At 47.4% G+C, this 70,678-nt stretch overlaps 2 protein-coding genes across 7 annotated transcripts; both read right to left on the bottom strand.

Moving 5' to 3' along the window:
- Positions 1–18,627: 18,627 nt before the first annotated feature.
- On the bottom strand, positions 18,628–52,713 carry RABGEF1 (RAB guanine nucleotide exchange factor 1). 3 transcript variants are annotated; one of them, XM_081173095.1, is made up of 10 exons: positions 52,612–52,713; positions 40,535–40,723; positions 38,732–38,898; positions 37,953–38,072; positions 29,212–29,378; positions 28,533–28,614; positions 26,885–27,017; positions 25,101–25,192; positions 23,208–23,464; positions 18,628–22,967 (listed from the first exon to the last, which is right to left on the bottom strand). In XM_081173095.1, the coding sequence occupies exons 2-10, from the start codon at positions 40,711–40,713 to the stop codon at positions 22,569–22,571; spliced, it is 1,596 nt and encodes a 531-aa protein (XP_081029221.1). In that variant the 5' UTR covers positions 40,714–40,723; positions 52,612–52,713; the 3' UTR covers positions 18,628–22,568. The 3 variants fall into 3 exon arrangements, with proteins under 3 accessions (XP_081029221.1, XP_081029219.1, XP_081029220.1); XM_081173093.1 differs by lacking the exon at positions 37,953–38,072 and adding an exon at positions 30,996–31,016; XM_081173094.1 differs by lacking the exon at positions 37,953–38,072.
- A 1,220-nt stretch (positions 52,714–53,933) lies between these two features.
- KCTD7 (potassium channel tetramerization domain containing 7) lies at positions 53,934–68,721 on the bottom strand. 4 transcript variants are annotated; one of them, XM_081173175.1, is made up of 6 exons: positions 68,639–68,721; positions 64,503–64,652; positions 63,617–63,797; positions 59,961–60,130; positions 57,080–57,258; positions 53,934–56,124 (listed from the first exon to the last, which is right to left on the bottom strand). In XM_081173175.1, exons 3-6 carry the CDS (start codon positions 63,746–63,748, stop codon positions 55,748–55,750), a joined length of 858 nt encoding a protein of 285 aa, XP_081029301.1. In that variant the 5' UTR covers positions 63,749–63,797; positions 64,503–64,652; positions 68,639–68,721; the 3' UTR covers positions 53,934–55,747. The 4 variants fall into 4 exon arrangements, with proteins under 4 accessions (XP_081029301.1, XP_081029299.1, XP_081029300.1 ...); XM_081173173.1 differs by having other exon boundaries at positions 68,520–68,656; XM_081173174.1 differs by lacking the exon at positions 68,639–68,721 and adding an exon at positions 65,599–66,249 and having other exon boundaries at positions 64,503–65,341.
- Positions 68,722–70,678: the final 1,957 nt, after the last annotated feature.

Here is a 70,678-nt window from a genome sequence, read left to right as displayed (position 1 = left end):
GATAGATAGATAGATAGATAGATAGATGATAGATAGATAGATAGATAGATAGATAGATAGATAGATAGATAGATAGATATAGATAGATAGAAAGATAGATAGATAGATAGATAGATAGATGATAGATAGATAGATAGATAGATAGATAGATAGATAGATAGATAGATAGATAGATAGATAGATAGTCTTGGAGCTAGAAAGTTCTGGGGCAACCTTGGCTTTCTCCAAAATGGAAACCATACTCTCTCTCTCTCTCTCTCTCTCCAGTTTGATGCACTGTGCAAAACAAGGTTGGAACGACAAGTTACTTTCCAGCTACAAAAAAATAAAAGGCCCACCTCTTCCCAGAATTGCCACTTCACTGTCTTGGGCACGAATTCAGACCCTACTCTGCACCCTCAGGCAAACAGGACCACGCTCCCCAAACCGCCTCCTTCATTCCACTCTGCCAAGTTTGCTTTCAAGCGCTCCCGCCATGCCGTTAACGGGAACTGCCTCTCAGTCCGGCCACCTCCCAGCCTCAGGCACCTTCCATTATGCTCACCGGTGCTTTCCTCTTTAATAAGCCGTTAATATCTTAATAAACTTTTATTGAATGCATTAAAGGGAGAAGCCGAGGAGCTCTTGCCTCTCATTCCTCGGCTAAATCTTCCTCGGTGAGTGCTCTATAATTGTTCCAAAGTTTATCATTTATTCAGGCCGGGAATTGCTCACGCGGCGAAGAGACGGCTGAGGCATGCAGACGGTGCTCCGCTGCGTCCTGTGGAACGGGGAGAGGCCTCTCTTGTGGAACTGGGCTTGGCTTGTTACCCTCAGGGCCTTCCCAGAGGCGACCAGCCCAAATCAGAAGTGAACAGGGACCACTTCCAGTACATTGCCAACTCTACCATTGGGCAGAGTGAGACAACAGTCTTGGGTGGCAGTCTTGGGTGGCAGATGAACTCACTGGAAGGACAGAACCTGAAGCTGAGGATCCAATACTTTGGTCACCTCATGAGAAGAGAAGACTCCCTGGAAAAAACCCTGATGTTGGGAAAGATGGAGGGCACAAGGAGAAGGGGACGACAGAGGACGAGATGGTTGGACAATGTTCTCGAAGCCAGTGGCGTAGCGTGGGTTGTCAGCACCCGCGGCAAGGCAAGTAATTTGCGCCCCCTAACCCATGGATTTGCGCCCCCTAACCCTAACCCCCAGATGTTGCGCCCGGTGTGGCCGGCCCCCCCTGCACCCCCCACGCTACGCCACTGCTCGAAGCTATGAACATGAGTCTGACCAAACTGCGGGAGGCAGTGGAAGACAGGAGTGCCTGGCGTGCTCTGGTCCATGGGGTCACGAAGAGTCGGACATGACTAAACGACTAAACAACAACAATACTTATTCAATATATCCTTTCTTACAATCCTTAACATTCCCACAGGAAACTCAGCTAAAGAATCCCTGGTGGGTGGCCACCCAAATCTTCCAATGCTAGAGAACTCATCACCTTCCAAGGTAGCCCCTTCCTTACTGTCAGAAGAGCTGATCTGCCTTACATGGTTGTCATTAAAGGTGACAAGATAATTTCCATAAAGTGCCTCGAAAAGGGTTTTCTTTTTTTTCTCTTCCCCTCATTATTATCTGGCAACAGCTCCTCTGAAGGGACTCGGTTGGGATCTCCTTTTCTCTTCCTACTGTATCGTGAAACTGGCTTGCGTCCCCAGGAGAGACACAAGACACTAGTCCTGAGGAAGGTCACAGGCAGACGGCGCTGAGCTCACCAGGCTCCGAGAGGCCTTTGGAGGATTCTCCTCGACGGAGATCGGTTACCGACAAGGGCCGGCTGTGCCAAGATGGAACCTGAGCCACTGAGAGAGGGCACGAGCCGCAGCGCCGAAGTTCCCAGCGCACATTAAGGATATTAAATAATTCATTGTTGGGAAGCCCTGGCAGGAGATCAAATGTGGGAAAGGGGAATCAAAGCAGGGGGCTTGGGTCTGGGGGTGGCTGGGGTATCAGAATTGGCTCCTGTGCAGCTGAGAGAGAGAGGAAACTGAATTTTTGTACAATGCAATCCAGAGATGGCTTCCTGGAACCAAGCCCCGCGGAAGTTCAATGGGATACACAGAGCAGCATCGTTGGAGACGCATAATTGTGATTCTTTCTTTCAGTTATGGATCATTTCCCCGGAGGCTCCCCAAAACATTTTACAAGACAATGAAGGCATATAGAGAGCTATTGCATATATAAAAGAGGTTTAAAGCTTTGCATATATAAAAACGATCACATATACATACCATTTCAAACAACAATGTCTGTAAAAATCAATTCAATTCAGGTATCAGCTGGGATTTAAAAAAATAAATCCTGTCTACCTCAGAAAGTGATGGCGTATTAAACAGAGGTTGGGTGGCCATTCATCAGGGATTCTATAGCTGCGGTTCCTGAGTTTCGGGGGTTTGTCTAGATGACCCCAGGATACCTTCCAACTCTACAGTTCTAGAACTTTTTGTAGATTAGGATTCAAAACTGTCACCCAGTCTCAGTCAATTCATTGTATGCGTTTGAATGCCTTCATTAATCAATTAAATCTGCATGAATCTGCAAATAAAGAAAACAATCATTCTGAAGGGAAAAGCATTCATTTTTCTTTTTCCCTTTGCTTTTTAGAACATCAGCATGGGCATAATGGAGCAAACTCTCCCTTACAAGATCTGGAGAAGGAAGTGGCTCCTGCCAACCCTCATTTTTCTAATTATGGTTTTAAAATAATTAATGTTTAAGGGGGGGGGGAGAGACCTGCCACTCAGCTAACTGGGAGCCCCTTTTGAATTGATGCCAATGTTTTTTTGACTGATTCGCCTTAAGGATTCATTGATGCAAGGCTACATTCCGAGAATTCAGATCCAAATCAGCTGCTGTTTAGGTGACAGGGTTGTTGTCAACCAAGCCCTACTCAGAGTAGGCCCATTGTGATTGCGGAGCTCAGTTAGGATGCAATCCCAAGCAATCCAATGTGACTTAAGCTGGCGTAGAGTTATACCAGATCCAAATCCGCTTTGACTGCAGGCTTGCTGCTGTTCCTCTGCCTAGTCATTTATTGATTTATTCATTGCATTTCTATTCCAGGTGTTTCTCTGCAAAGCTCAAGGTAGCACACATGGTTCTTCCCCCTCCTCATTTGTACTCCACAACAACCATGAGAGGTAGGCAAGGCTGAGAGGCCGGTACTGGCCCCCAAGGACACCCAGTGAGCTTCATGGCTGAGCAGGGATTTAAACCTCCCAGGTCCTAGTTCAACTCTCTAACCACTACACCACACTGTCTCTCCCCTTGAGCTCCAGCATGTAAGAAAGTGTGTGGTGGATCGGGCCCCTGGGCCAGCAACTCAGCACCTCCACACAGCGAGGCTGGCAGACACGCCAGTGTTCCTGTTCTTTTCTCCTCACCCTTTTCCTTTTCCTCCTGCTCCCTCCCCCCGCACACAGATTCTAGGTCACTGGGTTGCCACTTCTGCTCATCAAAGCCTCGGGATATGAAGCAAGGAGAAAATAAAAAATAAAAAACAGAATCCGTCCCAGAGCACCGCATTACTTTTACAAGAGGGAAAAACAAAACACAAAGGAATAGTTGTGACTTAATCTGCATACTCTCATTCAAATATAAATGCATCCCTAAAACTGTCTGCTAGATTTATTTTATTAACCTCTTTGAGCCAGGCATGTCGACCCTTCCTTGCTTGTGAGCCGTGTGGAATGAGGGGTTGCATCCAACTTATGCCACATCCACACTGTGCATGGGACAAGGCAGCTCAGGAAGTTCAGAACCATGGAGAGCTCCGGCGGAGCAACGTGATCCGACAGAGGCTGAAAGCAAACTGCATATCTACACTGCATATCTGTAATGGTTCTAGGGGTTGCTCGTGCGTAAGCTCGTCCCAACCGCTGGCTGGGTTGCCTGAGTGAACCTTTCCTGTCTGGACAGCCACTCGCCCGTGACTGTCTCAATCGCTGGCAGAATCCGTCAGTGGGCGTTTCTTAAACTTCTTCCAGCAAAGAAGCTCTTTGACGCCAAGTCTCCACCTACTCTCCCTGCGCGGAAGCCTTCTGCGCAAGGAGGGCGTAGGCAGCGGAGGACCCTTCCTCTCCCCGCTGGTCCCCGGCAAGGAGTCATGTGACCGCCTCTCCGATTCCCCCATCTGCCCCCCTTCTCCACTGGAGCTATGCTGATTCTCTTCCCCAGAAGACGGGCTGCCTCTCCCACTCCTGGGACGCTCTCTGGGATCCCTTTGGAGCTTGCTCTCTCCCCCGGACTCTGAAGGCAGTTCCCTGACAATATCATACCACTTTAAACCATAAAGGCTTTCCCCAAAGAATTCTGGGAGCTGTAGTTTGTTAAGGGCACTGAGAGTTGTAGAAGATCTCCTATTCCCCTCACGGAGCTACAACTCCCAAAGTTCCCTGGGAAGAGGGATTGATTGTTCAACCACTCTGAGAATTGTAACTGCAGGAGGGACAGAGGAGTCTGCTAGCAACTCTAAGCCCCCTCAACAAACTACAGCTCCCATGATTCTTTGGGGAAGCCATGACTGTTCAAAGTAGTATCACTGTTGTTGGCATCCGTCTGTCTCGAGAGACAATGGAGTCCACCTCCAGGGGTGAAGTCAAACCGTTGCATTGGTAGCACCAAAGTGACTTTCCCAGGGCACAAGCCTGGGCTGCCTAGATGACAAGACCCCCCCTCTCGGCCTCGCTGATGTGGTCCAAAGGAAAGCAGAGAAGAAGAAGAAGAGTTTGGATTTGATATCCTGCTTTATCACTACCCATAGGAGTCTCAATTCGGCTAACATTCTCCTTGCCCATCCTGGCTTATAAAAGCTAGCCGGGAAGGGCTGGGCGATGGGCTTCGTGGGGTGGTGAATGCTTGCCTCCGTGAGGGAGCCTTCCCAGACCCGCTGAAAGAGGTGGTTATTAAACCACTTCTTAAAAAACCATCTTTAGATGTGGCCACGATGGCCAACTATCGCCCAGTCCCAAATCTTCCATTCTTGGGCAAGGTGATTGAGCGAGTGGTTGCTGAACAACTTCAGGCACGCCTGGAAGAAGCGGACCATTTGGATCCCTTCCAGTCAGGATTCAGGCCTCATCATGGGACTGAAACTGCCTTGGTCGCACTGGTTGATGATCTCCGGCGGGCTAGGGACAAAGGTGAGAGCTGTTTCCTAGTTCTGCTGGATCTCTCAGCGGCGTTTGATACCATCAACCATAACATCCTTCTGGACCGTCTAGAGGGGCTGGGAGCTGGGGGCACTGTTATACAGTGGTTCCGCTCCTTCCTCCTGGGCCGTGTTCAGAAAGTGGTGGTGGGGGATGAGTGTTCAGACCCCTGGGCCCTCACTTGTGGGGTGCCTCAGGGTTCTGTCCTCTCCCCCATGCTTTTCACCATCTACATGCAGCCGCTGGGAGAGATCATCAGGGGATTTGGGCTGGGTGTTCATCAGTATGCGGATGATACCCAGCTCTACCTCTCTTTCAGATCAGAACCAGTGAAGGCAGTGACGGTCCTGTGTGAGTGTCTGGAGGCGGTTGGAGGATGGATGGCGGCAAACAGATTGAGATTGAATCCTGACAAGACAGAAGTACTGTTTCTGGGGGACAGGAGGCGGGCAGGTGTGGAGGATTCCCTGGTCCTGAATGGGGTAACCGTGCCCCTGAAGGACCAGGTGCGCAGCCTGGGAGTCATTTTGGACTCACAGCTGTCCATGGAGGCACAGGTTAAATCCGTGTCAGCTGTTTACCAGCTCCATCTGGTACGTAGGCTGAGACCGTATCTGCCCGCGGACTGCCTCGCCAGAGTGGTGCATGCTCTGGTTATCTCCCGCTTGGACTACTGCAATGCGCTCTACGTGGGGCTACCTTTGAAGGTGACCCGGAAACTACAACTAATCCAGAATGCAGGAGCCAGACTGGTGACTGGGAGCGGCCGCCGAGACCATATAACACCGGTCTTGAAAGACCTACATTGGCTCCCAGTACGTTTCCGAGCACAATTCAAAGTGTTGGTGCTGACCTTTAAAGCCCTAAACGGCCTCGGTCCAGTATACCTGAAGGAGCATCTCCACCTCCAACGTTCTACCCGGACACTGAGGTCCAGCACTGAGGGCCTTCTGGCAGTTCCCTCACTGCGAGAAGCCAAGTTACAGGGAACCAGGCAGAGGGCCTTCTCGGTAGTGGCGCCTTCCCTGTGGAACACCCTCCCACCAGATGTCAAAGAGAACAACAACTACCAGGCTTTTAGAAGACATCTGAAGGCAGCCCTGTTTAGGGAAGCTTTTAATGTTTGATGTATCACAGTATTTTAATATTCTTTTGGAAGCCGCCCAGAGTGGCTGGGGAAACCCAGCCAGATGGGCGGGGTATAAATAATAAATTATTATTATTATTATTATTATTATTATTATTATTATTATTATTACTTTCCCTTCCTCCCCCACAACAAACACTCTGTGAGGTGAGTGGGGCTGAGAGGCTTCAGAGAAGTGTGACTGGCCCAAGGTCACCCAGCAGCTGCATGTGGAGGAGCGGGGAAGCGAACCCGGTTCCCCAGATTACGAGTCCACTGCTCTTAACGACTACACCACACTGGCAAGACATTTGGCACCAGCTTGGCTGCAGGAGTTGCCGGAAGGAGGCATACAAGGTGTGATCCAACTGTCTCAGGGACTCTACTCCAGATTTGTGTAGGGTTTACTCCTTAGACTTATCTTCTCCTGAAGATATTCTGCAAGGCACTGGAGGTTTAGGACCAGAGTTTTCCTTCTCCTAGATGAGCTGCCTGCCCAGGTGAACGAGCCCCATCTGCCCCTCACTTCCCTCTACAGCATGTGTAGAAACCATCTTCTTGACCACTGGGCCCACCAGTGGTCTTGTTTGCTCAATTCACCAGAGCCTGTCTTCTCGCATGCAGGGAAAGCCCCTTAACTCACCAAAGGACTGTTTCAACTTTCACCACCATGACTACCCTCCCGCCCCCCAAACAGCTTTTATCTTTTAAAAATGCAGTTGTTGGGGTTTATGCCAGAAACCCCATCTGGAAACTCCAAATCAGGGACATGAAGGATATCCTGGCTGATATGAACTGGCCGGCTTTAGAGGAGGCCGATTCAGGTTGGAACAGGCACTGATTTCACAGCATTTGGTGGAGAAACAGACCCAGAACGTCTCTTCTCAGTCCTATCATTGTATGTTACGTGTTGCAATGATTTGAACTGCTCTTTCCCTGCCCACATCAAGTTTTAAAGTCATGAGGAAGAGGTTGGCTGTTTACGGCCCCGGCATTTCCCTCCCCTCCCCTCCTTGCCTTCTGCTCCTTATTATCTTGCCATATGAGGCTGTGGCTCCAAAGGACCCATTAGATATTCCTTGATGGACTCTCTGCTCCAGGAGCCTTCCTAAGGCTCTTTTCAAAATCATTAAGCTGTTAGCTGTTTGAATGCCGAATTAGGGACTCCATTAGCTCCAAAAATAGTTGCCCACACGGGAAACCACACTTAGGCTGCGATCCTGCTGTGCCCCGTCAGAGGCAAAAGGGCTTACTTCTGAGTAGACCTCCCTAGGATTGTGTTGTTTACAGATGCAATCCTAGGCACACTTACGGATGAGGTGAGGCCTACTGTACATAATGGGACTTACTTCTGAGTAGACATGTATAAGGTTGTGCATGGACTCGCATACTTTGTCAATTGCTTGGTGGGGCATTGGATTAGATAACCCTCGGGGGGGTCCCTTCTAACTCTGTGATTATGTGACTCTATCCAACTTTGTATAGTTTAACTTCAGGCTGTTTGCCTTCATCCATCTGAAAACCATATCCAATAAGCAGTTCAGGATTTTAGCATCCTCCATGGGATCAGAAGGTGCAAAAGGGAGGCAAAGCTGGGCATCATCATCCCTGCACCCCAAAGCTCTGGACACCCTCTCTCTGCAGTTTCATGTAAACGTTTGAAGGCCTTAATAATAATAATTTATTATTTATACCCCGCCCATCTGGCTGGCTTTCCCCAGCCCCTCCGGGCAGCTACCAACAGAATATTAAAATCATGATAAAATATCAAACATTAAAAACTTCCCTAAACATGGCTGCCTTCAGATGTTTTCTAAAAGTCAGATAGTTGTTTATTTCCTTGACATCTGATGGGAGGACGTTCCACAGGGTGGGTGCCACCACCGAGAAGGCCCTCTGCCTGTTTCCCTGTAACCTCACATCTCACCATGAGGGAATCGCCAGAAGGCTCTCGGAGCTGGACCTCAGTGTCTGCGCTGAACGATGGGGGTGGAGATGCGTCTTCAATCCCTGGCCCCTCTGTGTAGGACAGGAAATGCCTCTGAGTACCCTGGAGATCTGCTGCCAGTCAGTGCAAACATTACTGAGCAAGATGGACCAAAGGTCTGTCTCTGCCTGGAAGGCTTCCTAGGCTGGCCGCCCCCAGCCCACCTTTGCTCTCGTGGCAATTAAGCCTCTCCGATAAGTGGAGGCACAGCTGTCCTGGGGGGGTGCAAAAGGGCCCCCTCTCTCCTCTAAAACCGAGGATTATGCAAAGGCGTTCATGTATAAAATTGCTTCTTGTACCGAGAGGCGAGCAGGGACACCAAAAATCAGCCACTCCGGGGGGTTCCAGGCGCTGCGGCGGACAGAGACCTGCCGGGCCCGCTCCGCTGCACCGCCGCTCTATCTGGGCCATCCACCACTCGAGACTTTACATGCCTCCAGCAAGCGGCGTGCAGCACTGAGCGCGTTCTTTCTGCTCCAGTAACTGCGGGGAAAGATTTGTCGGAAACGAGCGGGGAGGGAGGGGGCAAGAAAGAGAGAAGGAGCAAGGAGGGACCGCCTGAGTTTCGCAGCCGTTTGGTTTTTTTTACCCAGGGTGTCCAAAAAGTCAGTAGTTTGACTAAAATGAAGTGAAAAGGAAACTGAGGCCCGGTCAAGGCTGGCAAGGATGGGACTGAATCTCTCTGGAGCCTCGTCTAAAAATAAAAAAAGGATATTGAAGAGTTGAAAAAGGTCCCAGAAATGGCCCACCCAAATAGTCAAGGGGATGGAGTTTAGAGAAAAGGTGAGTGGAAAAAAAGGTAAAGCAACTTAACGGAAGCTTGTAAAATTGTGGGTGGAGAAAAGCTTTTCTTCCTCTCTTGTAGTGCTGGAACTTGTGGGCATTCAATGAAGCTGAATGTTGGGAGAATCAGGACATGCAGCACAGAGTTAAACTCTGGAACTCATTGCCACATGAGTCTAATGACTAGAAACTAATAAATTTGCTCTGATCTCTTCCCCTCCCAATTATGTCAGTCACTTGTACAACTCAGAGCAGGGCCTTAACTGTGATTGCCCCTGTTCTGTGGAACAGCATTCCCATCAAGGTGTGACAAGCGCCCCCTAGTGGCACTTTCTGGAAACAGTTGGAGGCACTTTTGTTCCAACAGTCAGTCTTTCTTTCCCAGCTGGATAATTGGGTATTTGCTACGAATGTCTGCTTGTTAGGGTATACTTGCCATATATGAGTGGTGGGGGGAGGGGGTTTAACTGTTTTTAATTATTCTTATAGTACATCACCTTTAAACATTGTATGAAAGGTAAATAATAAATCAGTGAGAGCAAAAATAAGTCTCCCCAGATCTTGCACCTGCTCCAAATAATTAGGATAGGACTGTAGAGCATATTTGCTGCTGCATAATGTCTGTACTGTATAGCTGTTTGCAAAAATGATTTGAGGGAAGTCTAGCTTAGCAATACTATCACCTACATTTTAAGTGTGGTGGTTAGAGTGTCAGACTGTGGGACGTGGGAGACCAGGGTTCAAATCCCCAAATGGCCATGAAGCTCATGAAGCAATGATGACCTTGGGGGGCAGTCACTGCCTCTCAGCCTAATCTACAACACAGGGTTGTTGTGGGGAATAAATGAGATGGGGCAGAACCTGTTCCCTGCATTGCAGAGGGTTGGACTAGATGGCCATCAGGGTCCCTTCCAACTTGACGCCTTGAGCTGCATGGAGAAAAAGGTGGGATTTAAAGGGAACAGACATGATGGTACAGTGAGCTCTTTTGCTGCCATTTCCAGGTTAAAAGCATCAAATAACTCCCCTCGAACCCAGAACTGGTGTCAGTCGATGTGAACCACGTTGACCTGGATGCGCCAATGGTTTGATTCGGATTCCTTCTCTGTAAGGAAGTTTTAATATAATTGTCACATATTTTTGCATGCCACCTTGCAGTGGTGGCCGGTGCCTGAGATAGCCCAGAAGGCAGGGAGCCCAGCAGCAGGTGGCGCCAGAGCCAAGGAAAGGCAAATACAAGCCCTGATTGGCTGCAAGTAAGAAGATAGGCAGAATGCAATGCAGGAATCTTTTGCCCAGCATGGTACTCAAACCGATGACCCTGGGATTAAGTCTCAGGCTCTACCGACTGAGCTATCTGCCTGAGGTCAGGCTGGGGTTGGTGGGGCGCTGGGCTCATTGTTGTGAGGATTCCTTGAAAGGTGGTCTACAAAGAATTTAAACAAAAAATGGAATAAAGTATAAACGCATCTCTCCACCATATGCCAGGCCAGTTACAAGAAAGAAGATGTCTCTGTGCATGTGCAGAGTGCCATAACTGCAGCCGCCTCCCGTGGATCTCAGGCACTGGAGAAGTGGGACCCTGAGCCCCACAAACCCCACCATTTCAGAAACAAAGCCAGAAGCCACCGCTTTCGAGGCAGCAGCCTCCAGCTGTGTGTTAATTGGATTACGGCACTTAGGCCTTGTGGAGAAGTTGACAAAGGGCCCTCCGGGGCTCCGCAGTTTAGTGAGAAATACGAGGTCTTTGGGAATAGAAGAACCCGAAAATTCCGCGGATGTTTCTCTGCCAAGAACCCGGCAATGCCTTGTCCTCTACTGCCCCCTACAGGGGCTGAAGCTGCAGCACAGTTTAATAATCATAGAATCATAGAGTTAGGGACCCCTAGAGTCATCTAGTCCAACCCGCTGCAGTGCAGGAATTCTGCCCCCAACCACCCCTGGGTGGGCTCAAACCACTGGTGGAAGAAGAATAGATTTCTAGAGTTGGAACAGACCCCAAGGGTAAGGTTACCAGATTTTTTTCAATGAATAAGGGGACTTTTTTTTACTTCAGTAGGAATGATAGGATTTTGTATGGGGGCTGATTTGTAAATCCGGGGACTGTCCCCGGGAAATGGGGACATCTGGTAACCTTGCAAGGGTCACCCAGTCCTCCCCCCTGCAGAGCAATGAGGAAGCATGACTCCCTAGTAACACCATGGGCGAAAGAGGCATTGAAATGAGACCCAGTGGAGGGTGGTTCCTTAGGGCAAAGGGGCACCACCTCCCCATTCTCAGTCTGTCCTCATCCAGCCCTGATCTGCCTGCCTTCTTGCTGTCAACCAGTCCAGGGGGTGGCCTAGTTGTCAGCCTCCTCCTCCTCCTCCATCTCAGTTTTGCCCATGTAGGACTCAGCAAGGAGGAGGATGGAAACAAATCTGGAGCGAGTTGGATCCTTTGGATGAAAAAGAACAAAATGAATTTCAGTAGGAACCAATGTAAGGTTTAGGCAGGAATAGGCAGACACACAAATATAAGGCAGGGGACACCTGGCTTGGCAGCAGTACATGGGGAAAGGACCCAGGGGCCTTAGCAGACTATATGCTTAACATGAGGCAACCGTGTGATGCAGCAGCAAAAAAAGGCTAATGCTATTCCAGGCTGCATCCACAGAAGTCTAGTGTCCTGATCAAGGGAAGTCATTGCACCGTTCTATTTTGTCTTGGTCAGACCCCACCTGGAGTGCTGTGTCCAGTTCAGGGTGCCACCGTTTAAGAAGGATGTTGACAAGCTGGAAGGAGGGCAACCAAGATGGTGAAGGGTCTGAAGCAAGCCTTTTGAGCAGGGGTCAGCAAACTTTTTCAGCGGGGGGGGCGGTCCACTGTCCCTCGGACCTCGTAGGGGGCCGGACTATACTTTGGGGTGGGGGGGGGAATGAACGAATTCCTATGCCCCACAAATAACTCAGAGATGCGTTTTAAATAAGAGCGCACATTCTACTCATGTAAAAACACGCTGCTTCCCGGACCGTCTGAGGGCCGGATTGAGAAGGCGATTGGGCCGGATCCAGCCCCCAGGCCTTAGTTTGCCTACCCATGCTTTTGAGGAACTGTTGAGGGAGTTTGGGATGTTCAGAGACAAGAAGACTGAGAGGTAATATGCTAGCCATCTTCAAGTATCTGAAGGACTGCTCCATGGAAGATGAAGCAAGCTTGTTTTCTGCTTCTCCAGAGATTGGGACCCAACCAACAGATTGAATGGCAAGAAAGGAGAGTCTCACAAAAAATGACAAAGAACTTTCTGAAAGCAAGAGTTGTTCAAACAGTGGAACGGACTCCCTCGGAAGGTGGCAGACTCTCCTTTGTGGGAGCTTTTTGCACAGAGGTTGGATGGACCATCTGCCAGGGATTCTTTAGCTGATGGTTTACTGAGGGGGTTAGACTGGATGACCCTTGGTGTCCTTCCAATTCTACAGTTCTGTCATCCTAACACATTGCCAGTGTGATATATAACAATTCTGCTGTACTTGATGGCATCGTGCTGGTTTTGTTGTTGTCGTTGCTATCATTCTTTGTAGGGCCCTTTGGGGGCATAAAACAGGCTCAGAAATAGATCAGAAAAACTTTCATCTGTCCCCCTGCCTGCCGCCCCCTTCCAAAATAGTGACACACATCCAATTCCTTTCCACCTATTGCAAAAACAACACACTATCCACATCAGTGGTGTAGATGTGAAGGACAAATATTGGAGTGTGGGGAGATTTTGCCACGTTCTGAGCATCGCCACCACTTTCAAGTTTAAAGCTTAGAAATCAGGTGCCTAATGCCACCACTTTTCAAGGTGCGCAGAGTCTCTTTTTCTCTGTAATCAGTGCAGCTGCAATTCCCTGATGCAAAGGCAGGGCAGGCAAAGTGAGGGGGAACCACATCCCTCTCCGAGGAACATCTGTGCATCCTCCGCAGCTCGGCGGGGGCTCCCTTGGCTACAAAGCCGAGATTGTCAAGCCCCCGCTGTATTTCAAAAAGCAACGAGCCGAAATTCTGTTCGCCTCGCTCTGAAGTGCGGCGACAGCCGACGCTGCCGCTGTTTCAGAAGAGCTGCGTGAGGCGGTGTCAGAGCGCCTCTGAAATCCGGAGATGAAGGGGCTTCGTTGTCGCAGGACTCGGCAACAGTCCTTCCACCGAAAAACAAAGCGAGGTTCCAGTCCAGTTCTGAACAAAAGGGGCAGCTTAAACAGGAAGCTGCCTTATGCAGAGTCAGACCACAGGGCCCGTCTAGTTCAGTACGGATTGGCATAGCGTGGGTGGTTGTCCCAGCGCAAAATGTTTAGGGGCACAAGATATCAACACCCGGCGCTGCTTCAATACAGCTCCAGACAACGGAATGACTCTTCTTTACTTATCTCTGCAGCTGCAATCTCCTGGGTGGGGCGGATGCCACTAAGCAGTTGAAAGGGCATGCATACTCTGTTTCCTTCCTTCCCTCCCTCCGCATGTCCCCGGGCACTGGCAACTCACGCTATGCCACTGCTCTTTCAGTCAAGGAACATTTGCAGGCCTACCTGGAGATGCCATTGGGAAATGAAGCTCCTGTTTGCAACAGGCCATGCTTCTCCCTTTGAAAAGTAAGATTCCAGTCCTCATGCTTCTGAATTAATGTATTTGTTTGTTTTGCACTGTAAGTCGCTTGAGGCTTCCAATGCGGTAAATTTAATAAATAACTAATAAATTAAATTGGTGTGTGCAGAGGTCTTCGTGCGCAAGTACATAGCTCCACATCACGTCCAGACGCACGCTTCTTTGACCTTGCTGCAAACCAGCCCGAGTTTCATGCGAAGAAACTCCAAAATCCTCCAAAACAAGTGTTTCAAGCGACAAGTAAGATATATGACACACAGACGTGCGTTTCAATTAAATAAATAAATCGCCAAGGACATTACGGAAGGCCCTATTTAAAAACCCGACTTTAACCTGGAGGATTTAGGGATCTTCGAAGCCTGGCAAAAAGTTTCCCCATCATCAAAGGCCTCTCTCTCGTCCTTTAATAGACGGATTAAAAAGCTCCCGACGCAAACGATCCATGAATATTTAACTCCCATCAATATTTCATTATCGAGGGGGGAGAGAAAGAGCAGAGAAAAAGAGATTCCTGGCGCGGACCGCACTTTCTGGAACTTGGCCGCCTGACGCAGGAATCCTTTGAGGCCTTTGGCTTGGAGAAAGTCTTGCTGTGATGTGGGAGGACAGTGGATTAATTGGGGGGGTGCAGGGCCCATTTCCAGTTCTCCAGCCTAAAGATTAACCTCTCCCGTTGCAGAGAAGTCATGTACCTGTTGGTACCACCTAATACCCATTCTGCATGTGCAAATAATCCATCTTTTAGTGTGGCTGCACCTACACTCTGGAACTCCCTGCCTCTTGACCCCAGGCAGACTCCTCCGCTGTTCTTTTTAGCACCTGTTTAGACCAGCCTATCCAGACATGCAGGATGTTGGTGTGTGTTTCAATCTGCTTTTAGTTTATTGCTGATATCTTTTGAATTTTTAAAGAGATGTTTTTACTGATACTTTTATTGTTTGCTCCTCTTCGCAAAGTGCTTTTAAACAATCACGCAGTGTATTTTATGATTATTATTTTTTTATGCAAATCCCCCACTCTAGAGACATGGGAAGCTACCTTCAGGAAAGTCAAAGCTGTGCTCCATCTAGATCAGTATTATTAACACTGGTAGGCAATGGGCTCTCTGGGGTTTCAGGCAGAAGTCTCCCCCAGCCTCCTTGGAGATGTCATTGGGGACTGAACCAGAGACCTCTTGCATGCAAAACGTATGCTCTGCCACTGAGCTGCGGTGCCTTCCCTTAAAAGAGAAATCAAGGTGCTGGTCCTCATGGTTTCAAATGTTTAAACAAGAAGAGAGGAAGCTGCTTTGTACTGTATCAGACTCTGAGTCTGTCTAGTTCAGCATTGTCTCTGCACTAGGAGACGGGGGCTCTCTAGATTTCAAGAAACGATCTTTCCCTGCCGTACCTGGAAAGGGATGGAACCTGGGATCTTCTGCATGCAAAGCACATGCTCTACCCACTGAGCTATGGGTCCTTCCCATGAAAACAAACCAATTGGTCCAACCAGCTCAGTATGGTCCACACTCCCATCACAGCCCTATAAGTGTGTTTGCCAAACTTGGGTCTCCAGCTGGTTTTGGACTACAACTCCCATCATCCCTAGCTAGCAAGCCAGTGGTCAGGGATGATGGGGACTGTAGTCCGAAAACAGCTGGAGACCCAAGTTTGGGAAACACTGAAACATACTCGGGAACAGCCAAAGCGAAAATAAGGGACTTAAGCCTAGTGCTTTCAGGAGGTCTACGCTGGGGTATGACTTCGCTGGATACCAGCCCCTGCTGAACTTTACATGCTTCAAGTTGCAGCTAAGTACAAATCCACCTGTCTGAATTTCATTATGGATCAGTGGGAAGGCTCCGGACGAGAAGCGCCCATGAATCAAGCTACTTATTTTAAAAAATATTGGCAGCAACAACAAAAAAACCCCACTTACCTGCAATGGCAGAAATAAGTTTGCCTTCCTGAAATTCTTGTGCTCTGTGTGGTGCAATGAATCTTTGCAAGGCACAGCTAAGAACCTCACATTCATTGGACGCAGGCAGGGTCTTCCCAGCAAGTGCATTCCGGATGGTTCGGTCGCAAACAGAGTTACTGATTGTTTAAGGCTGTATGACCACGAAGATCGTGGCACGGGGTTATTTCTTGGGGCCAGAAATGCAGTCTCAAGAATGACCAGAATGTAATAAGCAGGAGTGCGCTTGCAGATGTTTCAACGGTAACGGACAGCTTCAGGGAGGGATGGGGAGAGAAATTGCTTTGGGTTTGTTTTGAGGCCCAATGTGGTGTAGTTGTTAGAGTGCTGCGCTAGGACCTGGGAGACCAGGGTTCAAATCCCACCCCCACTCAGTGGACCAGTCGCTGCCTCTCAGCCTAACCTACCTCACAAGATTGTTGTGGGGATTACAGTGGTACCTCAGGTTACATACGCTTCAGGTTACAGACTCCACTAACCCAGAAATAGTGCTTCAGGTTAAGAACTTTGCTTCAGGATAAGAACAGAAATCAGGTTCCGGTGATGCAGCGGCAGCAGGAGGCCCCATTAGCTAAAGTGGTGCTTCAGGTTAAGAACAGTTTCAGGTTAAGAACAGACCTCCAGAACGAATTAAGTATTTAACCTGAGGTACCACTGTAATTGGAGAGAGAAGGAAAGCAGGCACGCCTCCTTGAGAGTAAGTGACTGGCCCAAGGACACCCAGGGGACTTCATAGCCAAGTGGGGATTCAAACCCTGGTCTTCCAGGTCCTAGTCTAACACTCTAGCCACTACTCTGACTTTTATAAACTATTACTAATAGGGTCACTGCCTTCTGCAAACAAGGCTTTCCATGAAGACCCTTATCCCAAGCATGTAGGTAGGCTTTAAATGTTATTTGATGCAACCAACTAATGAAAACGCGTGAAGAAATCCCTCTGAGAAGCCCGTGCTCTCCCAACTATTTGACCCAGGATACTTTTTTAATTATCTAGCATGATGAAGCCTTCCTGGGATGCTCCAAAGCATGTGTGCTGCTTTATTTTGGGACCCGTTGATTGGCCTAATGGAAGTATTGCTCCAGTATGTGCTTTGGAATTTCTCTGCACATTTGAGGGGGGGAAGAGAGAGGAAGGAAAAGAAACATATTTGTACCATCTGGTTTGAATAAGTGGGGAGAAATTGGCTCTTGCACCTATTTCTTTCCCTGCACTGCCACCTAGTGTTAGAGGAAAGGAACATCCACAGGGCTAAAATCTGGCAGGGAGCTTATCAGCATCTGGGCAGTACTGAAATATTTTATAGCAGGGATGTTTTATTCATGCATAGTAGGGGGTAGGAAGAAGAAGAAGAAGAAGAGTTTGGATTTGATATCCCGCCTTTCACTCCCTTTAAGGAGTCTCAAAGCGGCTAACATTCTCCTTTCCCTTCCTCCCCCACAACAAACACTCTGTGAGGTGAGCGGGGCTGAGAGACTTCAGAGAAGTGTGACTGGCCCAAGGTCACCCAGCAGCTGCATGTGGAGGAGCGGAGACACGAACCCGGTTCCCCAGATTACGTGACTACCGCTCTTAACCACTACACCACACTGGCTCTCGGTGACCCTTGAGTCCCCTCCAACTCTACGATTCTAATTACTTCTATTCTGGATAATAATAATAATAATTAATAATAGCATTTATTTCCACCTTTTTCTCCAAGAAGCTTAAGGTGGTGTACATGGTTCTTCCCCTTACTTAATCCCCACAACAACCCTCTGACGTAGGCTAGGCTGAGAAACTGTGACTGGCACAGTGAGCTTCATGGCTGAGTGGGGACTTGAACCCCGGTCTCCCAGGTCCTGGTCCAGCACTCTAACCACTGCACCACACCGGTCAGCAAAAGGGTATGCTGTGCTACAGTAGTTAAGAGCAGAGATGGGAAAACGTTTTGTCCCACTGGGCTAGATCTTTACCTTCCCCACTGCCTTGGCCAACTGTGACAGGCAGACAGGCCCACGCAGCTGCCAATCATCTAGCGCCATAATGATGCCAAGTGATGGGTGGTCCCAGCTGATGTGGACCTGAGCTCTCCTCATACAGAGAAATGAGTAAGAGGGGGACACAAGTCCAACCACAACCGTAGGCCCAGGAACCACTTCTTACACCATTCATAATTGCGAAGGGGCAGATTTCATGGAGATGGACACAGACTCCTATTTTCTGCACGATACTCCACAATTCGACTGCACAATTGAAAATAAAACTGATTATTGTGCCATTATACAAATCAATGGTGCTACCATATTTAGAATAATTGTGTACGGTTCTGGCTAACCCACCATGTAGAGTTGGGAAAAGGTTCAGAAAAGGATCATCCAGAATGATCAATGGGATGCACCCCTATGAAGAAAGGCTGAATCATTTGGGACCTTTTAGAGAAATGGCAAGTAAAAGGTGACATGACATAAGTTTAAAAAATGATGCACAGCTTAGAGAAAGTGGAAAGAGAGCAGCTTTCCTCTGTCATAGCACTAGAGCACGCGGACATCCAATGAAGCTGAATGTTGGAAGATTCAGGAAAGACAAAAGAAAGTCCTTCACGCAGGGCATAGTTGAACTCTGGAACTCACTGCTGCAGGAGGCCGTGACGGCCATCAGCTTGCATGGCTTTAAAAGAGGAGTGGGCAAATTCAGGGAAGAGAGGGGTATCAATGGCTACTAGTCTCCATAGTTGGAGGCAGTATCGGTTTGTTGGGAACCACAGGAGGGGAGAGGGCTTTTGTGCTTGCTGGTCTCCCCCAGGCATCCAGTTGACTACTGGGGGGACAGGATGCTGGAGGAGACAGCCCACTGGCCTGATCACTTGCCCCACTGCCTCCACCACCTTCCTGGGTGAGAGGAACAAGTTGTGCCAGGTTTAACATGTCCAGTTAAGAAACGAGGCATTGGCTACTGTACAAAAAGACAGTGAATGCACGAGAACCTTGTTGTGGAAGAGGTTTAATTTCATTCAACAGCAATTCAGTAACAGCAGCAGAGTTAGGAGAGAATGTACGGACCTGGAAACCAGAATTAGCACCTAAGGGCGTCACAAAGAGAGGAACAACGGCAGGGAAAGGAGCCCCCTTCTTAAGGCAGAGGTGGATATTATCTGTAGCCCTCCAGATGTTGCAGGACTTCAACTCTCAGCACCTCTGACCACTAGTCCTGCTGGCCGCCAGGAGTTGGGATATCCTCAGTGACAGCTGGAGGGACTCACAGATGCATGCACCCCTGCTCTCAGAATGGAAGTGGTAAAATACAAGTTCTCAGTGGTCAGCTTTGTCTGTTCCACCCATGTACCTGGGGTTAAGGAGCGAACGCCATAAAAATATTTACCTTTCGAGAAACTCCGAAGAGCTCACAGAATAAAGGAACACAAAGGAAGCGAGGACACAAATGGATCACAGTCTCGGTCTGAACTTATTGCAAAAAAATGGAGAAGGGCCCTGAACAGCAAAACAGCTGCACTCATGCTCTTTTGGCAGACTTGTGGGAATCTACTTTGTTATTTTACGAGAACCCCAATATCCACCAGCTGGTGCAAAAGACATAGGCTTAGAAAGAATGAGTCCTGAGCCCTGGAATGAATTCTGAGTACTGCAACTCAACTGAGCTCACAGTCCTGGGTATCTGAGGGGCTACAACACGGGTGGAAAGTGGACTCTCCTTCATTTGGGGTTTTAAAACAAGAGGTTGTCAGGGATTCTTTAGCTGTGATTCCTGCACTGCAGTGGGTTGGACTAGATGACCCTCAGGGTTTCTTCCAACTCTACAATTTTATCATCCTATGATACTTTTCCTTCTTCTCTGACTTCCTCTGTGCTAATCAGTTGTAAACAATAGTAAACTTTGAAAGCCTTATCACCTCATTTTTCACCCTGGACGAGATGACCCTTGGGTTTCCTTCCAACCCCATGATTAATTTTTTTCTTTTAAAGGAATTCTGACCCCAAGAATCCTGTCTTGGGGTTAACTGAGCTCACTGTCTTTCCTACATAAAACCCCACTTCTGGAGACTCTTTCCCATCTTCTTACCTCTTCATTTCATCAATATCGTTCTGCCTTGCAAGCCAAGGCGTTTAACCATCAGAAGCCACACGTTCTTCCTGATCCCTCCCTGCAGATTCCTCTCAACTTCCTGTCTGGCCTTGGTTCCAGAAGCTGCTTGAAAAACAAGATACTTGGAAATCTACTCCACAGTTCATCAATGATCTGCACATCTACAAGTATGATGGTTAAGACTGGAAGACCCGGGGGCAGGGGAAGACATGCAAAAAAGTGGCGATTCCAAAACGTGTTGTACTGCGGCATCAAGCCGTTGACACTATAAAGCTCAGCTTCTCTCCTTGTGTCATTTGAAAGGGCTGGGAAATTGAAAGTCTTGTGTCTGCTTTCCCTGCAGAAGGTCCCAGGCTCAAATCCTGGCACCTTGAGGTTAAAGGGATAAGGAAAGACCCGTCTGAAACCCTGGAGAATTGCTGCCAGTCAGTGTGGACAATACTGAGCTTGATGGACTGGTTCAGCATATAAGGCAGCTTCCTATGCTCCTATATTTGCAGGTTTGGCATTAAAGAAACAAAACAGAACCAGAAGTCACTGATACTTAGGATGAATTTAATAGCAGGGGAAACAGCTTTGCTCTTTGCAGGCAAGAGCTTCTAAGATAGGGTCGTGCGCCACCCAAACCTCCCAGCCCTTCGCCAATCCCATACAGGTGTAGAAAAAGCATCAGTTACGGGCCAGTTCATCAATTCAGGCTGGCAAGTCACTGTGTCTGAACAGCATCATCGGTTCTCTGGCCAAAGGGAAGAGGATTTGACAGGGTGGGTGGACGCAGGCTACTGAAAGACTGGGAAAGAGGGGCAGGAAGGAAAGAGACCCAATTCAGTGGAATATGGACCCTTCCAGTGAGCTACTGGTAAGGAAGGAGTGATCAGAGACTTCACTTAAACCCAGAGCTGAGGAAAGGCTACAGAACATTACAGATATAAATCTCAAAACAGATATATATACACAATACGGTCACATCTTACACGGGGGGGTTGGTTCCAAGGGTTCTGAATATACCCCAAAACACATATGCTCAAACCACCCCTGCATGAGCATCCCTAGCCTTCCAGAGTCCGCATTGCTGAGCATACAAACACACCCCAGGAAGAGAGCTGAAAAGCTGGTGCAAAGAGAGGTTTTAAGCTCTCCACCTTGCTTGCGTTGAACGTGCAGGATTTCAACCAGCCGGCCTTCAACTGCACGTGATTGGAACTGCGCGGGTTAAATGCGTGTAAGACGTACTCGTACTGTATATCCATAGAAGTGATACCTGCAACTTCGGGAGGTTGAGGATTCCACAGAATCTCGTCCCGCTATTGTGTCAAATAATACGAGGAAAGGCAGGGAAAGGGGAAGAGGGCTGGTGTGGTCTTCTGCACCCATTACACATTCCATGTCTATACCCTGGCTGGCCTTCTTTTACCCTGCAGGTACATATCTGGTCTTCACATTGCACTAAAGCCAGGCTGAAATTCCAGCTAGAAGTGAACATTACAGGGCTACGTATATACACACTGCCCAGTTTTCTCTAACGCAGGGTGTCATTTTGCCACAATTACAAACAATGCTTTGCAATGACAAAACATTTCAAGGTTGTTTTTATTTTTTTTAAAGGGAGAATGGCCACATTTTTCGAGCACGTTTAATCCCACACTGATGATGGGCCAAATCCTGCTTGCTTTTAGAGCAGTGAAAACTGGCTCATAAGCATGTGGGTCCCGCCCGATTTTGCTCTGGCTTCGAAGAGACCCAGTTGTGCTGAAGGACAACAGGAAGAAAGGGTTATTTTCATATCTCTCTCTCTCTTTCTTTCTTTCTTTCTTTCTTTCTTTCTTTCTTTCTTTCTTTCTTTCCCTCTCTCTCTCTCTCTCTGTATAAATTCAGCTTGCACCCACCCACGTGCCCTCTCCAGATGTTTTGAAATACAGCTCCCATCAGCCCCAGCCAGCATAGGACACCTGATAGGAGTCAAAGTTCAAAACATCAGGAGGGCACCAGATTAGGGGAGACCAGAGTAACTGGATGAGGAATTGTGAATATTGAGGAGATGGCCTTGGTCAAGGTATACAGTTAAGATAAAGCAAATTGTTTCCCACTACAAGGTTCTAACTTCCTGCCATTCCACCTCCCCACAATTCCTGGGGAGGGGGAAAAAAAACTGTAAGCAGTAAATTTAACTCATTGACGGTAAAGAAACAAAAACCAACATTTAGCATTCCTTACCAGATGCCATGCAGGTGAAAGCACAAGCCCAATATTGCAGACCTATTTACAATTGTTAAATATTTACTTTACAACATATTTCCTTCTCCCCGCCCCCAAGAAGGAATAAAAGAGTACCATTCTAGTTTTTTTTACCTACAACTTGGCATCCCTTGCAAAGTGCTGATAACCACCTTATTTTTTATTTTTGAAGCAGGAAAAAAATACCAGCAAAAACTTCACTTAAAAAAAGAGAAACAAACCAAATATCACACACACACACACACACACACACACACACACACACACACACGCATACCTTGAAGGGAGAACAGGGGGAGCAGAGAAAAAACCACCTGTGTTTCTTAAAAATTATACCGGATTTGTGTAAAAAGGAAGAAGTTAAATTGGGTTCGAGGAACACGCAAAACCCACAGCCCTCATAGTAGCTGGCTAACTCTGGCTAAAATAAGTATCATGTGACACACTTGCCAGCAAACAGTACCTTTAAAATGTGCCGGTTTTAAATTCCTCTGATTTTCCTGCCCCTCTTTAGCCCACTCCCCAAGCAGAGGAAAGCGGGGTGGGGGACAGAGAGGGAGGGATGTCTCTGAGCCTCAAAAGGTGCTCATCACCCAGCGTAAACCTGGGGCTGCAATGGAGGCGGCAGCTTGTCATTCTCCACATTTTCAGAGTCAATGGCAGCCAAGGCCGGATTGGGGGGCTTGATTTCCAAGGGATACTTCTCCACGATCTCCTGGACCTCCTTGGTGATCCCGTCAGTCCAGTCAATGAGGTCCCGCTCGAGTTTTTTGGCCTCGCTCACAATCCTCTCCTGCCGCTCATTGAGCTGGGAGAGGAGGTCAAGGTTCCTGTACATCTGCCGGACCCCTACGCAGACATCGGCCGGCCAGCTCTCTGGCTCCTGCTTTTTCGGGGACGCTTGGCCGGACATGTAGCGGTCGAAGTCTTCCTCACTCAGGTTGAGGGACTGGGCATCCAGCTTCTCTATGAAGGCGACGGCACAGCACTGGAGGCAGGGGGAAAGGTACCACATTTATTCCCACGCTACACAAAGCACAAGATCCATACACACACATAGCACGCCCGACTAGCTAAGCCACTGTTTTTATTCCAGCTGCTTGAAGTTACTCTTGAGCAGTGGCCGTGGAAGAAAAGGGCGAATTCTATGGTAGGGAGCGTTAGGAAAGGAAATGAAAATGAAACAGGCACTATCACAGTTGTAACCCCCACCCCGCAATGTACCTACCAGGTTTGTAAAGTAGTAACCATCTTCGCCAGACATCAGCCGGCTGGGATTGCAGAACCGAGTGATATACTGGATGTTGGACTGGAGGCGAGGAGGGTTCCCCTTCAGGACAATGTAGATGAGGGTGGGCAGGAAGTCATCGGCCGAAGCCGGCTCGTCCTTCGTGGTCCGGATGGCGGTGAAGATTTGTTTGCTGCAGCTGGTGATGCAGGCCAGCTTGTCCCGGGGGACACGCTTGGAATCCATCTCGATGATGTCTGCGAGACACGGGAGAAGCCCAGAGGGTTAGGGAGGGGTGCAATCTCCAGTAGCCACATGCCCACAGAGGCTCTGGCAGATAGGAAGGTCAGAGGCTCTGGTCCATCTGGGTCAGCACTGCTGACACTGAACGGCAGCAGCTCTCCAAGATTTCGTGCTGCTATACAAGCCGGTGGCACAACCGCATTTGGAATGCGGGATGCAGTTCCAGTTACCTCCCCTCATATTGTAGAGGTTCAGGAAGGGTCAAGGGGGTGAAGAGGCAAAGGTTGCAGCCTTTGGGGTGTTTTGGCTTGGAGAGAAGGCAAGCCGAATGTGCCCTCTACAAAACTATGCATGGCATGGAGAAGGCAGGTAGAGAAAAGTTTTTCTCCCTCTCGTCCTACTCCTGGGTACCCAAGGAAGCTGAACGTTGGAAAATTCAGGATGGACAAAAGGAAGTAACTTCATGCAGCACAAACGGCGGAACTCCCTGCCACAGGAGGCAAATGCGGCCACCAATTTGGGTGGCTTTAGAAGAGGATTGGACAAATACGTGGAGAAAGGTATTGATGGCTACTATCTATGTCCTGGGACACGGGTGGTGCTGTGGGTTAAACCACGGAGCCTAAGACTTGCCGATCAGAAGGTCAGCGGTTCAAATCCCCGCGACGGGGTGAGCTCCCGTTGCTCAGTCCCTGCTCCTACCAACCCAGCAGTTCGAAAGCACTTCAAAGTGCAAGTAGATAAATAGGTACCACTCTGGCAGGAAGGTAAACGGCGTTTCCGTGCACTGCTCTGGTTCACCAGAAGCGGCTTAGTCATGCTGGCCACATGACCCGGAAGCTGTACGCCAGCTCCCTCGGCCAGTAAAGCGAGATGAGCGCCACAACCCCAGAGTCAGCCACGACTGGACCTATTGGTCAGGGGTCCCTTTACCTTTACCTTTACCTTTATCTATGTCCTGCCTCCACATCTGGAGGCAGCAATGCTGCTGAATTTCTGCTGGTTTCCCTTTTTGGCATCCGGCTGGCCACTATGAGAACAGGAGGCTGAACTAGATGGGTCTTTGGCCTGACCCTTGAGACTCTTCTGATGTCCTTGGGACTCTCCCTGGGCCACGCTCTCTCACCACCGCTACTTCCTATTCTTCTGGAGTGTTTCTTCCTAGCTGGAATAAACCCTTTAACTCTGGAGAACACAGGTGCATGTATGTACAATTTTCTGACTTAGATGTGGCCCAAAATGTAGCCTACTTTCCCCTCTGGCTTTCCCAGAGTTAGGTAGCCCTACCTGGAGATACTGAGGACCTGGACCTAGCAGAGCTTTCTGTGGGTAGTGCATGTGTTCTACTGCTGAGCTTGTGGCCCTGAGCAATAAACATTGGGGAATCTTGTAAGAAACACAAAGATGCCCCTGTTTCTTGAGCGGTCAATCCCAATCCAATCTTGGATTGTTTTCCATGGAAACATGCAGAAAAAGCCACACACCATGGGCTGCATCCAGGTTCTAGAGGGCTGCCTGTTATGGTGCTTTAGCAGAGAGACATATTTGTTTCTGTGTCGGTGATTTTAAGGCTGGGCAATGGTTTTGCAAAGAGATCATGGCATTGCACCCGCCCTTGCACCAGCTGGGACCCAGCATCCCTCGGCATACCTGTGATGGCCTTTACGACCATGTCGGAGACTTCGGGGATTTCTTCATTGACAGGAACACAGAGCATCTGAGGAGTGACCCAGTGCAAAGCTCTGAAAGTAGAGGAGGAGAGAAAGAGAAAGCTCTTAAGAAATCAAGTTGGTAGAGCATGAGACTCTTAATCTCAGGGTTGTGGGTTTGAGCCCCATGTCGGGCGAAAGATTCCTGCATTGCAGGGGGCTGGACTAGACGACCCTCGTGGTCCCATCCAACTCTACAATTTTAAGATTATGGATTTTGGGAAAGCAAAGTTACAGCTACACTTAAAGCACTCTCTTATCGCTTTAACAGACATGGAGAACCCCAGAACTGTAGTTTGTCCAGGGTGCTGGGGATTATAGATTGATGTGGTCAACCCCCTTAAATGAACTACAGTTCCCAGGATTCTTTGGGGGAAGCCATGACTGTGGCGTGAGAGTGCTCACGTATGGCATGAATGTGGCTGTAGTTTAACCTTCTTGGCAAACTAACATGCTCAAAAAGCTGAAAATATTTTAAAACAAGACTGTGAGAGAAAAATATTATAAAAACTGAACACAACCACCAACTACTTATTTTTGTATTTCTTGGGCTTGGTGTGCTAATAATATATAATCTTCAAATGAAATTGATTTAATCTTATTTGTAAAATTAGTAACTAACCCATGTAATACTCCTTTCTGAACCTGATGTCCTGCGGTAAAAACCATGTAAAAATAAAAACTGACAATTAAGTAAATTACAGGGATGAATAGCAGAAAATTGCTTTTTTCAAAACATTGTTTTGCTGCTGCCTTTGTTATTCTGTTTTTAATACAGTGTACAGAATACAAATTACAAGACATTAATCCTCCTTTCATTATCAGGAGCAGCCCGATTAGACATTCATCACTAGGGATATACCATGCACCATTTTATTTTAAAGGCTGGTGGACTAAAGTTGACTGTAGCAGAAAATTTATTGGGGGAGAGGGATGAGACATGCAAGGGGAATCCAGCTAAAAATGCACATTTGATAGTGTGCAGCGGCCTCTAACTTGCATGATCCAACAACAGGGTCAGGTTCCTTCACCTGCCACTCAAAAATCTATGTGGCTGGGTAAGATTCCCAAGCAACATTGGTTGCTGGCTTGAAAACTACAGGGGCTGAGTCCAAATAGCACACAAAGGCTTATAAATGGGCTACTCGTTTACTGTGACTGTGTAAAAGTCCTGTGGAACACTCTGCCACTGGAGAGTCAAGCAGACGCCTTCTGTGCTAACTTTTAAATGCCTGCTGATTTTTTTTTTCTATTCCACCAGGCTTATGCAGGTAATTAAGAATACATCGTCTTCCACAATGGGTAACGAATGTCTGCTTTTCAAAAACGAAGGTGATAGTTTTTGGTAGGATTTTCTCTTTTTATTGCTATAAATTTTTAATTGCTATACAGTAGTATAAAAATATGTTTTTAAATCAGTAATAAAATGAATTCAAAATCTCTTGTGTTCCCTGTAATGCTAGGGTCAGTGGTAACCCACCCAGACTGTGTTTTGTTTTAGCTTAGTGGACTATATTCCTGCTTGTTTTTACATTCTTTATTTGTTTGCATACTTTACCAAAAGGTCATTTTGAAACTTTTTTTTTAAAAAATGGGGGTTTACAAATGAGGCAAGGACACCCCTTGGTGCCACCCTGAAGCAGGCAGAAGTGTAGCAACTACATAGAAGTTTATCAAGCTGAGTGAAGGCAGAACAACTTCCCCCAAGGGGGCACCCCGCCGCACCTGATCCTCCTTTGGACAGCAAGGTCCTTCTTCTCATCCTCCGTGGTTTCCGGGCAAAAAACGTATTTGTAAAGCCGAGTCATGACGTACTTCTCGATCTGGTCCATTGCCTTCTCCGCTTTTTCCGGGGACACTGAAAAAAAGACATCCCGAGATCAAAGAATACCTGGCTTCCCCATACAGTTCAAAGAAGCGGAGGCAGAGTCTGCACCAAACTTCCGGTTCTACCTGTTTTTAGCCAAATGCCGCCTGAGAAAACACCTGAGCATCTTCTAGTCAAGAGCTCTCCTTTAAGAGCTGCCCTGCTAGATCAGACCAGGAGTGGGCTCCCTTGAACCAGCTAACTCATTCAACCCTTTATGTATGCTACTACTGCGGCCCGTGTTTTGTTAGCCCATAAATGGAAAACGTGCGAGGTCCCAACCGAAGAAGAATGGCAGCTTAAACTGATGGAATATGCACAGTTTGCAGACTTAACAAATAGAATAAGAGAACAAGAAGAACATATGTTTAGAGAAGATTGGCAAACGTTTACTGAATATATGGGAAATAACTGTGCGCAGCTGAAAACGCTGGCAGCATTAAGATAAATTTAATAGTGTAAAGAAGTTTTGATGGATGCAATAATGGAATACTGAATGGTGTAGTTTTTGTAAAATACGCAGGGAATAATGATATGTAAAATGAACCATGGAAAGAGAAGAAGGGAAGTCACTGATATCTTAAGGATGTTAAAATGAGGATTTTAAACTGTAAAACAGAAAATTTAATAAGTATATACAAAAGAGAAAAGGAAACTCGTTCAGCCCAGACACTGAGATCCAGCTCCAGCTCCGAGGGCCTTCGGGTGGTTCCCTCATTGCAAGAAGTTAGGTTATAGGGAATCAGGCAGAGGGCCTTCTCAGTGGTTGTGCTTGCCCTATGGAATGCTTTTCCATCAGTTGTCAACGAAATAAACAACTGACATTTCGAAAACATCTGAATATGGAAGTTCTTAATGTTTGATGTTTTACTGTGGTTTTATAATTTGTTGGAAGTAGTCAGAGTGGCTGGTCGGAGTGGCCGGGCGGGGTATAGATAATAAAATTGATGTTGTTGTGGTTTCTGAACTAGAAGCTTGAGACCGGCTCAAGTGCCACGGGTCAGAGGGCCCATTTTCTGAACTCTTCAGCATCACAGGACCCAGCCCTTGTGCCCTAAATCCCTTCTTGTTGTGGGGGGGGGGAGAGATTGGCTCTCCTCAGTGTCAGATGCTCACGCTGTGTTTTAAAGTTCCCTCTTACATGCTCCCACAGAAAAGAGGCCCACGCAATCACGAAAAAGGCTATGGAGGGCTACTAGCCATGATGGCTCTGCTCTGCCTCCACAGTCAGAGGTGGAAATACTTCCAAACACCAGTTGCTGGAAACCACAGGAGGGGAGAGTGCTGCTTGAGGGTTTCCCACAGACATCTGGTTGGCCGCTGTGAGCAAGATGGGGTAGCTGTGAGGTCCAACTGTGAGGTTACCAATGAATGGACAACTGTGTTCAAGCTTTCCCAATCCCAGAACGGCCGTAGCTGTCTTGCAACCGAAGCTGTAATGTGTGTGCATGCCTCCCTCCCAAGCCCCACTACCTATCAGCAGCTAAGAGCAGAAATGAGAAATACCTTTCCAGCGGCTCTGCAACTTATCTGCCACGTTCTGGTAGAAGTCCTGGGCGTATTCGGACTGTTCCTCAATACTCAGGTCCTGGAAAAGAGCACCAGTCGCGCAGGTGAGAACAGGCAATGCAAAGTTACAAGAAAGAAGATTCCGACGAAACATCAGGAAGAACTTTCTGATGGCAGTAGCTGCTCAGTTGTGGAACAGACTACTTCAGAAGGTGGCCCACCTTCCAATGAAAACAGAGGCTGGATGGCATCCTGTCAGAGGGTCTTCAGCTGTGATGCCTGCATTTGTTTTTCTCAATATCTATTTCCAAAGCTTCCCCACCCTCTTGTTTGCCAACTATCCCCAAAAAACCAACATAAAATCTGAGTAGATTATTTTAAGATGTGGCAGCTCCATCTGGGCCAAATTTCAAATATTCCTGCAGTAAAGACTGAAGTACGTATGCATACTTTCCCCATAAATATAACAAAAGCATACTACTTGAGCAGATAATCAGGACATTCGCATTCTTTAAAGGGGCATAGTTATTTTCTATTTTCACAAGTCAGCTCAACACTTAATATACATTAATTTCACTCCTTCAAAAGCAAGTCCCTGGTTTTAATTCCACCCACCCTCACTCCCAGAGCCTCCGACGGAAAGCGAGGCCTCTCCGCTCTTGCGACCGGGACCTACCCGCTTGTGGTGCATGTTTTCCAAAAAGTGTTTGCACTGCTTGTAGATCTCCTGGCCGGATTTATGGTATGTCTTGAGAAACTCAATGAACTCCTTGGACACCCGGTCCGTTTCGATGCTGACTTGCCGGCTGATCGAAGGGCTGGGAGCCTTAGTGTCTGGGACATCTGCGGGAGAGAAGACGGCACAACCTTTAGGGCACCCTGTTATTTGACTTCACTCCTGCCAAGTTACGAACTGCAAAGGGGTCACTAACCATCACTGGGCCATTTGGAATGTTGAGAAAGTCCCTGGTGCGCCTGTCATAAAATGGCTGCCAAGGGAGGGGGAGAACACAAAATGGTTGCCACCTCTAAAAGAACAGAAATAGCAGCCCAAAAAATGGTGTGGGCACTGGGGGGAGGGGGGAATCAACACTGAGCTTGCTCACAGAGAGAAGCGCATTGCATCTATCCTCTGTTCGGAAGGGAAGGGAAGAAGTGGGTATCCAATTTTGGCACGTTCAATGTAGGGAAAGCCAAGCCAGTGCAAACAGAAACTGAGCTGGAGGAGCAAAGGGTTTCCCCTGCGCTGTGGATTTTTGAGGTGATATTTTGCTGGCGCCAGAGGAGGTACTGGCACCCTCATGGCCCCCTATGCCATAGAATAATGGTTTGGGAGAACTGTACCTGAGTAGAAGCTTTATATGCAGAAAGCACAAAGCTCCATTCAGGCACTTCCAGATGGACAAGGTTTCCTCTCTCTCAGATGTTGCCTGGGGGCAGCCTTACCACCAGACTGCCTCAGTGGGAAAGATGGGAAGCAGGCAGCTCACTCCATCAGCTTTGCCAAAAATCCAGCTGCTTTAGGCACCTCCTGCTCCTGAACTGCGACAGCTAATCGTTCTAAGAACTGTGCTGTAGGGCAGTGTTTCCCAACCTTTTTTGGGCAAAGGCACACTTGTTTGATGAAAAAAATCTCGAGGCACACCACCATTACAGCCCCGTGACGTCAGCGCGCAGCGTCACGCCGGGAGGGACGCACGAAAGTGTAAGTTTCAATTTTTTTCCCTCCCCCTTGCCGGGGAACCTCCAAGCTTTGGGGGTGGGGGGGAGGAGGCAGCAAAGCGAGGCAGGAAGGAGAGCGCGGCTTGGCTGGGTGAGCTTTGGCAGGGGCAGGGAATGAGAGCCGCGAGGCGGGCGCTGCGGACGGAGGTGCTGCCCGCCGAGCTCGCAGGCAGCCAGGCAGGCAGACGGCGAGAGCCCCGCGCTGGGTGGCCTCTCCTCACCGCCGCCGCCCCGCCTCTCGCCGCCCGACTCGCTCGCCTCCCTCCAGGCAACATCTCGCGGCACACCAGGCAACATCTCGCGGCACACTAGTGTGCCGCGGAACAGTGGTTGGGAAACACTGCTGTAGGGGATTGGACTAAATGACCCTCAGCGGTACCTTCCAACTCTACCATTCTATGATTCCATGGTGCCTGAGTTTGGTTTTTCCTCTTCCCTGCCCATTCCTTTTCCCTTGTGTGTTGCAATTTCTGTTTATGGATTGTCAGCCTGTGTGGGCAGGGACTATCTTGATGCAATTGACTGCATGCTAGCCGCTACAGGAGCCCTTTCAGCCAGAGAGCGGGCTCCAAAGGCTGCCAATAGATAAATTAAGCAACGCAATGTTTTAAAACGGCCACCAGCCCCGATCAAAAACGAGACGAGACAGCGTTCCGCAGGCCACACACATATAAAAAGGCGCAAGCAAAGCCAAACATTGTCACGGTGTGCTCCAAAATGCAGTGGAAAGTCACCCACCTCTCCGTTTGCCAACCAGGACTGTTCGGAATGGAGGGATGGAGCGTGAGAAGGCGACGCAAATGGAGCAGGGCGGACGAGCAAAAAGCGATGGAACGAAAAGAGAGAGGGAGAAGGAGAGAGAGAGAGAGAGAACAAAAGACACAAAGGACAGTCTCAGTTTGTGTTTCACAAATACAACAGCGAGCAAAGCACCAATATGTCAGAGGCACGATGACAGATGTCAGTTTGCAGCAGGGAGGGGAGGACACCAGGAGGCGTTTCACCATTTCGGGCTGGGGCCCAGGCTACCTGGAAGATCGCATCTCCCTGTACAAATCTGCCCAGGTGCTAATGTCCTCGGGGAGGACCTTCCCTGCGTCCCTGGCAACCTGAAAGAGAGCCTTTTCTGTGGCTGCTCCCACATTCCACACTGTGGGATCCCCTTCCGAGAGGTCAGGCTGGCTCCCTTCTGCCGGCATGCTAAGATCTTGCTGTTCAGAGAGGCCTCTGGAAACTAAGGTGCAGGCAATGCACCTGATCTATTTTAACTACTAACTAGGTTTTTATGACTCATTTGTGTTTTGCAACAATGTTTTTAAGTGGTGGAAGCTGCCTCAAATCCCAGCTTGGGAGAAAGTGTGGGATATAAATAGATTAAATAATAACCCTTCACAGGGTTGCTGTGGGGGCTAAATAAGGAAAGGCAGAACCATGTATACCACCTTGAGCTCCTTGGAGAAAAGAAAAGGTGGGATACAAATGTTAAATAATGGCTGTTCAGCAACCATTGCATCCAACCACCAGGAGCTCCTTAGTATGCAGTGATGCAAGATGGCAATTAATTGCTTATCACTGCTCTGTGGCAGGGCTGGTCCAGGTAAGCTGACCTTCCCACCGGAGCAACTTCTTTTAAACATGCACAAAAACTCTCCTCTTTTAACCTATTTTCAGCTACCTGACTTCTGAGTGCCTTCCCTCTGCATTATACATGCTTACACACACACTTAGATAGACAGATACACACACACACAAATGTTCTTCCCTTTCCCCCCTTCTTTCATCCCCTTTCCCCCACCTTCTTTCCTTCTCTTCTTCCTTCATCTCTTTCTTCCCCCTTTCTTTTTTCCTTCTTTCCTGCTATGGTATCTTCTCTCTTACATATCCTGTCTCAATTATTATTATCACTATCAGTTTTATTTCAATGCACCTCTCTCTACTGATTTCCGGGGGGCAGGGGGAAGAGGGAGAGAGCGTGTGTCCCTTTCATATTTGCTTAGACTAACCTCATTTCCAATGGATGGGGTAAGGAAATTAAGTACGTACAGACCTAACAAAATTGAATATCAACTTTTTCGTATTTTAGGCACCCCCTCCCCCCTAAAAAAAAACCCATGATGAGGCACCACTAAGATGTCTGAACCACATGGCAATACAAATGAGTTTATCTGAGCTTTTTAAACACAAACAAAAAGCACATACACCCTTTTTGGGTTTGTGTATCTAGCTCAGGGGCAGGGGCGCAAGAGAGGGGAAATGTATGGATTAGGAAATTAGTGGGGCTGTGGGACTGAGCACAAGACACACACACAAACACAGAAACACACACTGAAGACAGATAGTGTCCAGGAAACAGTGTTCTACCCAAAGAGGACACACAGCCTGGCATTATCTTTTAAGTGACTTCTACATGGGGGTCTTGAAGATGTGCAACTGGTCACACCAAGCGTCTTCACTGTTGACTTTGCTGCAGCCCAATGTACACGGCGGAGGCTTAAAAGCACGCCTGCCCCTTTGGAGCCCCTTTCACACAAACACCAAACCCCCAAACCATTTACTTGAACAGGTGGGGCGGGGGATAGGAAGGTGGAGACTCACCGCAAGACACAGAAATACACAGGAAGCTCAAAGGCAGGCAAAGCATCAGTGAAAACTGTCATCTAGAGGAACATCCACATCAGCCTAAAGCCTCGCACTACGGTTGTGCCACTTTCCTGGCTAAGCAAGTGCCAGAGGATTGTAATTTCTCCAGGACTACAGGAAGCAATGTGTTCCTTCTTCAGAGCCCCCCCCCTCCCCCCACTTGAGGGGCAGGGAGTGGGGTTATAGCCCTCCAGCCACTGCCAGGCTCCATCTCCCATCAGCCCCAACCCTTGGTCAAGAGTCGATGAGAGTTGTGGTTAAGATAAGAAGAAGAGCCCAGCTGAATCAGGCCCACTTATGTCTAGCATCCTCTTCTCACAGTGGCCAACCAGATGCCTGTGAGAACTCGAACACGGTACCAGAGCACAAGAGCCCTCTCCTTTCCTGTGGTCTCCAGCAACCAGTATTCAGAAGCATCACTGTAACTGTTGAGAGAGAGCATAACCATCATAGCTAGTAGCCATCAACAGCCCTCTCCTCCAGGAATCTGTCTAATCCTCTTTTAAGGATTTGATTGTGGTTAAGAGACCTGATCCTCCCCAAACATCCCAGCAGGAGTGGGGCCCTACAGCCCTCCAACAACTCTCCCATTGCCCCCGACCACTGACCAAGCTGAGCAGGGCTGAAGGGAGCTGGAGTCCCTTTGTACCTGGGTGCCACAGGTTCCTAGCTCTTGTTGTAGCATTATGGGGAGGGCAGAGAGAAGACGGTCAGGAGTCTAAATATCACGGGCGATATGATGCCCAATAACTGTTCAGAACAGATGCACTTCTGGAATCTTAGCAGTTTTACAGAGAGCAAGGATTTAACTCACTAGACATTTAAGGCCATTTAGGCCAGGTTTTGAACCACATGTCCTTCCTCGTCAGTGACATTTGGAGCAGAAATCAGGAAGGTAGGTTATCACAGAGGGCAAATTCCAGAGGCAAGAAACTAATCAGGGAATCTTAGAACTATCAGAAGTGATGGACCCTTTCATGCTGGATGCTGGGGTCTAGGATATGGGACACCATTGCTACTATGCCATGCCGGGAGACACTCCAGCATCATCTAGCTGGCTTCTGCCAGAAACCCCTAGCTTAATCCAATGTGGTGTAGTGGTTAGTGTTGGACCTGGGAAAGACCAGGGTTCGAATCGCCAGTCGGCTCTGAAGCTCACTGGGTAACCCTGGAGCCGGCCACTGCCTCTCAGCCTAGGCAATCTCATAGGGTTATTATGGGGATTAAATGAGGAATCATGTATGCCACCTTGGGCTTCCTGCAGAAAAAGGTGGGATATAAATGTGATAAATAACATAAAATAAATCTTTTTTTTAAAAAAAAATAAATCTGATCCAACCTTTTACTTCCAAAAACGAGATCCACCTTTTGGGTGAGGAGAGAGGGAGTACAATTTCTTGAAACAGCCAATCAGGGCAGCTCATAAGAAGTTTGGCAAAAAGCAGCAAGGAAGAGGAGAGCCCTACTGTGATCAGAAGAACACAAAGAAGCAGTGCTCAGGAAAAGCTGGGGGACCTAAGGGAGGGCTGCAGCTCAGTGGCAGAGCATCTGCTTTGAATGCAGAAGGTCCCAGGTTCAATACCCAGTATCTCTGTTTGAGCTGGTTGCTCTGTCTGAAACCTCTGGAGAGAGGCTGCCTGCCAGTGTAGACAATACTGAGCCAGATGGTCCAATGGCCCAACAGAAAGGCAGCTTTCTGTGAAACAAGAGTTGTACTGCCTGTAGTTGTACCGCACATCAGATCTAGCTCTGTGGCAGCAGGGAAGAGCCACAGCTCAGTGGTGGATAGCATCTGCTTTGCACGCAAAAACGTCCAAGGTACAATCCCCAGCATCTCCAGGTAGCTCTGGGAATACTCTAACTGGAGAGTTGCTGCCAGTCAGTGTAGGAAGCACCATGTTAAATGGACTAACATCTGCCTCAGCATAATATAAGGCAGCTTCCTGGGTTCCCATCGGCCTTCCAGACAGATATGGGCAATGTGCTGTGCAAGCACAACAGAAACCATGTAGGAAACTGTTTCTATGAAAATTGGACCCCACAGAACCCTTGAAAAACAGGTTAGGGAAAGGCAAAGAAACAGAAACAAAAACCGCTGCAGATAGAAAAGCTTGGATTCGGAAAGCCAAAAAAAGTGCAGGATACGGCTGTGGATACACACAGCTCTCTTTTTATTCCTTAAAAACTTGTTTGTCGTCCTTATTGGGACAAAGGTAGGGTTGGAAGTGTGTGGGTTAAGACTGCTTAATTTTTAGAAGCAAGAAAACTGGTCAAGCAACTGGAGGGGGAGCATCTTCCCCAATACTAACCATCTCAGACCCTATGACCAGCAAGTGAGGCCTTCTTGGTGGGGCTGCCACCGGGGCTGCCCACCTGGTGCTGACCCACAACAGAGCCTTTTCAGTGGAGGTTCCCTGGTTGTGGAATACCTTCCCTAGTGAAGTGTGATTGTCTCCCTCCTTATTCAGGAGAAATGTTCCTATTGACCCTGGTGCATATGGTGACTGAAGAAGACTGTTCCTGGCAACCCTGAGAACATGGGATGGAAAAATGTGTTTAATGGCCTGTAGAGTAATTTTTTGAACGGTAAACTGATTGTAGGTGTTTTTTATTATGTTTTTAGAATGTTTTAAAATGTTTGCTTTGTTTTTGTTTCAAATGGTACATCTGTTTCCTGCCCATGGCTCCTCAGTGAAGAGGAGCCGAATATAAGCTGGACTGAATTGAACTGAAAAATAAAATAAAATTAATTCAGAGTCCCTGCCCCTCCCAAGACTAGCAAAACTAGAATTATGTAAGGTCAGTCAATTTGCAGACTAGGGGCAGAGTCATAGTGTGTGGTTATAATTATGACAAAGGGCACCTTCAGCCCTGTTCTATTTCTACATTCAAAGACTTGCTTTTTTAAAGGAAGAAGAACACTAATAGTTGACCTAAAAAAAATTAGAAATAATATAATCTCATTTCTATCACATACAACTCCTAATTTCCCCTTTTCACTGTTATGGCCTGGAGGGGCAGCTTTGATCCAACAGCTTCTATCTCTCAGAGCCTTTTTTAAAAAATCTGCCCTTCTTAGAGCCGGAAGGAAATATTCCAATTCAGAACAGTCTCAAGGCCTGAGAATTTTTTAGTTTTGCTTAAAACCTAAGAAAAGAAACATCAATGCACACAAGAGACTCCATTATGCACATTCAACACTTTTGTAAGTTAAAACCGTGTGGAATGCAGCAAGTATTTTTATCCATATTTTCTTGAAGGAAAGAACCAAGTTTTTAGGCTTCTAAGCTAGCTTCTGAAATGTTTTAATTACATTTATAACCCTCCCTTCCTCCCAAAGGAACATGGGTAGCTTCTGGCTTCTTATTTTATTTATCTAAACAAGATTTACATACTGCTTAATGGCAAGAAACTCTCTAAGAAAAAGCCCCTGCAGGCCCCCAGCAAATTGTAGAGCAGCCTTTGCTGATCAGGTGCTCTCCAGAGGTTCTGGACTACAATTCCCATCAGCCCCTGGGCAGCTGCCTGCTCCTTCCACAGCAGCTAAGGTCGTCTGACAAGGTCCTCCTGGCTGTGCTGCAGACTTGCCTGACTGCGACCAGCGGGAGGACATCCTCATGGAATAGCCTCTCTTCTGAATCAAGGCAGGCACATACACAGAATACCCTTCAGCATCTCACTAAAAACATATTCTCTCCCACCTTTGCTAGACCCTGATACCAGGTGATCACAACAGCTTGAAATATATCTGCTCTGGCCCAATGCCAGCTGCTATTTTATTTATTCTGCAGGTATTTTTGTACACAGCCTTGTGATGCTCAAATACCTAAGAACACAAGAGGAGCTTGCTGGATCAGGCCAGTGGCCCATCGAGTCCAGCATCCTGCTCTCACAGTGGCCACCCAGGTGCCTCTTCTGGGAAGCCTGCAAGCAGGACCTGAGCACCACAGCTCTCTCTCCTCCTGCAGTTTCCAGAACAACTGGTATTCAAAGCATTGCTGCGTCCAACCGCAGAGGCAGAGTAAAGCCATCACGGCTTGCAGACAAGGATAGCCTTCTTATCCTCCGTGAACTTGTCTGATCCTCTTTTAAAACCATCCACGTCGGTGGCCATCACTGCCTCCTGTGGAAGCAGGTTCCACAGTTCGCTCAGTGCAGCCGCCTCCATGTTCTTGCATCCGCATAGTAAAATTGCTCCCTTCTACAGTGGTAGCTCTGGTTGCGAACGGGATCTGTTCCAGAGGCCCATTCGCAACATGAAAAGAATGCAACCTGCAGCAACACGTCTGCGCACACGCAGGTTGTGATTTGCTGCTTCTGCGCATGTGCGTGACATCATTTTTGCGCTTCTGCACATGCGCGAGTGGCGAAACCCGGAAGTAACCCTTTCCGGCACTTCCAGGTTGCCGCAGGACGTAACCTGGAAGAACGTAACATGAGGTATGACTGTATTGAACTGTAACTTTCTACTCCATAGCCCAAGCTAGCAGAGGTAGAAGTACCAATGTAGCATAATGGTTAGGACTATGGTTGGGACTACGACCTGGGAGACTAGGGTTCGAATCCCCACTCAGCCATGAAGCTCACTGGGCAACTTCGAGGGCCACTCACTGCCTCTCAAACTAACTGACCCTCACTGGGTTGTTGTGGGGGATTAAATGAGGAGAGAAGGCAACCATGTATGCCACCTCGTACTCCTTGCCTCGTACTCCTTGGAGAAAAGGTGGGACAAAAATGCAATATATCAATAAATAGTAAGACCTGCTGCTTTAGTTCTTTGCTTAACTTGAGTCGTGGTCTTGGCCCTTCCGGCAGAAAGTTCAACCAAAATAATAGAACCGCTATTTGTGTTGTCTTGCAAGGAAATGATGAACACACTCAATTTGAAGGACTGCGGTGTCTCCAATTCCAACACGGGAAAGGTGGTAAGGAAGCAGTTTGATCAATTGATGAGAGGCCCTATTGGAGCTACTCCTGGCACAACCCTAGCTTTGGATTCGGCAAAGCTGCTAAAATGAGCAGAGAGGCAGGTCTGGTGCGGCTGGGCCGCGTTACCTTCAGCAGGAGAAGAGAGTTCCCAGGGTGGAGTAAAAATCTCCTTCAAGTCCCTGAGAAGGTTATCAGCACTGAGCTCCTTCCCAAGCTGTCCGGACTTAACGCTGGACTCCTGAGCGGCTGGAACAAATGCAAAAAAGGCAAGGACTCCCAAGGGTGACACAGTTAAGGGAGAGGGAGGAGAGGAGAGACCAAAGACCTGGCAGTTCTCGTTCGCAGACAGGAAGAGAGGCCCTGATGAAGCGCAGGTAGTTTTATAGTGTTGGAAGTGTGGGATAGGACTTGCTGAGAAGGGTGTGTGAAGAGGTTAAAACAGGCAGAGAGGGGAATCTCCCAGTGCCTACACTGTCCCTGCCCTGTCCTTTGAAACTGCAGACTGATACTCTTGGGTTGCAAGCTCTGGCTCCCCCCCCCCCCGGCCCTGGCCCCCTTCTTCCAACCCTGCGCAGAAAGGCCATCTCAAAAATCATCTCTGCTGAGAACAAAGGACCAAACATGGCTCTCAATGCTGTCATTAGCTGTAGCATTTCCTTTACAATAAAGGTAATACAGCTGTTATGTTGTGTTGTGGGTTGTGCACTTTGAGAGCTCTGCTGGCTTATCATAAAATAATATTTTTCAGAGTTAAATGATGACTCAGACCAACTGATTTAAGAGTCTGGAAAGGGCCACAATAATTGCTGTCTACTAATCCAAAAGACTAGTGAAACAGAAACACCTGAAATCATTACCCAGCTGTTGTTTTTAAAATCCCCCCTAACCGCTCTCCCCCCCCTTACCCTTCTTAGCTCCTGGTCGAGATGACGCCCCAAAGAACTTCTTCACCGTCGTCACCTTCCGTGATTTCTCGTTGGTTTTCTTCTCCTCAAACTTGGTGAACGTGAGCGACTGAGCCCCTTGAGGGTGCTGAGTGCTTGCATAGGCCTCCTCCTCCTCACGCTGAAGCCTGCAACCAGGTGGAGAAAACAGAGCCACAGTTAGTTCCAGCAAGAAGCACTGATGCTGAGTTTCACCAGCCGCTGGGAATCCCTCCTGTCTCCTCCAGGGTCAGATTCTGGCTCCACAATAAAATCAAGTCACACATTTAAGCCAGGCTTCTGGCCTACACCTTGAAGCAGGCTGGGAATGGCAATACTATAGACTGCAGTAAGTGCATACCATTTCTGAATGTACCCCCGCAAGCAGAAGAATTAGCAGATCAAGCATAATGGTTTTATCTCACTCATTTCACAGTCTGCCAACTTTCTACTTGCAGAAATTTCATTTATTCATTTGCACCCAGAGCACAAGAATGTGATCCCTTTATACTGTGTCAATGTGTGAGCACACACGCACGTACACACACACACATCAAGCGTAAGAATTCTGAAAGCTTTGTTCTACCCTATCCAGACAATTGCCCAACCAATTTTGGTGTAAATCTCTGCTTATTTCCCCTTAGCTGTCCCAGGAGGGCTGGAAATGCAAGAACAGAGATAATCAGCTGCTAGACCATATACAGTGGTGCCTCGGTTCTCAAACAAAATCCGTTCTGGAAGCCCGTTCAGCTTCCGAAACATTAGAAAACCGAGGCATGGCTTCCCATTGGTTGCAAGAGCTTCTTGCACTCAGCGGAAGCTGCGTCACACATTCAGGTTCTGAAAAAAGTTCGAAAATGGAAGCATTTACTTCCGGGTTTTCAGCGTTCAAGAACCAAAACGTACGACAACGCGGTACTGCTACATCCTGCAGCAGCAAATTCCACAGGTTAACCATGTGCTGTGTGAAAAACCACTTCCAGTTGTCATCCAGTGTTCAGTTTTCTTGGGTCTTCATTTTATGAGAGGAGAGAGAGAGAGAGAGAGAGAGAGAGAGAGAAACTTCTTCCACTGTGAATAATTTTATGAATTTCTATGGTTTCCCGGACTCTCCATTCCTCTGTCTAAACTAAAAAGCCAAAAATGTTGTTCCTCAATGTGCTCCAAACCATTGATCGGTTTGGTTGAAGTAGGCACCCTCTATTTGCCCTCTATAGAAACAGCTGGAGATGTTTTTGGTTCCAATGAGCTTTCCCAGTTGGATACCACAAGCATCCACTTGTTTTAGTCTTCTTGTAAATGTATATGCTGTTTTATGTTTTAATTATCTTGTGCGTGAAGAACAACAACTATGGGCCTTATGAAACACTGTGGGGGGTGTTTTTTTCTCTGATCAAGGAAAGCTTTTTAAAAGAAAAGGCTGGAAAAGACTCCTTGCCTGAAACCCTGGAGAGCCACTGCCAGTCAGTGTAGGCAACACTGAGATAGAGGGACCAGTGTCCTGATTCAGTATGAGCTGGCTTCCCATGTTCCTTACTGCTTGGGGAACTCTCCACATTGCAGTTTCAGCCCAGCCATGACCAAAACGCCCCCTCTCAGTCACACGCACATACACTTCAGCTGTCCCCACCCGATATCCTACCAAAGAACTGACATGTTACTAAGCATTATCTTTGTAGAGGGCTGTTTAAAAATGCAATTCAAGCCACAGATTTACATGCAATTTGTGGCAATGCTACAAAAACTGGAGCTAAGCATTTCTCCCTAATGCCAACACCTCCTTACCTCTCAGCCAGCTCCCAGTCCTCCTGGATTTGCTTCTGCCTGGCCTTTTGGTACTCCTCCCTCCAGCACTTGGAGCAGAAGCCCTGCCAAGCCGGGTTGCCATAGTAACCGCATCCTTTCTTGCAGAGCAGTTCGGACTGGTCCACGTGGATGCCTCGGCGTTCCGACTTCAGGCTCATCTTGCTCCTGCTGTTGTGGGAGGGAAAAGGGGGTTGTTTTTAAATGTCACTCAAATAAGTAAAAGTGGGGGAGGTCCTACACAAATCAAAGAAACCAGCTGGGGAAAGTGGCATGTGCAATGCCAGGAATAAAATGCCACAGCACCTCCCCTCCCTAGTTCCTCAGGAGTTCAAGATAGGTATTAATAAAATGCTACTAGAGCAAAGCCATCTTCCAAGTTGCAGAGCTCCTGTTATGCAATCCTAGAAATCCTTCTTTCTCAACGTGGAGCCCTCCAGATGTTTTGCATTACAATCCTCATCAGTCCCTGCCAGCACAGCTGCATGTTGCTGGGGGCCAATGGGAGCTGTAGTTCAAAACATCTGGAGGGCACCAGGATGGGGAAAGATGTCATAGAGTGTTGTAGCTAGATAGATTAGCAATGAGTTCCATGAGTCTTGTCATGGAGGAGAAGGCTATCAATGGCTACGAGCGGGGATAGCTCAGCTGTGCCGTCATGGTTGGAGGCAGCAATGCTTCCAGATACCAGCTCCTGGAAGAGAGAATGCAGATTTCCCACAGGTATATGGTTGCCCACTGTGAGAACAGGATGCTGGACTAGATAGGCCATTGGCCTGATCCAGCAGGCTCCTCTCATGTTCTTAGAAGGTAATACGCTGCAAGATTTAGCAGCAAAAGGAAACACACACACACTGGCCAAGACAGTCCAGAACTTGAGCTATAAACATAAAATGGTCCCAAAAAACAATATTTGAGGCCAAGCTAAATAGCAGCTTGGCTGGTCACCAGCTTATCTGCACTGGAAAGAGAGAAAGTATTGGCACCAAAATCACTATGGGAGGTTGTCAACTATTTCACCAACCTGCCCACCCAAAATATGAGTGCTGTTTGACTGAGGCTATGCCATGCTTTGCATTCAGGGACTGTAATTTTTACACATGCATCCCTCTTATCATGGCAATGCCTAGAGTGGGCAACACAATTATATACAGGGCTATGTGTAGTCTGTGTGTAAAACAGGTCTGTGACTATCATTCTTCCACCATTCTGGCAGAGATGAGTCAGGCTGCAGAAAAAGCCAGGGGTTCTCCCTCTCCTGCTGTGACCAGCTCACCTCTCCCCCTGTCTCCCAGAACCAGAAGACGGCAAAGCAAAGCCAGAAGAGGGATGAAGAGGGTGGAGCAGACAGGCATGGCGACAAAGTTTCAGATTGCTTGGGATGGAATCAGGGGCGGAGGAGGAGACTTAGGCAACTGTGGAAAGGCCAGGGACCTTCAGTCTGCACAACTGCCTTATAGGAGCAAGATTTACTGGGACGAGTTGCTGGGCTCACTAGGCCCAGCCTCCTGAGTTGACCTTGTTTCCTTGAATAAAAAGTTAACTCTACTAACGCCATGTAATTAATTGCCATCCTGCTCCTGACAGCCAGCGACACACACCCAAACATAAGAGAAACAGCCGCATGGCATCATGTGATAAGAATATGAGTTCACAGCAATTCAGTATAATTGCAGGAACAAGAGGCCAACTGCAGAAAACTATCAAGACAGCACAGAGAGAAAATGCATTATCAGCCACCCTGATAGCTATGAAGTTATCACCAGGACCTAGAAGGAAAAACTGACACTGTCAAGATTTGTCATGCAAGGTACGCGCTGTTATGCAACTCACTCAAAGTGTGTCTGCAAGGAGATTATGCAAGGGCTAGTCAAGCAAACTGTGTCCCGCCCAGTGGGTGGAGGCCTGCAAGGACAGTGCCATTCCTTCAAATGACCAAAATAAAACAAGCCAGCAAGGAGGGACCAGTTGGAGCAAGAGCTGTGTGCAAAAGCAACCTGAATAGAGCTGGTAGGCAAGGGAAGTGGTCACTTCACAAGATGCAAATATGAAAAATATACAGAGATTAAAAATGGAGGTAGAATGTCCATCCAGAGGGAGAGAGAATCCAAGAGTAGCAGCAGTAACACCTTTAATGGAACTAAACAGTCACCAAGCAAGCAAGCACTGAGTTCCTCAGCATTCTTCTTCAGGTTAGGGGTGTTTTGTTGCTAGTTTGTTTTGGGGTTTTTTTTGTTTTTGTTTTTGTTTTTGTTTTTTGTTTTTTTTTTTTTTTTTTGCTTAACATAAAAAAAAATTGAGAAAGAAATAATGCCATTGTACAAGACTGAAGAGCCCCAGAATCTGCACACTTCAAGTTGGAACAGGGGAAGTGTCATGCAGAATTACTCAGCTTAGGCCACCCTTGAAGCAAGGGGTTCTCATTCTACCCAACCCAAGACAGGGAAAATATCCTTCTGCCCAAGACGGTGAGAAGCCTCTTGGTTTAGCTGTCCCAGTGACCTCACTCAGAATAAGGGAACTGCACAGGTTCATACGGAACAAGGAACAAACAGAAAATGATTAAGCCTGTCCTAACTAAGCCACGAGAAGGCAAGCAAGTCCTCTGCTGTTCCTCAGGAGCAGCTGACAACCAGTGAGTGAAAACACCCTTTTTCTAAGTAGGAGGTTGAAAGCAAACTTGGCAGCCCAGCGCTGATGGGGAAAAAGGAGAGCTGCCTTTGCAGGCCAGGAATACATCTAAGAGTGTGCAAATGTTTGCTCCTGCTGAGTCAAACAGGCAGAGGCACTCAGGAATGTCACTGGTATGTAAGAAGCCTTGGGAACGGAAAGGACCGGGATGACTTCATCATCAGGATTTTCCATGAATCCTCTGCAGGATCTAGGAGGCAACTCGACTCAGCACACAGTGGGATAGCTGCCCTTGACCCATTTAATCCAGAAAGGTGCTAAGAAAGAGGGGGGGAGGGAGGGGTTCTGCAACCCCTGACAGGCATTTTGAAAAGGCAGTCAAGTTGTGAGGTCACCGGAGAATCATAGGGAGGGGCGGAGCTGCCTGCAAGTCAAGACAGCAGCCAGAGCTAGAAAGCTGTAGGGGTCAGGAGCTCATTTTTATAAGGGCAGCAGTGTCAATCTGCTACAAAAAGAGAAACGGAAACAGTAGCCGTGCAGCATTCCAGCAGCTACATCTGAAAAATGGGGTGGACAAGGGAGGGAAGGGCAAGAGCCCGGGGGGTGGGGGGAATCAGTTCCCAGGAAATCCTCTTTAACACAGTTACCAATCTCTTGCTAGTGACAGAAAGGGGGGTGAGAGAGAGGGCACAAACACAACTGGCTCCTGGATTTAGCCATGTGGTGTCCAAATGCTGATCTTCTGCCCGCAGGGTAGGGAATTCAACTTGTACCAGAAAGTCTGGGGTGCACACCTTCACTCAAGGGGGTGGGAGAAACTCTTTAAAAGTTTCACTTTCCAAACCACAGTAACATACCAACATCAAAATTGTTCTTCCAGCACAAGCCCCTAACATTTCCAAGCTTGCTTCCCCAACGCACCCTGCCCTTTTCCGATCTAATAAACTAATCAGCTCCAGATGATTAATCTTCAGAACAAACTGGCTGGAGCCACGTCTGCGCTAGAGGCAGCACCAGGCTCAGTGGCCTGGGGAAATGCAAGGGGCAGCAGGCAGGGACAGAGGGAGAGAACTGGGATTAAAGCTGCAGCAAGGACCGAGGAAAGGAAGTTGGCATCTTCCTCTAGTTTCAGAACTCCAAGCATCGTTGCTCTTCAAAAGCGTGAGAGAAACACGAAGAAAAAACACTGGGCAGATTGCCATGCTGATGGGTCACCATCAGCGAAGAGCCACTGTCTCTTCCTGGTACAGTAACTGTGCTGTGTATGCAAAAGGTCCCTTCAGTTATGGGATGCCTTAGGCTGAATCAGTTGGCCCCTTTAGCTCAGAACTGTTTACACTGGCAGCAGCTCTCTAGGGTTTCAGACTCAGGTTTCTCCCAGTGCTACCCAGAGAGGCCAACGATGGAAACTGAGCCCTTCTGTGTGCAAAGCAGACACCCAACCACTGAGCTACAGCATTTGCCCTTTAGGAGAACCATAGAATTGTAGAGGTGGAAGGGATCATCTAGTCCAGCCCCCTGCAATGCAGGAATATGCAGCTGTTCCATAAGGTATCAAACCGGCAACTTTGGTGTTATCAGCACCACGCTCTAACCAACCAAGCTACCCAGGCTGAAGAGATGGGAGAGGACTCTTTATAAGAGACTCTGGACAGCTTCTGCTAGTGAGAGTCAACAGCACTAGGGGACATGAGTCATGGAACTTTGGAGTGTCAGGCATAGCCCTATTGGCTTTAGCCCAAACGTAGCAGAGTTTTCCTGCACAGCGAAGAAGCTAGTTGCGGCGATAATGACTAGTCAGCTAGACTCAGAAGAACTATTTACAGGATTTATTAAAAGGAAAAATAAAACCAGCAGAGTTTCTGCATACAAATAAAAGCAAAATAAACCCTCTCTTTCTTTCTCTCTCTCTCTCATAACCATACACAGCACTTCTAACTCCTAACACACCTCACACCAAACTGTGCTAGCAATCCCTAGATAACAGAGTTGAGTGCTGCTCGTTAACCAATCAGAGTGAGTAGTTTCTAGGTCAAGCAGACCTGGGCTTTCTGCCAAGAGTAAATTGACACCAGCTTGAGTTAATTGGTGAAGCTAGAATCTGCAAGTTTCCCACGAGAACCAATTAACAGAAACTGAACACCCCCTCACAGATTCTGCTGAACAATTAACACCAAATACACCTATGTAGGAGATCATTTTTCCAGCAAACCTAAACCCTTGCACATTCGCTTGTTCTTTATCTTTGCCAATGGTTTAGTTAACACATCTGCTACATTTTCTTCACTTGACACATAAGTACAGGTGATTACATTGTCTTGTACACAGCAACGTACATTTTGGTATTTTACAGAGATATGTTTGGAACGCGATTTGAAACCCTCTGTTTTACTTAAGGTTATACAAGCTTGATTATCAATGTAAACTTGTACTGGTTCTCCACAATTTACATTTAAATCTGCCATCAAATGCTTGAAATAAATCACCTCGTTGCACAATTCACTCAATGCGGCATACTCTGATTCCGTTGATGACACACTTACAACGTCTTGCTTGCGTGACCGCCAGCTGATTAAAGCTCCACCGACCATTATAACTAGTCCTGTGACAGATTTTCTATCTGGCAAATTTCCCCAGTCACTATCACAGTAGCAACTCAACATTTCATCCTCGGAAGAATTTAATTGTAACATATAGCCAATTGTCTGTTTGAGATACCTCAGAACTTGTTTTACCCCTTTCCAGGCATTTAGTGTGGGTTTTGAGACCAATCTACTTAATATGCCTACTGCATAGCTAATATCAGGTCTGGACCACTGTGCTATATACAATAAACTTCCAATTACAGAGTGATATACATCAGGGTGTTCAAAATCAGGACTCTCATCTATGTGAAGTGTTTTTATGAAACCTGGATCCATAGGCACCGCTGCCCCTTTGCAATCCTGCATCCTGTATGTAGTCAGTAGTTGCTTAACTTTGCTCTGCTGACTAATTAGGCAGCTGCCATCTTGGGCCCAGCACACTTCCAACCCTAGATATGTCCTAACCGGGCCTAAGTCTTTCACTTTGAACTTACTGGACAATTGCTTGGCAAACCTTTTAGTTTGTTTATCTGTTTTGCAGGCATACAATACATCATCTACATAAATCAGACAAAATTCTTGATCACTGCCTGTACCACGTACATAAACACAATTGTCAGCTGTACTCTGCTTGAAACCAAATGACACTAAGGCCTCATGGAAACATCTGTTCCAAGATCTTGCAGCCTGTTTGAGACCGTATAGAGCTTTGTTTAATTTCAACACTCTATTGGAACCTGTCTCATAACCAGGCGGTTCGGCTAGATACAGGTCTTCTGATATTGATGCATGTAAATATGCAGTCTGAATGTCAAAATGGTTTAACAGGAGTTTTCTCTTTGCTCCAAGCGTTAGAATCAGCCTTACACTGTCCCCCTTAGCAGTAGGGGAAAAAGTCTCGTCATAATCTTTTCCAGGCCTCTGAGAATATCCTTGAGCAACTAAACGAGCTTTGTATTTGTACTCTCCTGTCACCAGAGGTTTAAGTTTGTACACCCACCTGCAGCCTACAATCTTTGCCCCCTCAGGCGCTGCCACTGGTGTAAAAACCTTGTGCTCATTCAGAGAGGACATCTCTTCCTCCATTGCCTGTTTCCAGCGCTCTGCCTCCTCTTTTGGTAACTTTAACACCTCCTGAAAACTCTTGGGTTCTGCACTTACACTAAACACATTTGCAGTATCTGGGGAAAAACGCACCGGAGGCACTCCTTTGTTTTGTCTTTTAGATCTTCTGGGAGAAAATTTTTCTTCTGACCCACTTTCCTCCTCAGAACTACGACCTCTCTTTTGTTGCTTAGCAACTGGTCTTCCACTTTCTTGAGAGCTCTTGTCTGAACTTTCCTCCCCCTCAGACTCTGATTCTCTGTGTCTACTTTCAGAGTCATGGAGCTCCTGGGAAGGTTCAAACCAAACCTCAGTATTGGCATGTAGTCTCTCCCAGCCACTATGTTCACAAAAACTGGCATTCCTGGAGATCACAATGCCATTTGTCCCTTCAGCAAAGCGGAAACCTTTTCCCAGCTCCTGGTAACCCACAAACACTAACTGTTTGGTCTTAGGATCTCCCTTCTTCCTCATTTGTTTCGGAATTAATACCCAGGCTTTTGATCCAAACACATGCAAATGGTCAATTTTGGGGTTTTTCTGAAACAATTTAAAGTACGGGGTTGTACCTATTGTTTGATGAAAGAGCCTATTTTGGAGATAACACGCGGTGAGCATGCTCTCCCCCCAATAAGACATGGGCAAATCAGCATCATCAAGCATGGCAAACATCATATCTTGTAAAGATCTGTTTTTTCGCTCTGCAACGCCATTCTCCTCTGGGGAAAAAACGTTCGTTTTTCTATGCCCAATGCCACGCTTTTGTAACCAATCTCTAAAGCAGTGTTTCCCAAACGTTTTTGGGCAACGGCACACCTATGTACTAAAAAAAAATCTCGCGGCACACCACCATTAAAGCCCCGCCCCGTGACGTCAGCGCGCAGCGTCACGCCGGGAGGGACGCACAAAAGTGAACGTTTTTTCCCTCGGCAGCTCCTCTCAGCTGCGCTCAATCCGCCTCCGCGCAGGCTGAGGGAGGGAGGGAGGGGCGCGTGTGACCCGTCTCTGCTGGGAGACCAAACCCAGCGAGACAGAGTCGCGCGGAGGCGCCCAGGCAGCGCTGCCGGCTGCGAGGAGGAGCGCCAGGCAGCAGCAGGAAGCGCGGCCTCTCCTCGCCGCCCCCGCCCCGCCTCTCGCCGCCCGACTCGCCCGCCTCCCTCCAGGCATCTCGCGGCACACCAGCCGGTGTCTCACGGCACACTCGTGTGCCGGGGAACACCGGTTGGGAAACACTGCTCTAAAGGCATTTGACATAAATTCGCCACCTCTGTCCGTCTGAATCCTTCTGAGTTTAACAGACAGAAATCTTTCCACAGATGCCACCCAGCCTTTAAACTTAGTGAACACGTCACCCTTATTTTTCATGGGAAAAACCCAAGAATAACGCGTGGCGTCATCCACAATTGTTAGTGAAAAACGCGATCCACCCCTGCTTACAGCAAATGGACCAATTACGTCCATGTGAACCAGCTGTAGCGGTGACTCACTAACTCTGTCACTTCTGGGGTAAGAGACTCTGTGGGTTTTAACCTTTTTACAAACATTACAATCAAGGTACTTGTTACAACTCTTTAAATTACCCCCATCAGCCAATTCAGACATTTTTAGTACACTTTTCCAGCAAGCATGCCCCATTTTCCTATGCAATAAGTGCACACAGTTGTCATGTATAGCTTTGTTATTCACTGCAGGCTGAGATTTACTGACTACTGCTGCAACTTGAGATCCTGCCTTAAGCCAAAACAAGCCTCCCTCTGACTTAGCAGTGCCTAAAATCTCACCAGCCTTCTTAATAATGCAACTGTCTCCTTCAAAATACACTTTAAACCCAGCTTTTAGCAAACAATCTACAGACATCAGATTGCTCCTTAATGACGGCACACAAAGTACATTTTGCAGGCATTCACGAAGACAAGGAACAAAAACTGCACCCCCCGAAATCACTTCGGAAGTACTTCCGTCTGCTAGAGCCACCTGGCTGCGCTGTGCTGAGTTCATGGAAACAAACAATTCATCTGAATTCACGATGTGGCGAGACGCTCCCGAATCGACCACCCAGACCGTTTGTTTCTCATCAGCAATCTTGACCTCGCCGGTCACCAGCTGAGCCGACTGTTTTCGTTTGAAGAATTTCTTTTTACGCTGCTGCTGCTGATCTCGTCTCTGCTCCTGCACCGGCAACTGAGACTTGACCAACTCCGGACAATGTCGTTTTAGATGCGCTGAAGACCCACATCGGAAACAACGCCTAACAGCAAACGCTGACTCCTCACCAGTACGCTGCTTTTGCTTCACCTCTGGCACGGCATGAGAACTCCTTCCAAACCGCCCGCCAGTAGAAGTCTCTGCAGCCAACGACCTTTCTTGCCTCTTCTGCCATTCTTCAATCAAACGCCCAGTAACGTAACTGACTGATAAATCACGCTCCTGTATGCCTTCTAGAGACAAAACTAAATTATCCCAGCTTTCCGGGAGAGAACTCAAAATAATAGCCACCTTCTCCTGCTGGTCTAACGCACAGTCTCTTTCCTGTAGCGCAGAAAACTTTAACTGTAAACTGTGTAGGTGTTCCTGCATTGTAACCCCAGGCTGTAACATTGCCTTGTACAATGCCTTGCGAATGAACAGCTTGGAAACCGCTGTCTCACGCACATGGAGTTCTTTAAGTGCTTGCCACACACCTCTAGCTGTCTTGATTCCCCTCACATACGGCAACTGGGAATCTTCCAGCCCCAAGACAATTGTGGCCCTTGCTCTTTGGTCTTTATCGAGGTCTTCATCATCAGGCTTCGTAGGAAACTTACTCACCACTTGCCAGAGACGATCCCTCTGCAGCACTGCCTGCATGCGTTCCGACCACAGCAAGTAATTGGAGTCATTCAGACGCTCAAAAGCCATCTGAACTGGTTGTGAGGCCATCTTGAGAGCGATGTCCCTGGAACCCGGAACCAGCTACTCACGGCCACCGAGAGAGAAAACAGGAACCACAGCACCCAGCACTCACACGCTGCAGCTGTTGTCCTTGCGTCCACTGCGTCACCAGCTCACCACGGTCAGGAACCAGCCAGAGAACAACAACTTCTGGAACTACTGGAACCAACGCCGTTGATGCTGACACCACCGCAACTCAGGCTGGCAGCACAATGCCCATAACCTCATGGAACTTTGGAGTGTCAGGCATAGCCCTATTGGCTTTAGCCCAAACGTAGCAGAGTTTTCCTGCACAGCGAAGAAGCTAGTTGCGGCGATAATGACTAGTCAGCTAGACTCAGAAGAACTATTTACAGGATTTATTAAAAGGAAAAATAAAACCAGCAGAGTTTCTGCATACAAATAAAAGCAAAATAAACCCTCTCTTTCTTTCTCTCTCTCTCTCATAACCATACACAGCACTTCTAACTCCTAACACACCTCACACCAAACTGTGCTAGCAATCCCTAGATAACAGAGTTGAGTGCTGCTCGTTAACCAATCAGAGTGAGTAGTTTCTAGGTCAAGCAGACCTGGGCTTTCTGCCAAGAGTAAATTGACACCAGCTTGAGTTAATTGGTGAAGCTAGAATCTGCAAGTTTCCCACGAGAACCAATTAACAGAAACTGAACAATGAGCCCAGCCAGATGGGCAGGGTATAAATAAATTATTATTATTAACAAGAGTAAGGCATCTTCATATGTCCATATACACTTCAGTTTAGTGTGTCTATGGGTAGATTTTTAAATCTGCTCACAGGACAGAAATGTCTGTTTACCTCCTTGTACTCAATTCTCTGTTAACCCCCATAGGAAGCCTCCCCACCCCCTCTACCGCCCTTGGGATAATGTTAGAAATTAACCAAGTGTCCAGCACCTTTTGCGACTGACACTTGTCCAATTGCAACCACATGGAGATATCTGGATGCCATGTTAGTGACAGACATCTCCATCTAGCTGGCCCCTCCAGCTCTCTTAAGCAGATAAGCAGAAGGGCTTCCTTATTGCATTTATATCCTGCCTTTTTCTCCAAGGAGTCTATGGTTCACACTGCTCCTCAGTTAATCCCTCCAATAACCCTGTGAGGTAGTTTAAGAAGCTGTGACTGGCCCAAGGTCACCCAGTGAGCTTCATGACTAAGAGGGGATTTGAACTGTGATCTCCCAGGTCTTAAGTCTGACACTAACCATTATATATAAAGTATATAATTGTAGGTAACCTACCATTTGTGGTCATAAAGGACCACCTTGTCCTCAGGGGAGGAGAGAAGTGACCCACTACGCAGCACTTAGGGTGACCAGTGTTAGTCCTACTCAGAGTAGGCTCACTAAAATGAATGGGCATGACTTCCTTAAAGGTAAAGGGACCCCTGACCATTAGGTCCAGTCGTGGCCAACTCTTTTCTCTAAACTAAAGAGTCCCAAACACGGCACTTTTTCTTCATACTGACACATCATCTACTGCATGAAGTATCTTAGGAGATGCTTCAAGGAGTAAAGGTAAAGGGACCCCTGACTGTTAAGTCCAGTCGCGGACGACTCTGGGGTTGCAGCGCTCATCTCGCTCTATAGGCCAAGGGAGCTGGCGTACAGCTTCCGGGTCATGTGGTCAGCATGACTAAGCCGCTTCTTGCAAACTAGAGCAGCACACGGAAACGCCATTTACCTTCCCGCCAGAGCGGTACCTATTTATCTACTTGCACTTTGAGGTGCTTTCGAACTGCTAGGTTGGCAGGAGCTGGGACTGAGCAACGGGAGCTCACCCCATCATGGAGATTTGAACCGCCGACCTTCTGATCGGCAAGTCCTAGGTTCTTAGGCCCCTTCATTTTGGTGGGTCTCCTCTTGAGTGCAGTTTAACTGGAAGCAACTCAACAGATCTACTGCCAGGTATGACTATTACTATTATTAATTTATCCCTTTATAGATCACCTTTCACTTAAGTCTCAAGGGCAATGATAGCCATATAATCAAAACAATAGGTTGAAAAACGGTTTTAAAAATCAAAGATAGGTTTAAAAAGGCAGAGACCTCAAAACATTCATGCAGCTGGAAACAGCAGCTAACATTTGATAAGATCCATAATGCTAAAATTATTTTTAACATTCGATACCATCATTCACTGATAATATAATGTACAGTTGATCCATAAGTAATAAAGATATAATAAGGTAAATATAATGCATTAACTGATAAGCACAGAGTTATAGTTAACTTGCAAAATAAAGCCGTTGTAAATATGATTTACACAACATATCTTTCACTTTGATCTTAGCCACATAATACGATGGGTTGCACCCAATTCTAAGCTCTACCCAAAGCTGACCCAGTGAAACCACTGAACCTAACTGAACCAGTGTGGTGTAGTGGTTAAAGTGTTGGGCTGAGATCAGGGTTCAAAGCCCCATTAAACCATGCAGCTCCCTGGGTGACCTTGGGCCAGTCCCTATCTCTCAGCCTAGCCTACCTCACAGGGTCGTTGTGGGGATTACACGGAGAAGGGGGGAGAAGAACCACGTTCCCCACCTGGAGCTCCTCGGGGGGGGAAGAAGGTGGGACATCAATGCAATAGATAAATTAACAATAGCAGGGCCATTCAGTGACAAACACGATAATTACAGCAATTAAATCTCCCAGGTTACTCAATAAGGAAGGAGAGATGGGAGGGTGCGGGGTCCTTTCACTCTCCTTCCCCCCCCACCCCCCAACTCCATAGGGTTTTGAAACCCCTTTTCCCCTCCCTCTTCGGCCCCACAGCCAGCCAGGCTCACCTGGGGGGCCCTTCGCCGCCTCCTGCGTCTCCTCACCAGCTTGTTTCTCCTTCTTCCTCCTCCTCCTTCCCCCGCCCTTCGGCGTCCTTGCGTCACTTCCGCAGCGGGGCAAGCGAAGGGCGGCGCCGGGCGTCCGATCGCTCTGCGCACGTGACGGAGGCTGACAGAGGGGCGGGGCGGAGGGAGGAACTTCATAGACGCTGTAGAGATATGGAAGTTTGTAGAGATGTAGGTAGCCGCTCACTTCCGGGTCCCCGTGTGGTTAGCCCGGCTTAATGCGCGGAAGCACCACGCGTGTGCACGTATGCAGTCATGACGAGCACGAGAGCACTTTTGCCTCTTCGCGAAGCCAGCTGTTGGTGCATGTCTCACACATACCCAAAAAGAAGGGAAAAGCGTGAGTGGGGAAAGTTCCCCATTCCTGATATAGATTTTTTTTTTTAAGTGATGAAAGTCAGGGGTATTTTTTGGGGGGGGGAATATTTGGGAGCTGTTTTTACAAACACACACAGAGAGAAACATAAGAGTGCTGAGAATTGGGGATACTGTATTGTTCTGTTCACCATCCTACGCACCTATGCAGCTAAAAGGTAGTTTTGTTGTCTGTATTTTTTTTTAAAGTTTATACCCCCTCACCCTGTCTATTATTATTATTATTATTATTATTATTATTATTATTATTATTAACCATTAATACCCCACCCATCTGTTTTGGCATGCACAAGGGATAGGCATCATTGTGTCCTTTCACATGTTGGACTCCAAGCCCCATCAAGCAGTAGTGGTGTAGTGGTTAGTGTCAGGCTAGGACATGGGAGACCTGGGTTCAAATCCCTGCTCAGCCCTATCTCAGCTTAACCTACCTCACAAGGTTGTTGTGAAGATAAAATGGGAAGTGGGGGGAACAATATACTCCACCTTGAGCTCCTTGGAAGCAATGGTGGGATATAAAATGTAAAGTAATTATCATTATACCAGCATTGCCAGTTACCAGGAATGGTGACAGTTAGTGTCTGTCATTTGGAGAGCATCATGTTGGCTGGCTGCCAGAACTATTTTAAGAGCTACAGCTTCCAGAACAGATACCTGAGTGTGCTTTTTTCCTCCTCCCTACCTGTCCCTTTTTCCTCATCTTTCATTGCTTTTTTTAGGTTGTAAACCTGAGGACAGAGACTAACTTCCTGTTGTTTTTTGAAGCTATTCTGGCAGAAAATAAAAGTGGTAGGGGGTCTCCTAAAGGGAGGAGCATATTATGATACCCACCCAGCCCTGATTTTAGTGTTTGGCAGCCTTAAAAAAAGATAATTGTGAGCGAAGTTAGCTAGTGACCATAGTGAGATAATTTATTGCACGTTACTGAGACACAACACGTTTCAATACAAAATATGGGCTGTAAAAGGGGAGAGAGGTGAAATAACATACTTGAATGGTTTTATCATTGCAATATCCACTGTTTGAAGACAACAAATAACTCCCACCTTGCAAATCCATTTACATTTCTCATTTTTGCAGAAGGCATTGAAGGTCGTAATGCATAGAGACATCTGGGTAAAATATACTCTTAAAGAAATGTTTTAACAGTCATAATGAATTGCTTGCCAAATCTACTAAAGGAGTATGCTCAGAATCCTTTTTTATCTCCCCATAAACGAACATCAGCTTATTTGTACCGGGAGGGCAGGGGGAGAGGGATGAGAACAATTCATAGAACCCCAGACTACTCTAATCACGTGTCTTCCTGGAAATAATTTTCACTGGGTGGCATTCAACTAAGTTTTACTCAGAGTAGACTCACTGAAATGAATGAACATAAGCCATGCTGGATCAGGCCAACGGCCCATCTAGTGCAGCATCCTTTTCTCACAGTGGCCAACCAGATGCCTCTTTTGGTAAGCACGCAAGCAGGATCCATGCACAAGAGCCCTCTCCCTTCCTGTGGCTTCCAGAACTGGTATTCAGAAGCACTACTGCTTCTGACCATGGAAGCAGAGCATAATCACTGTGGCTTTCAGCCATTGATAGCCCTTTCCTCCATGAATTTATCCAATCCTCTTTTAAAACCATCTAAATTGGTGGTCATCACTGCCTCCTGTGGCGGAAAGTTCCACAGTTTAATCATGTGCTCTTAATTCAGCCAATAATAGGCCAATCCAATAAAACATCTGGCTGCGATGATCCTGCATGCTCCAATCCCCAAAGAAGCATGCCAGCCATCGCCAAGCTGAGAAAGTTTCCATGCTAACAGTAACTTCTGGCCATGAGATTTGGGGCTGGCTCACTGACACTTCATCAAAGTGCGGGAGAAGTTTCCATCCAGGTATAGTCAACAGCTAAAGCACCCAAAGCAATAAACAGGCACATTTTTATATATATATATAACCGTTATTTTTGAATTCATTTAAGAATGCAACCTATGTGGTCTGAACAAGCACCAAGGAGTTAAAAAGAGCCACCTAACACCTGCCCTTTGGGGTCAGGGGAGTGGAAATAAATTAAATTTCAACACAAACATGTAAAAGAATTAACCAATACAGACATATAAATAAAGCAGGGATTTAACACAGAGAAAGTTCAGACATTTGTAGAGATAATTCACTTCTGAAACCTCAGCATCTCTGAAAAGTACTTTGTCCTTCTCTCCTGAAGGTCGGAACAGCAGCAAAAAGTCACATGCCAGTGGAAGTGGTGTAAAAATAAAGTGCTCCTGTGCACTTCCAACGCCAGGTGGCTACAAAACAGCTAACTATGTCTCCAGGGGTGCAGTTGGAAGGAAGATTGTGCAATGGTGTGGCGGTGCCCCCTAGGCAAGTGCAGGCAAGTGAGACCAGCGTGGGCCGAAAAAGGCTTGAATTGCAGGTTAGAGCCCTTCCAAAAACCTCAATACACACCAACTGGCATATACCTCTACTGGGACCCTGTGTGTCAGCCACAGTAGCATGTGTCCTTCCAGAAGGATTTCTCTTCCTTGAAGCAAGAATCACAGGAGAGACCCCAGTTTGCTGCATAGCTATGAATGGAGGTCAAGTTCTCTTGCCAAGATAAGACTCCAGCACGCTATCAGCAGTGCCACCGTTTCTCGGAACGCAGAGCAACAAGGCCATGGAGAAGATGGCAAAACCAGCCAGCTACCTCTACCTCACCACCACGTGATCTTGAATTCGTAAATGGGGCGCTTGCAGTAATAGTGGTTGATCAGGTGCTTATCGCAGACCCCAATGCACTGGTGGTCCACCGTGATGCCCCTGCTGGAGAGGTCCGTCACAATGCAGTGGAGAAGGTCGTACACGTCCGCCACGGCCTCCCAGGGCCCAAAGGACACGTCCACCTCACAGTGGTGCTCAAAGAGCTTGGCCTCGCCCTCGCTCCGCTCAAAGCGCAGGGAGTTGAAGAGCGGGCACTCGTAGGGCGTGATGGGCATCTCCTCCTTGAAGACGCAGATCTTCAGCTTGGCAAAGCGGGCCTTCCGCTGCATGGCGCGCAGCTTTGCAATCTCCACAATCCGCTCCAGGTGCTCTGAAAAGCAAGGAGGAGAGGTGTGTGAAAAAACAAACATTGAGAAGATGTGCATTCCTCAAACGGGTGCCTTCAGATGTTTCAGGCTTCAACCTTCCACAGCCCCAGCCAGCACAACCAAGCTCCTTTCAGACCAAGTACAGTGGTACCTCGGGTTACATACACTTCAGGTTACATACGCTTCAGGTTACACACTCCGCTAACCCAGAAATAGGATAAGAACAGAAATCGGGCTCCGGCGGCGCGGCGGCAGCAGGGGGCCCCATTAGCTAAAGTGGTGCTTTGGGTTAAGAACAGTTTCAGGTTAAGAACAGACCTCCGGAACGAATTAACTACTTAACCCAAGGTACCACTGTATTATATGGCTGGGATGCAGGTGGTGCTGTGGGTTAAACCACAGATCCTAGGACTTGCCGATCAGAAGGTCAGCAGTTCGAATCCCCATGACGGGGTGAGCTCCCGTTGCTCCGTCCCTGCTCCCGTTGCTCGGTCCCTGCTCCTGCACGTCAAAGTGCAAGTAGATAAATAGGTACTGCTCTGGCGGGAAGGTAAACGGCATTTCCATGCACTGCTCTGGTTCACCAGAAGCAGCTTAGTCATGCTGGCCACATGACCCAGAAGCTGTATGCCGGCTCCCTTGGCCAATAAAGCAAGATGAGCGCCACAACCCCAGAGTCGGCCACGACTGGAACTAATGGTCAGGGGTCCCTTTACCTTTATTATATGGCTATGCTGGCTGCAGGTGATGGGAGTTGTAGTCAGAGGCAGACCTTAGGAATATGCCACCCTGTGCCATTTGACACCCTTACAGCACCTGGTGCAACCACACCACTTGCACTGCCCTAAATCTGCTTCTGTTGCAGTTCAAAACATTGGGAGGGCACCATTTCAAAAGCACTTCTGGCCTGCTGCAAGACACCCCCACAAGCTTCCTGCCCCAATCCCTTCAATTTACCTTTGTAATATGGCATCAAGCCCAGGAAAGCCTGCCGGACTTTTTCTCCTTTGAGGGGCTGGAGCTCTTCAAGAAGGTCTAGCAAGGGTCCAATGGAATAATATTGGGCTTCCTTGTAAACTGCCCTCACGCGTTCCCTTGGAGGCAAGTCGCCAGACCGCAGGAAATTGAGCACATCCCTAAAAAAATAAAAGGCGGAAGGAACTTGAGTATACATGTTGGTTGATGGCTACCTGTTCCCAAAACACACACTCCATCTCCTTTTCATTACATTGCAGGCAACAGTGTTCAAAACTAGGGCTGTAGCTTTCAATAGACTAATTGGTTAGATCAGCGTTTCCCAAACTGTGGAACTCATACCTCCGGGAATATGCAAAAGGGTTCAAAGGATACAGGGCAGATTTTTTTTATCTTACTTTATCATACTCTAACTTTTATATAACTTTTATATATTGCATTTGCTCCAGACTAGATAATATAATGTTATTAAAGCTACCCCAGAATTATCTTCACCCAAGAAACTCCAACTGGCCCAAGCAACCCAAGCAGATGCTTAGATCCAACCTGTTTCAGTGAAGCAGCCATATACCACAGGGGATTCTGGGATGAACATGGTGGAACAAATGCTGCAGGCCTTTGGGGCTAGCCCAGAGAGGGAAATTCTCTCAAGGGGAATCATACTGTCTTCATGTTTGTCAAGATAACACTGCACATGTGTTTCAGAGTTTTCAGCCATTTCTGTTTTAAAAGTTGGGATATAGGAACAAAACAAAATGGGGTCTATTTGTAGGGTTGCCATATTTCAAAAAATGAAAATCCAGACACAAAAGTTGTTGAGTTTTTTTAGCAAAAAATAAAATAAAAATCCCACCATGAGGCTTTGAGCTATTTTTAAGGGAATTCAGCTAAATCTACACTTCCAACATGGCTTCCCATATGTCTGGATTTTCCCGGACATTTCAGCTATTTCCACCCAGATGCCATTTCCGAGGGCTGAATCCCAGCTATGTCCGGGAAATTCCAGACGCATGGCAGCACTAACTTAAGTAGCTGATTTTGCAAGGTCAGGATATTACACATTTATTCTGAAACAGGAAGGTCAGCATTCCAAGGGCTGAAGAACCTTTTAATATCCTGTTTCCAGAGGCAAAAGCAGCACAGTCACTTTGACTAATCAATCCTATTAGTGACCACATGCAGCACAAACAAAGGGCATCTGTTACTTGCCGTCTGACCCTGTCCAGTGCTCAAAGTCAGGGCATGAGACGGAAAATCCGAAGGGTGCCCCACCCCATTCCAACCATCTCTTGAGCTGAAGCTCTTATGCAGTTTCCATTCATATTATTATTACTGTATTGGCCTGAACATAAGCCTCATTTTCCCCCCAAATTAAGACCATGAAAAGTTAAAGTACGGCTTATATTCGCAACCTTATGGTACGCAGCCAGGAGCATGGGGCAAACAGCGCCAGGAGTGCAGCAAAGCGGCGCCCTCCCCGTGCGTAGTCCCCAATCCTCTACCCCAAGGCTGGGAAGGGAGAGAGCGAGGAAGGGGAAAGGCTGTTGGCAACTCAACAGGGCTCCCCGCCCCCAGTATGCAGCCAGGAGCAGTGACGAATGGGGCAGCTTATATTCGGGTATTTTTTCTTTTCTTTTCCTCCCTCCAATTTTAAAGGTGCAGCTTATATTTGGGTGTGGCTTATATTCGGGCCAATACGGTATTATTAATTGCTTGATTAAACTTATTAGTCACTTTTTTACAAAAGCAACTCAAAAGTGATTCTCAGAAGGAATTAAATAGCATTTACATCAAAACTAGCATTAAACAAAACAGATAAAAAAGACTTAAAGCAAATTTGCATTTTTAAAAGGCAAGATTAAGACATCCCACCCACTCAAGAGAGCCAGTGTAGTGTACATTTTTTTTTTAGAGTGTCAGACTAGGACCAGGAGACCAGGGTTCAAATCTGCACTCAGCCATGAAGTTCATTGGTTGTGTCCTTGGGCCATTAACTGCCTGTCAGCCTAACCTACTTCACACGGTTGTTGTGGGGATTAAATGAGGCAGGATGAGAACCACATACATCACCTTGGACTCCTTGGAGAAAAAGGTGGGGTTTGAGTTTAATAAAGTAATAAAGAGGCCACAGATAATTAAAAGCCAAAAGCCTGACAGAAATGTATTTGCCTGGTGCCTAAAAATATGTAATGATGGCACCAGGCAAGCCGCCCTGTGGACAATATTCCACAAATGTGAATCCAGCACGGAAAAGGCCCATTGCCACACTGCTACCCTCTGGATCTCCCTACCACCCAAAAAAGCACTCAAAATCCACCACTTCCAGTAATACAATATATACCTCCAACCACAGGAATATGTCAGGGAGCCCTGGTCCAGCAGAGTGCAGACATTCTGACCACAAACAGCTCCACCAACATTGTCCTTCAAAACAATTACCCCCAGTTCTTAGAATAACAGCAGCATAGACTTGTAAAGTTAGAACAGACTCCAAAGGTCATCTGGTCCAACCCACTGCAGCAAAGGAATCACAGTGAAAGAATCTCTGGCAGTCATCCAACCTCTGCTTAAAAACCCCAAATGAAGGAGTCCACCACCTTCTGAGAGAGTCCGTTCCACTGTTGCACAGCTCTTCCCATGAGAAGGTTCTTTCTCATGTTTAGTTGGAATCTCCTTTCTTGGAAGTCTAGACCTTGTCAGCTGCTGTTCTTTGGCCGCCTAGAGCAGTTCCCCTCACCCCAATGGGAACATGAGTGCGAAGGTAGAAGGGGCATACAGATCACACTACCTCCAAGGACAGAGGAACCGCCTTGCTCCTGGAGCTTTTGTAGCTAAGGGAGTGCCGCAGGCAAAGAAGACATACCCAAAGAACTTCCCATCTCGGTCAATAAAGTATCTCCCCTCCGCATCCGTTGGGATGTAGTGTCGGCCACTGAACATAGCCGAGAGCATTGTGTCTTCGTGGCGCCGCAGTGTTGACAACCTGGTAGTGAAATAAGCTCCTCCGACATTCAGTGGAACCACTTCAGGGAACTGGGAGGAAGAAACAATTTGTGTCGAAATTCAGCACATAGGTCGGCATTCAAGTATCATTTCCCATCAGTTGAAAATTTACACTTGCCCAATAAAACTTCCCAATCTCCCCCATGCCCTACACCCTACCCAAATCTGCCCCCTAGAAGAGATTTAGAGGGTATGCAGTTCCTCGCAGTGATGGATCAAGTTAATTCATGCTGCATTGAATACAAACAAGCCAGTGTGGAGAAAGTGGGTGAACATTTTTCTCCTTCTTTTTATACTTTTGATTTTTATTTTATTGCTTCTGTATCCCAAATTTTCCTCCAAGGAACTCAAGGTGCCATACATAGTTTTCCTTCTCTCCATTTTATCCTCACAACAACCTCACAAAGTTAAACTGAGAGGTAGTGACTGCCCCTAAAGTCACCCACTGTGAGAGCTTCATGGCCAAGTGGGGATTTGAACCCTGGTCTCCAAAGTTCTAGTCTGAGACGCTAACCACTACACCATGCTGGCTCTCAGAGTACTAGAACCTGACTGGGTAATCTTAGAAAGCTGAAGGGTGAGAGATTCAGGGCAGGCAAAAGAGAGGACTTTGTCACACACTGCGGAAATCCCTGCTGCAAGATATGGGCAATGGCCACCAGCTCAGAGAGCTTTAAAAGGAGACTAGACAAATTTGAGAAGAGGGAAGTGGTCTATCATTGGCTATATTTTACTTCTTTAAGCGAGTGTATATCTTTCCTTCCTAATTACTAATCTATTTACAAAATAAAATAACATGAGCAAAACAGTAAAATCAGTTAAGAACAATAAAAAGATAAATGTAGGGCAGATAAAAACAAGGGGACAGCTTGAAACTTTAATTTTTAAAAAACAAAAATAAGGGGACAGTTTAACTATGTGCTCTGTGAAGAATGGCGGTTTTTTTTACCTGTTCTTAATCTTCCACCCTTCAGTTTCATTGGATGTCCACGAGTTCTAGTGTTATGAGAGAGGCAGAAAATTTTTTCTCTATCCACTTTCACCATGTCATGCGTAATTTTATAAACTTGTATTTTGCCACCTCTTACTCACCTTTTCTCTAAACTAAAGAGTCCCAAACGCTGCACTTTTTCTTCATACTGATACATCAACTGCCTGAAGTATCTTAGGAGATGCTTCAAGGGGTAAAGGTAAAGGGACCCCTGACCGTTATGTCCAGTCGTGGATGACTCTAGGGTTGCAGTGCTCATCTCGCTTTACTGGCCGAGGGAGCCGGCGTTTGTTCGCAGACAAAGCCGCTTCTGGCGAACCAGAGCAGCACACGGAAACGCCGTTTACCTTCCCGCCAGAGCAGTAGCTATTTATCTACTTGCACTTTGACGTGTTTTCGAACTGCTAGGTTGGCAGGATCTGGGACCAAGCAACGGGAGCTCACCCGTCGCAGGGATTTGAACCGCTAACCTTCTGATCGGCAAGCCCAAGGCTCAGTGGTTTAGACCACAGCGCCACCCATGTCCCTTCAAGGGGTAGCCCCACACAAAGCAGCAATCCAGCCTATGGCACATGCCTTCAGGTCTGAAATTCCCAGGTGGTGCACCAGTCTCAGATAGGTCAATGTACCTTAGACCAGTGTTTCCCAACCTTTTTTGGGCAAAGGCACACTTGTTTGATGAAAAAAATCTCGAGGCACACCACCATTACAGCCCCATGACGTCAGCGCGCAGCGTCACGCCGGGAGGGAGCACGAAAGTGTAAGTTTCAATTTTTTCCCTCCCGCTTGCCGGGGAACCTCCAAGCTTTGGGGGTGGGGGGGAGGAGGCAGCAAAGCGAGGCAGGAAGGAGAGCGCGGCTTGGCTGGGTGAGCTTTGGCAGGGAATGAGAGCCGCGAGGCGGGCGCTGCGGACGGAGGCGCTGCCCGCCGAGCTCGCAGGCAGCCAGGCAGGCAGACGGCGAGAGCCCCGCGCTGGGCGGCCTCTCCTCGCCGCCGCCGCCCCGCCTCTCGCCGCCCGACTCGCCCGCCTCCCTCCAGGCAACATCTCGCGGCACACCAGGCAACATCTCGCGGCACACTAGTGTGCCGCGGAACAGTGGTTGGGAAACACTGCCTTAGACCATAGCTGCTGTCTAGCCATGAAGCACCAAAGCCCGGTGCAGGTTCACTCCCACCCCTATATGGCATTCCCAGGCTCAGGAAGTCACTGGGTATCAGTTGCAGGGGAGCAACAGCAGGAGAGAGAGCTGTCACCTTGCCGCCCTATACATGGTGGGTTTCATGGAGGTGGCCTAGTCGGCTACTGCAGAAGGCAGGATGCACGGGGCTAGGTGGACCTTTGGACTGATCCTGCAGGGCTCCTCTTAGGCTCATGTCACTGCTCAAAAATGACTCAGCAGCAGATGACTTTGTGTAGAAGGCAGAAGCAGAAGGCAGACTGTGAGGAGACAAGGAAGGGTGGCACTGGCAGAGTCAGAGAGAGGGCAAGCGATCAGTCGCTCTGGGCTGGCACTTGCACCCAGTTCTGCACATCCATCTCCAAGATCAGCTGGAGCTGCAGACTGTACGGTTTTCAACTACTCAAGAGTACTAACAGAACTGCAAGCCACCAAGCAAACACAGCTTAGCAGGAGTCTGTAAATCTCCTGTTTTCCCTCAGCTGCAAAAACAGGACAGTCATGTGATGTGCCCAGTGGACTGATATCCGCTCAACTGATGATTTTGTGCCCAGACTCCTCCTGTCACCCCCTAGTTGGGTGTATAGAACATGCTAATGCCAGGAAACCTAATAAGTCTGAATATTCCTAACGTACACTGAGTTTTCTCAGTTGTGAGGCTGGAAAAACCTTAGCAGCCAGGGTATTAAAAATGCTAGGTATAAACACTTTTTAAAATCAAAGTTGTTTTGAAAGTCATGATTTGTGAATAGCTTCTAGTTCACCCCACCCTTCAAGCTCAGGGTGGGTTACAAAAACAAGAAATCAGTAATATACATTTTTTAAAAAAGTAAGTCCATTTAGCGCACTGGTTCCCAAACTTTTTTGAGCCACCCCCCCCCGGTTCCATACACTCAACCATACCGTACCCCATAAAAAACATTCAGAATAGTGGTTTACACAACCCACTCCGGCAGATAAAAGCAGAATAAAATTCAAAACAGTAACAATTGCACATTTACTCAAAATCCAATTAACACTATTGAGTTTAATCCAATCAACAAAACTGCTGAACTTGAATAGTCATTTACACCTCCAGCATCCCCCTGCCACCCCCTTGCCTCTTAGTGCCTCCCTAGGTAATCCCACCACTCTACCCAGGGGGTGGTATCACCCACTTAGGGAACCACTGATTCTGGGGCTTGACCCTGAGCCCACCGCTACAAGCCAGGCTGAAAGCAGAGTATTGTTTTGGAAAGAAGCTGAACCTCAGTGTTGCTCTGGGGAAGCCTCCAGGGAGAGGACCATTCCAGTGGCAGCCCCTGAAAACTGAAGCAACCAGGGTACAAGAAGCACCAGCTCACTCACCTGCTGAGGCAGGAGGGACAAGGCGTGCTCTGCCTGGGTGGCCGTCAGCGTGGCAGGTTCTTGAGAGTCATCCTCCGCATCCGAACTCGACATGGCATCGCTCACTTTGGTCTGCCCCGTGACTACCACCATCCCTCCGGCTCTTGTAAGCAGGTCTGCTGGGCGGGCAGCCGTGGCAAAGCTGGCAGGGAGACAAGGGCCATGTTCATTGGGATGGGAGACCACAGCAGGGGAGGGGGCGCTTTCCTTAATAAAGAAAGGCCACTGAGGGGCAGCAGGCACCCAGAGATGCTCCACGCCAACCCTTTACGAGTGTCATTGCTATTCTCAGGAGTGAGTCACAACACTCAGGACTGTTCTATCTGCTGCCAGTCAGGAGCACACGCGCACGCGGGGAGGGGATCCAATTTGCACAGCAGCGCCAGGAAACCTCCCTGTCAGCTTTCGCAGCCAGAGACTCCCTCACTGGAGGAGGCAGCCGCTCTTATTGGCCGCCTAACCAGCTCAACCTGCTCTCAGCTGCCCAGGCTGTCATTTTACTTGCTCAAATCTGATTAGCTGCTGGGGACACCTGCTGCTGAGCAGCCATTTGGCAATCCACACAGCTGTCAACCGAAGGCGCTGTCTGACTGGTTCAGCATGCGCTTGGCCACACCCCACTATAGCCTGTGATTCCCCAACACCACACTGCCCCTCCAAGACCCTTTCGAAATGGACAAAGGAAAGCATTCCTTGCCCGATCCACAGAGTTCCACCAACATTATTAATAGTGGGGAAACTAGGGCGGGGGAGGTTTTGGCAGCAGCATAGACATTCAGAATCAAGTTAGGCATACTAATGGTCAATCAGAAAAGGGATGGGGATTCAATTTTTAAGTTAGTTTAACCTGGGTTCTGACGTGCATGCAGAGATCGCCGAAATTGCTTCTTATAACCATTTCATTTCTCGGTCATCCAGACAAATCCTGATATGTAACGGAGCAGAACATCAGCACTGCAAGCAACTGGCGCTGGAATAAGGAGGTTTGCCTGAACGTCTGAAATGAAAGTAAGTCAGCTGGACTGATTGCAAGGGGATCCGTTTGTACTACAGATTGAATTTCCGACCCCTGCACCTCAGGCTGGAGGAGGCACAAACTGGCTATTTTTCTCTCTAGATGGCAAAAAGGCATGAGCCTACACGAGGGAATCGGGCAAAGTTACCACATGGACACAAAAAGGCAATCAAAACAGCAGCTCTCAAGGAGTCAGTACATTGCAGGACAGTGAGCTCAAACCAGCACAATTTTGGCCAGCAATGTCCCAAATAAATTCATCCGATTTCATCGTAATGAAATCTATTGATATCTTTCACAGTCCACCTCAAATGGCCAAACAGAATAAACCTCTCTGCATTTTATTTATTTATTTATTTGCAGCGATTTCCTCTCATTTCATCTGTTTCAGAGCCCCACACTGGTAAGCTGCAAAGGTCTGGTGTGCAGCTTCATCGAAACTACTGTTCTAAATTGAGCTTGAAAGACAGTCTCATCTAATTGATTCCATTACGTAGGAAGATGTTCTCCCAATTTACAAATCACTTACCATTAGATCACTTCCTCATAATGCCTCAACAAGCAATTTTGTCACCTCTCCACATAGCTGGATAAATCATTTCCTACAACTGACGTTGGGTGGTTAGAGTTAGCCTGTTGCAGTGAAAACAAATCTTGTGGCACCTTAAAAGCTAACACATTTTTAATGGCAAGAGCTTCCCACAAGAGTCTGTCATAAAATAAATTTAAATGTCTTCAAAATGTCACAGAAATCATTGTTGTTTTCTGCTACCTGCAAGATTTCCTTGTTGCTGTGAAAATTGCTGCCCAGCTGAAAGAATATTTCAAATGTCAACTTTCAGACAGAAGAACTTAGCAATAAAATTGTTCTTACTTGATTTAGAAAGACCTTAACCCCTTCATTTTTTTTAATGATGCAAGGGACCACCATACACAAATCTCTCAGCTACCACTGATTCCATTCTCTGCTTAAGGAGGGGGGGAAATATTCAAACCAACCTTCAAGACATCCCAGATGTCTGGCACTGCTTTGAAACTGAAATGCTGACCCTTAGGAATTTGAAATATTTCTCCAGCTGTTATTCCGGCATATTTTGTATAATGTGATGCAGTCCCAAGAACACAAGAAGCTATGCCCTTAGATCATGAGCCTCTGAGTGGGCAAAGGGAATGTCTGTCAAAACATACTAAATAAAGGATCACACTGTATAGTCAGGGGAATAGGTAGGTTTCTCTCAACAGCACAGAAATACAGCAAATTTCAAAGAGGAAGGATTGTAGCTCAGTGATAGAACACCAGCTTGGGAAAGATCCCAGTTTCAATTTCTGGAATCTCCAAGAAGGGCTGAGAATCTTCACTGCCTGAAACTGCCAGCACTAAGCTAGAATCACTATAAAGCTCAAGGTTGGTCCACACACTTTTTCCACCTCTCCATTGTATCTTCACAACAACCCTGTGGTTAAGCTGAGATATAGTGACTGCTCCAATGGTCACCCAATAAACTTCATGGCTGACTTGGTGGCGATTAGAAGCCTGGTATCCCTGATCATAATCCAGCACTCTAACCGCTACACCAGGCACAGGCAAACTCAGCCCTCCAGATGTTTTGGGACTACAACTCCCATCATCCCTGACCACTGGTCCTGTTAGCTAGGGATTAGCTATGGGAGTTGTAGTCCCAAAACATCTGAAGGGCCGAGTTTGCCTATGCCTGTACTACACCATACTTAGAGCTGCCATTTCCCTGACATTACAAAGGTGGAACTGATGCCTGGGGAAATTTCCAAAAGGTGGCACTTTGTATAACTTTCTTACACAGTGGTCTTTAAAAGTCTTCTACTCTGCTGTTGCCCACCACCTATAGATCAGTCTAAAGTTCTTACATAAAGACAGTGGAGACTGCTCCATTAGGGCAAATGGGGCATCACCTCACCACTCTCTGTCTATCCTCATCCAGCCCTGATCTGCCTATCTTCTTACTTACAACCAGCCAAGGAGGTGGCCTAGCTGGCAGCCTCCTCTTCTTCCTTAATCTCAGTGTTGCCCTTGTCAAACTCAGCAGGGAGAAAGAGAATGGGGACAAAAATAGGATGAGTTGGCCCTGCCTGTTATTGGTTCTGGCCGCACCTTCTATTGGGCTCCCTGCCTTCCGCCCCATCAGCCCCAATGGGCACCACCTGCCACTGTTAGTAAAGTTCTCACAATGGGAATCCACAGTCATTCCATCTGAGTGGATTAGCAGAAAGGGCTGCTCAGGAGGCTCAACAAAAGTGAAGCAGAGCCGGTTTGGTTTATGGCTCTTTTTTGCTTCAGCCATAAGGGACCAAAGGAGCCACTTTTCTCCCTCCTCTGCTGTCCAGGGGGAGCGGAGTGCAGATCACAACACCAGTCTTGCCCACAGGGTCCTGGACGCAGGTGCACCAATTATATGGATGATGAGAGGCAAGGCGGCTCCAGGCTGTTTTTCAGCTAAGTATCGCAACAGGTGTGGTGTGCCACTGTGCTAGACAGACCTGTTGTGTATCAGAGCCACTAAAATTGTGATTAAGCCACGCAGCCTGTGCCAGCAGAATAGTCCCTGTATACCCCCCGCAAAACTGCATGCATATAGGCCAGTGGTTCCCAAACTTTTCTCCCCCACCCAAGGGACAATTTGAAAACTGCCAGCTTGGTTGACATCAAACCACGGCAACCGAAGTTCAAATGCCCATACAGCCACAACACTCTACTAGGCAACATTGGCCAACCACTATCTTTCAGCCTATTGTACTTCACTGGGCCACTGCACGAATAAAATGGGGACAGGCTGCTTTGCCACTTTGAGCTCCTTGAAGGAAAGGTGGGCTATAAATGCAATAAATAAAATTAAAAAGAAAAAAAAAACCTCTGCCCAGAGAAACATGCCACACTCAACCCACACTCACAGATCTAAAAGATCAAGCTATGTATAGCCTCTATTTCTCTGGCCTTAGATGATAAAGGGCAGAGAGACGCCAGACAAACAAAAGGGAGGGGCCACAAAATGGACCAACCTTTTCCAAATCTGGATCCAGGAGATTGTTTTAGATTTTTCTCTGCATTGTTTTTATGCTGGTTTTAATGAGTATATTTCTTTATTGTGGTTTAGTTGTTTTTAGATACTGTTTTGTTTTGAAAAGGGGTTGGGAAAAAAGAAATTTATTTCCCCCTTTTTTCTCCAACGAGCTTAATGCAGCGTATATGGTTCTCTCCGTCATTTAATCCCCACAGCAACCCTGTGAGGCAGTGACTGGCGTAAGGTCACCCAGCGGAGCATCATGGCCAAGCAGAGGGAGTTTGAACCCTGGCCTCCCAGGTCCTGCTCCAACACTCTAACCACTACACCAATAGCCCATACCACACAATATCACTATACCACCCTGGCTGATTATTTGCTTAACTACAACTCGAATAGTCCTCTAACCACCAGCCTTAGTGGCTGGGGCTAATGGGAGCTGGAGACCAGTTACATCTGTGAACCCAAGTTTGAGCCAGTGGAGCCCAGGAGGTGGTCCAATGGGGAGTGGGGTGGCAAATGCTTCGCCCTCCTTTCTTCTGCCCTCTCTCCACCCACCCATAGTTAATGGGCTTCCTTTCTGGGTCGGACGCCAAAAAGGGGAGTCACCAGCAGGATCTCCCCCACTTAATAACAGGCAACAATGCCCCATCCGCAAAAGGGGAGATCTACTAATATGTACCTCCAGATGGACTCATTTAAAGAGAAGGGGGCGTGGCCATCACACCTCGCCCTCTGTCCCCGCCCTCTCCGAAGAAGGGGAGGGGCCATGTTGCCACAGCAACCTCCCCTCCAGCCCCGCCTTCGCCCTCACCTGTCTGGTTTTCCCTCCGTGGGGAAATGACGGCGCTTCACTCCTCCTCAGCGCGTCCCACCTTAAATATATATATTTATTCCCCACCCCCGACCCCCTCACGCGAGGCCCACCAGCACCTCCTCAGTGCCTGTCAGCTTCGCGCCTGTCAGCTTGTGCGCATGCGTGCCACTCCATCCGGGTACCTCCCGAGCTAACGGGACCTAGGTGGGGAGGAGGCAGAGGGGGAAAGTAGGCGTTGCAATGGGAGGGGCGTGTCGTAAGGAACCCTCACATCCTATTGGTTCAGTCCAAAATACGCGGGGAGAGGGAAAGCTCTGTCTCCCATAGCGACGAGAAGCGGTGAGCCTGCGGCTTTCTTGCTGCCATAGAGACAGAGAGGGTCGCTTTCTTCTTTCGACCTACTGTCTGAGTGGGTACCATCTTGACTCATCCCGTCTCCATGGCAACGGGATGCAGGCCTCTTTTGTCTTCAGCCTTTCATAATGATGGAGAAGGAACCAAATCTTCATCCTCTTGCCCACGACAAATGGGGGAAATCTTCCCCTGCTAAATTATATTCATTTATAGGACACATTTATTGGCATAGTCCACACAAACCAGTTTTTTATTTTGAAAACAAATTATAGGCCACTTAATCAGAAAATTCCCTAAGCTGTGTACTTAACAGAATTACCAATGACTATGGAATAAATCAGCAAAACTTTTTTTTTTTAATACACATAACTAGAATTACATGCTTCCTGAAACTTTGTCAGTTTTGCAATAGCACAAAAACAATACATACAGCGCTCCTGAAATACTGGTAACGGCAGCAGTATTTTTTAAAAAACATTTTTTACTTATTTAAACAAGAACATACACTTCAAAAACACACAAGAACGAAAAAGTTAAAGAAAAACAACAAATGAAAGAAAACTAGAATTAAAGACACACACACAAAATTAATCTGGTTTGTTTCATTCACATTCCCTGGATAAAGAGATAATGATTATTGGCGCTGGGGTCATACAACAATGCTTTTTAAAAACTGTTATATATAAATGGCAGCAGCATTACCAAGGCATATGCCAGTTAAGAATTTAAGAACGTAACAGCCTCCTGAATTAGGCCAGCTGCCAATCTAGTCCAGCATCCTCTTCTTACTGTGACCAACCGGGTGCCTCAATGGGAAACCTGAAAGCAGGATTCAACCACAAGAGCACCCTCCCCTGCTGCGGTTTATAACCACACAACACATTCAGAAAAACCTAGTATAAGATTGACAGCTTTGCTAACAATGAATATCTTATTTAGGAGAAGCATATTTTATGGCTCTTGAAAGATCAGTCTCCCTATCTGAAATTAAAAGGTGAAACTTTTAGTTTCAGCAGTTTCCCCCCGAATGAGTTTTGCCTTATCGAGCCACACACCCTTGCCAGCCCTGCTGTGCACCCTTTAGGTGGTTTTGCCTGGGTGGAATGTTTTCTTGCACTGCAATGCCTCTTCCTTGTCCTGAAGAGGTGTAGCTGTAGAACAAACTCTGACTTTTATCTAGCCGGAAAATAACCTACTAAAGGTAGGTAAGAATTGCATGCATTGCTTTGCCTGCTTTTGCTCTCAATGTGCCAAACACTAAGAATGCAAATCTTTGGCTGAAACAGGTTTTCCACCAATGTTAAAACAACGTCCACCTGTACATTAAATATTATTGGAGGGAGAAAAGGCAGGGGCAAGGTTGCCAGCTTCTTTTTTATGGGCCTGACACCCACTGCAAGGTAAAATTATAGCTCTCCTTATTCCAGGTGGGAGTTGTGAGTAGTCTACAGCTCAAGCTGTGAAACTGTCAAACAGAAGAGGGCATGGCAGGGTTGTTGCTACAGTGTCTGAGAAAGTCTTGCATTGCACCTCTGTTTTATATTGCCCTGTCCATTCTCTTGGTTACTCTGAAGGGTGACCAGAAGATGAAAAGATGTTTAGATCGGTCGAATTGTAAACTCTGTGCATTTGGGGAGAAGAGTCTTCTTCTCCTGGCCTTTTAATTCACAGCTGAATGATAAGGAACAAGTGTAACCTGTGATGACACTTTCCTAATCTTGAGTGTCTGTCGATACCTCAATGAAACTGGTTTCAAAACTTTAAATAGAAATTGCCAAAAAGTGGTATTTTGACAAATTAGC

This window comes from Podarcis bocagei, assembly GCF_964188305.1.
Source record: "Podarcis bocagei genome assembly, chromosome: 15".
In the NCBI taxonomy this organism is placed as follows: Eukaryota; Metazoa; Chordata; class Lepidosauria; order Squamata; family Lacertidae; genus Podarcis; species Podarcis bocagei.
Note: the sequence above shows the minus strand (reverse complement) of the source record. Positions and strands in the feature narration are given on the sequence as shown.

Bases quoted from the DNA above. Each gene is read 5' to 3' on its own strand.
- RABGEF1 (XM_081173095.1), bottom strand. From the start codon at position 40,713: ATGAGCCTGAAGTCGGAACGCCGAGGCATCCACGTGGACCAGTCCGAA. The intron at 28,615-29,211 runs GTAGGTCCCGGT...GCTCTTTTCCAG, and splicing joins AAAACATGCACCACAAGCGG to GACCTGAGTATTGAGGAACA. The intron at 25,193-26,884 runs GTGCGGCGGGGT...CTCTACTTTCAG, and splicing joins GCTGTCCAAAGGAGGATCAG to AGCTTTGCACTGGGTCACTC.
- KCTD7 (XM_081173175.1), bottom strand. From the start codon at position 63,748: ATGGTGGTAGTCACGGGGCAGACCAAAGTGAGCGATGCCATGTCGAGT. The intron at 60,131-63,616 runs GTGAGTGAGCTG...TCTTCCTCCCAG, and splicing joins TGTCCCTCCTGCCTCAGCAG to TTCCCTGAAGTGGTTCCACT. The intron at 56,125-57,079 runs GTAAATTGAAGG...CTTGCTTTTCAG, and splicing joins CTTGATGCCATATTACAAAG to AGCACCTGGAGCGGATTGTG.